The sequence below is a fragment of the Wolffia australiana genome, chromosome 7, assembly GCF_029677425.1.
Source record: "Wolffia australiana isolate 7733 chromosome 7, ASM2967742v1".
In the NCBI taxonomy this organism is placed as follows: domain Eukaryota; kingdom Viridiplantae; phylum Streptophyta; class Magnoliopsida; order Alismatales; family Araceae; genus Wolffia; species Wolffia australiana.
This window is the reverse complement of record NC_135841.1, coordinates 103,234-175,322: the sequence shown is the minus strand read 5'-3', so window position 1 is coordinate 175,322 and position 72,089 is coordinate 103,234. Positions and strand designations below refer to the sequence as shown.

The window sequence follows — 72,089 nt, the reverse complement described above, 5'->3', positions numbered from 1 at the left end:
TGGGGGTGCACAAGATTAAGAGGGGTCCACAGCTACGATTTAATCACAACCATTGGACAATATATACGGAAGATCAACCAACTAAGGGCAGATCCGTTCATCTCCGCACCAGGCCATCAACATCATTTGTCAGACGGTGGTTTCGGGCAACGGGGGATTACCGAATGCAATCTCATGGCCCTTGGAGGATCTCCTTGACTGAACAGCTTCATCCACGGCAGCCTGAAGCCCTCAAAAGGGCTTAAAAAGGAATTGAACCCCCCAATTTCATTATCTTCTGACCTAGGTCCAGGGCAGAGGAGGGAGACCCCTCCAGACCTTGCCTGGCCAAATTGGAGCTTGTGACAACTAGAGTGAGGCTTAGTTGGCTCAAGAAGGTGCCTACAGAGCTCCAGATTGTCCTTGACCTACGCCACCATAGAGGCGTATGAATGAGAGACACACCAAAGCCAATGGGCAGTAAACGACTCCCCCAACCTCAGCCACCTAAGTCAGGGCACTTTTGGTGGCACTCTACAACTCTAGTCTTTGATTGCAGTTTTAGCTAAGTATGTTTTCAAATAGAAGTTTGAATCTTGTTTACCTAACTTGGCCTCTTTGAGGCATTTTGACAAACACCTACTAGGTATTGACGAATTCACTCTATATTTCTCGTGATTTATCATATTTCCTTCCCAGTTTTTCTTATATGACAATACTAAAAATATATCTATTAAATATATAAACTGTAATTTGCTATTTTATGATATTTCCTAACTATATATCAACACACATAATTAACTCAATAATTCTCTATTTTCTTCCCTCGCACCTCTTTTTCCTGTTATTCTTTTTCCAGCTACATGTGTTCTTCTAAAATCAAACAAAAGTTTAATATCTCTATCTCTCTAAGTATGAAATATTTTGTATTTATAAATATTTATCTATCTCACTAATATTTTATCAAATTAAATAATATCTTTTTTTACTATCTTTAATATTCTTACCCCCTTTCTTCTTCACATCTTCTCTAATATTCTGATAAAATAAATACTCCGATTAATTCACTTCTTGCATCTTATAAAATAAAATCTTATTAAATATATTTCACTATCTAACTTATAAATCCTAATATCCATCAATTATTATATTTATCTCCTATCTTATTATAACTTACTATTAATTAACTAAGTAGCCTTCCTATACTCTACTAAGAAGAATATATTATTATTCTCGCCATCTTACTAATCATAAATACCTCTTCCACTGCCCATCTTAATATATCCCTTCATTATAATACTATAAATAGATTTCATCAAGTTACTTATTTACTAAATCATACATTTATAAAAATATTAATCTTAATAAATGGTATATTTAATATCCTATCTTATAACTATCTTACCTCTTCCTTTGAATATTACTCTATATCATTGCTTATTATAACTTAAATATCCTATATAATCCTAATTTCTTCACTTCCCTATCTACCTCTATTTACTTACTTATCTTCAATTTTCACTATCTTTATAATTATTACTTCTCTTATTCAACTTATACCTAATCTCTTTAATTATGCTTATTTTAATCCTAAATTCTCCCTTAACCTAAATTAAGAAATACATTATTCTCTAAAGGCTAGTCCTTGTGGAGATGACCTCACTTCCATTATACAAACCTCAGTGATTATCCCACACGATTCTATAATACATATACCATCACTCAGTCTCTTGGTATGAAGCATGCCAACCAAATCATGATGGAGGCTTAGCGATCAAGCATCCCAAAGACATTCACAGCAAAACTATCATGAGCTCATTGGAACGTCTTATTGTGTCATCCATGTATGGTGAATGGACGTGCTGCTTGGTTGACACTAAAGCCCCAAGAGTTTGTATACTTCAGGTCTCATCGCCTCAGTCTATCTGTGGCTAAACTAGTGATGAGAAATACTAGGCTACTTTTGGAGCAACATGGTCTCTTGTTAGCACTCATACATGAGGGATTAGTGAATGAGCTTAGGCCGAACGCAGATCATGCCATGTGGACCCTCATGCTAGATGGAATTTTCTCATGTTATTTCTCTTGATATTTTTTCTCTACATATAATTGGGACCGCCTCATTCGGAACCCAATGTTCCTCGAGTATCCTTATTTTAGTTGCAGCTCATGCATGAAGGGCTTCCCATAAACAAACAAGTGACCATGATTGATCATTAACTTGGCTCTTTCTACTAAAGTTTCTTCAATTCCTTCATGGTAGAAACTAGTGAGCACATATTCTTTGATGATGAACTTTGCATGGAATATTGGTACCAATTTATTAAAAATAAATAGGCACCCAACATTTTGATTTATTGTGCTTCTCTAGGAACATACCCTACCTACATATCAATATAGCTTACTTTCTATGGGATATTTGGAAGGGGCAAAACTCTGCTCATGTTTTAGGAGAACCCATAAACATACAAAAGGTTATGATATGACTCCGGCAGTGGTTAAAAGAACCTATAACCTTATATCACAAAGTGTGATAGAAATTAATTTGGCTGAAAAACTAATCACACATGCCATATCACATTTCATACACATTTATATGATATATTTATTTCAATGCGTGTGTGATGCTTATGAGGAAGTCAATAAATACAAGATATGAGTGAATCTGGTGAGATCATAATATGGATATCACATTATTCATTAACCATCTTTTATAGATATTCTTATCCAAAGGTATTCAATAAGGAAATCAAACTATCTAGATACACTCATATGATGAGTATGGTCTACTTGCCATCATTATTTAGGAGACACTAAGGATAGATTGTGATTGTTATTTAGTAGAAAACTTCATGGAATTGATCAATGTGGATCCTTGAATGTTATTATATCAAGCATTGAATCATGTTAGTTCATATCATAGTTGTAGAAGTGGTCCTTTAACTTGTAACAATAAAGGCATATTATGCACACATGGTTGTAGTTTGATTATAACTTACAATTTCCGATTTATGGAATTCGAAAACATCTTAGTTTAAGTGCAGCAATAAGTTTACGAAGATGATTGAGTATTTAAGAGGAGATAACTTAAAGATAGATGATGTGATGAACTCCATGGAAAAGGCAAGAGAATTGTAGAAGAGTTCTCCAATATCTTTTTACTGCACAGGTAATCACTTGGATGATCCATTTGGATTTTATAAATGGACATGCCCTAAGTTTTCCTAAAAGTGTCAAGCAGATGAGGGACTATGCATACATAGAAATTTAGGACATAAAGGTCTGAAGAGTGAGTCAATACACTCTTTTATATCTTATAGAGCACGAGGTGTAACTTGGCACCCCATGTTGGGTTATATTGGATCTGGATAAAGACTTTAACGAATTGTAACGGCATTGACATAGCATGAAACAAATCACTTGTGCACAGATCATATATGTGATTTCTTGGACCTATGAATGAGACAAGTAAGGCTGATCATGTGTGTAGCCTATAGACATATCCACATGGTCCATGTCATGTCAAATCTCCTCTTTTGCCTTAACAAGCTCCGTTCACCCTCGGTCGTCATTGCTATGTTTCCCGCATTGCATCTGGAGTGGAGTAGAGGTGTGAGAAGAAGGGAGAAGAAGTGGAATGCCCTCGACAAATTTTGGCCTAGGGGAATTTCGTTCAGGTCATTTCCCTATTTGTACAGAGTATTTTTCATATAAATCCCCCCAAACTTAGGTATATCTTCTGATGTCTAAAAGACCATATGCATTTGACCCTCTAGGCTCATGTATCAGTCTAGTTAAGAACTCGAGAGTCTCAATAAACTTTATTGGCCTTCTAAATCAATTCACTTTATCATTATATAGATTAATTAATATTGGATTGGTTAAAATTAATTGATAGGTTTGAGTCTCCAACCCATGGGGTCCCAAGCTATACCTTGTACTCTAGAAGATTCAAAAGAGTGTGTATCTACTTGCTCATGGAAATTGTTCATCATCGGTTACAATGTATGTATAGTCCCTCATCCACTCGATGCTCTTTGGATGACTTACAATATGAAACTATAAAAGAACTCTTATTTTAAATTTTAATACCTTCATCGTATCATCTTCCTTGAAATGTCTCCTCTTATAATGGGGGTGGACGATCCCATCTTGACGACTGAATTGTCTTCTTAAACTTCTTGATGCAACCGAACTAAGAGTGTTTACAATCCCATGACTAGAGCTAGTAGGTCATACTTAAAGTTCAATTGTCCAACCACAAAATGTCTTTGGTATGTTAGATATTAGGACCACTTTGGCATAATACCATTCAAGGATTCCTACGGATCAATTCAATGAAATTTTCTACTAAAAATCACCCACTATTTATCCTTAATGTCTATAAATAATATTCTAATGGCTGCAGGATTGGCCATACTCGTCATATGAGTGAGGCAAGATAGTGTTATTCTATTTGGATACTTCAATGTCCTTCTCGAGTATCTTCAAAATTTGAATGTTTAGAACACACGCTTAAACACTAGTGATCTCCGTACTGAGATCTCATCAAAATTCCCTAACTTTGATCATGTATTATTGGACATCATTATAAGCATCACAAATGCACTATAATGAGTATGTTTTATTAATGAACATCGAATGACATATGGAATTTGTGATTGGCTTGCTAGCCACATATATTTCTATCAATATCCTACTTGGACAAAACTGAATCACTATCATTGTACAATGAACCTCTCTCAGAGTCCTCCATCCCAAACTCCTTTTGATGATGATATCTATGTTTATGGCTTTGGAGAATATCGATTACCTTCTTGACCTACCTCAGTAGATTTGTATTCTCAATATGTAGGTTGCTTTTGCTAAATCCCTTCATGGAGAAGATATTTGACGATCATTCATTTATCAAGGATAGCATTCTGACATCATTCTCAATGAGTCGAATTGACTCTATATAAAGAATATGATAATTATTAGTGTATTTGTGCTCTCATTGGTTTTCATCTAATATCGCATGGCTTGTTCTTCATTCTCAATGAAGGCATACAATTTGATCACTCTTTCAAAATTCAATCCATAATTGCACACTCGTATTCTGGCAGCTTGCACACTCGGATGTATAATTTTAGGTTTTATTGTATACACCTTCATCCATTTCTAGATTTCGTAATCATAGTGTGTTTCTATGGCAAGAACAATTATGGTGGCTTTTAACATGGCAGCTACTGGGAATCCTTCCTCTATGAACTTTCCCTTTGAACTATTTCAATTCATCCACCACCACCAATCTTTATCACGAGATTCATTTACTCATAATGGGTACCATGTCCTTAATATTGTCGACAAAGTTGTAAATTTGGTTGAAGTGTATTGAAAAAATTTCAAAATTCATACATTATTGCTCATTCCGATAGTTAGAATAACCTCTTCATATTTAGAGATCACCGTCTCTAAGGTAGAGTATCTTGCCATTTACTCAAATCATGATGTACAACATTATGATCAAGTGATATTGTCCTCATCAAATGATGTTACGATATTTTTTGGATCAGGATATCCTTATGAGACTGCTTTGGCTTTCGCTACCTTCTCATAGAAGATATGTGGCTTCCAACAAGAAAATACTTAGCCAACAAAATATTTTTGTTCCTTAGGATGGTAAAAGGAGTATCCAAAATTTCTAATTTGGATATCCATAAAATCCATACCTTATAGTCTTCAACTCCATCTTGTCTGAGTCAAGCCTCATCCTATGGGCTAGACTTCCCATTCTTAATGTTAGGCTTCATTCTCTTTCCACAACTCATGGATTAGAATTCACACATTTACTGGGTAACATGTTCAGTATTATTTCAACTGAAATGAGTGCATGTACCCATGGGTTCATTATAAGTTTTAAGTTTCTCTTCATGGATTCCACTATGTCCAACAAAGTGTGAGTTCACCTCTTTGATGAACCATTCATCTTAGATGTAATTGGATAACTAAGTTGATATTAAGAATGGGAAGGTGTTTAATGCCCTTGAGAATGACAAAGGAATAAAGGAATAAATCTGATCATATGTGAGCTCGTCAGGAAGTACTCGATGCTAAGGACGACGGTGGCGGCAGATACCACAATCGGGTAAGATTTATGTCCTTGGCCATGTGAGCCTTGAATAGATTCTTGGGATTTCACATCCATAAGTCATATTATCGTCTTCAAAAAACTTTCATATAGTCTTACATGGTTTTATGATCTGTGTCTTCATGCCACCTCAACACGTAATACCTAATTGATGGTATCTTAGCACAGTGTGATCTTCACCTCTACCCTTTTACTTGTGTCACATCGCCGACATCTAATGTCAACTCAGCATGGGCATGATTTGTAAGGTCATAAGCTAACCTTTTATACTTGAAGACTATCATCAAGTCCTTGAGCACATCATAAGTTATCAACTTGTCAATTAGTTGCATCAAACATGCGATGTAGTGGACTACTTGACGACGAGTATTTGTTAGATATTAGGTCAATCCAGACCTATTAGGTTTTACCAGATGTTCTATTTCATCAATTAGGGATTCAACTAAATTATATCAATCCACGCTAGCCTCACGTATACGGAAGTGGAGAAACTGACATTCTCCTAGTGGGAATCATAATCTCCAAACATACACTATGACCTGGAGTATAGACCGCCAATCATAATACATATCATTGAGCACCCATCTAGTGGTACTTGTAACCAATTGCAATATCAGATCGTAGTTTGGTCTCTAACACCCATGAAACCTGGAGTATACCACCAACCAGTGAGTTTGGTTTGAGCAATACCTTCGTTACTTAAAATTTGTGTGTACTCCTAGAGTATAACCCACCAAAACCCACCAAACTACACAGTTCCTCTACCCTGGCCTTGTGTCATCAGCTAGTACATAGTTCTGCATCCCAAATAAATAAGACTGTAGTGGACCCCACCAACCCAACTTAAATGTATTTGGATCCTAAGACTATAACAAGGGAGGACAAAACTTGAGTTTGTCATTCTTGCGCTACGACTCAGAGTTTAATTTGAGGGGTTTGATTATATCTATTCTCTTGTACTAGCTTCTTGTATCGTTCTTATTAATATTCTACCCCATATAGTTATAAGTTTTTTTATTATTTGTTAAAATGATATTAAATGTTGGATGTTTTGTATAGGAGTCGATTTATACTAATCCACCCTAGTTATTTGATAACTCCAACCTTTTAAACTATATTTTCCCAATTGAGTTCATGGAACATAGGAACGATAAATTTTATTTCAGTACTTTAGAATGCTCGAGTCGTCGTACCTATGTTAGGTTAAAGTGCATAATTTAAAAATTGTAACACATGAAAATTATTTTCTAATAATCCAAAAATATTCATAATCCTAGAATATTTCTATAAAATAATAAGTCAATATATTTGTACTTACTTTATAATCTTATTTATATTGGATATTATGTTTGGAATAAAGGTAAATATCTAATGCAATGCAACTCCTCTGTATAAGTAGATTATTTAGGAAAATAAGTTGCATGATTGAATGACAAATAAGTCATGTGACAGACCAGATTACTGATTAAAATCCATATCTAGCATGATTTGTTGGGGAAATAACATTACGTATCAACATATGAAAGCTCCTCAATCTTCTACATGTAAAAGCTCCTTGGGTTCCATTTGGGAAAATATTTGTATCTAGGCACATTCAATAAACAAAAATAAAGTACAAGGACTTCAAATATCAATTAGAAAACAACCAAGATAAAGAGGCTGTTTTCACCCATTATTATTTTTGTGTAGAAAACTTTTAGGACAAAGAAATAGATAAATAAATAAAATGAATAAATAAATAGTCTTCTTTCTTGTTTCATTCCATATACCCTATAAAAATATTAACTACATGGTTTATCTGTTACACGATAAGTGGGAGAATGTGGATAAAGGGTAGGGGTAGAAAAAGAGAGTGTGTATATATATGTAATAGATGGAAAAGAATTTTGTGTATTGTGGACCAGCAAAGCACCTTTCCATGCAACTCTATGACCCAAGGGCAAGTTGCATCATCTACCCTAACTTATCTTATCAATAGCAGGATATAGAAGTACTTAAGTTAATGTTTATAGTAGTTTATGTTTATGGTAGCTTCGAATTATAGATATAAGGTCTATATCAGTAGATTTATTACTACGTATTTTTTAGTATTTTTTATAAAATAAAATCTGGAAAGCCAGATAAATCTGCCGACCCCAATTAGGAGTTCAATACAAATGCCTCAAAAAAGGCCGTACTATGCAAACACGATAAAATATCATTTCTTTTCAAATGGAACTGAATTTACTCAATCAAATATTTTCGCAAAGTAACTTTAATCCAGAACAAGTCAAGAAGAGTACCGAATTTTCTTTGATTTGAAGCATAGGATGCTGATGGTTGCCCCCTAACCTTGGTTTGTGTTTTCCCACTCCCTTGTCCTCTATATTGGCAGAGTTCCTCATTTCCCTAATCCTTCTCTGGCCCCATAATGTTGCTACCAAGATCTTCCAAGGTTTTCATGGCCTTTGATGGTTGAAAAATGACCGAATAGGTGTCCGTCGTTACCCTTTCTTCTTATGACGAGAGATGCCCCAATTAGGTGCGCATATTCTTTATCAGCAGGTGCCCAAAAATCAAAAAGTGAGTAGTTTCTTATTAAAATCTCACCATCTGATCCTCTTTAAAATGATTAAATAGTTGACATTGAATCCACCAATTTCAAATAAGCTCACCATGAGTCCAACTTCTGGCTGGGTTGGCTTGAAGCCCAGCTAGTGATCTATTCTTCTTTTATCAAGATCGTGGCCCTTTGGGCTGTGATCACTTTCTCATTCCATCGGCTTGGCCCAACACAGGACTCAAAGAAATGGGTTAGAAGTTATCCCATATCGGCAATGTGAAAAATAAGGGCAACTATATAAATTCAGACTAATGATATTGATTGAATGAATGAAATGCTTCCCCTCTCACCTGCATCCACACACAATGCTGTTTGTTGTTGGCTCTACTAAGGAGCCTATGGGGGCTTCTATGGCTCACAGTTAGGCTCCTTGGGTGTTGAGGTCTGGTGCCTAGGCAGTGGCACTTGCCGGCTGTGAGCAGGCTTGTGTGCTCTTACACTCACCTGCATGTGGCTGGCTTGAGCACTGATGCCGCAAGTGCTTGGCTTCCTCTAAAAAACTTTTTTTTCACTTATTACTATTATTATTTTATTTACCATCAGCCCTATAATAAAATAAACCACTAATGAGAAGAATTGAACCCAATAAAATTAATAATGTTGAAAAATGATTTGCATGAAAATAATCCGGATTTTTATATATGTAAATAAAATGTGTTGTTTTAACATGGTAGATCAATTGAGGCGTGAACTTTAACCTTGTATTAATACAAAACTCATATCAATGAAATGATGCAAAAAATAGTTTTAACATGTGTAAGTTTTTATGCCTCATTTTTGGTCCATCAATCATGAACCAGCAAAGCACCTTTCCATGTAATTCAATGATCCAAGGGGAAGCTGCATCATCTACATTAACTGGGAATATTTTGAGAGGATATTATGCCACTATCACCTTGGTTTCCAAGCATCATTGGTCATATGCCGGTATGTTAAAAGTGATTCAATGACTCGGTGGTCAGTCCTATTGCACTCGGGTCAAGACAAGACATTGTCTTCCTTCAAATCAATCACTTGGTTGATATAGTGTTATAAATAGGATAGATGAATTGTGTATCCCATCCTATCTCATTGTAGATTATTGGACATGGATCTAGCCAAGAATCCTATTCCACCCCATGACATGCCCGATACACAACATGTGAGCAAATACATATGATGACAAGACATGGGGTATGCATCCTTTCTCTAATTGCATAGTAATTATTTTACTGAATATATATTGGGATCCACATGTCACCATAAAAAATCCTAATATACTGTTTTGGTCTACACATGGGACGCATGTCACATCCCACCCAACTCATTAGATACGGGACAATTATAGACACATACTCATAGGGATTGAGGATGAATATGAAATGATGTTTACGTGCAGATGTAATAGGACCAGATCATCATATGTCCATTCATCCATTAAGACAACCCCTTGATGTCTCGATTTCATCCCTCCACATTTTTCATCTTCACTATTGTCATAAGTCCCATCCAATCATTATTTTGTGATCAACAATGGAACACATGAAGAAATCTGGATGACATTAATTATTATATTTTACAGAAGTATAAATATTTAGTATTTACCCAACTATACTGCCCAGATCCCACTCTTAGACACTTCTTCTCTCATAACCATAAAATAAAAGTTATCAATGTCATTATAGGATTCCGAGTGATATAACGAAAATTCTACTAAGGGTCAAACCCATGCATCCCAGGTATTCAAAAGAGAAAATTTTAGTTAAGAAGTATTTTAATGATTTATTAAGTGTTTCATTTTTTTGAAATTTTAGATATTTTATAAGAATGAAATAAGTTAAATAAGAAGAAAACTGGAACAAACTACTATAAACTGATTCAAATACTACTAGAAAGTAATTGCATTAATGTTTTTAAAATTTATCTGAAATCATTTTTTTGTTTCTCTAGAATAAAATGCACATCAAAACTTGATAAATATTTTCATTCAGTCCGAATCGGTCCTAGAATGAAAATAAATCTTGTATGGACAGTTGTGCAATCTCTTAGTAATTTGCAAACACTATTCCAAAATCCACAAGCAGAATCTAATAATCACAAATAACATGATATTTTTAAAACTAATTTTATAGACCCTATGTATTTAATCACAGAAACGATCATGAATATTGAAAGGCTTGACACATTTTTCTGAATGAAGTTCTGATTTTTCAAAAAAAATATTTTCAATAGAACTTTATAACATTAATTTTAAAAAGATTAAATTTTTTTTCAAATTAATCTTTTTAAAATTCATTAAACATTTTTTTATTTTTTGAAAATATTTTGAAGATTTTATTATACATTTTCAGTAATCTTCTACTTTTTCCAAATATTTTGATATTACTAGGAGTTTTATGACAGTAAATTCCTAAAAAATATTGTACGAGACATAAAGTTTATGTTTATATTTATCTAAATATATAAAGGTTTGCATTGTACTTTTAGAATCATGTTCTGTGTTTCCTATGTTTTGGTATTTTAATGAAATTTCTCGCGTTAAAATCATAACTATAATATTTAATAAGTCAAAAGATATAGTTTTCACTTAGTTATTTAATATTTTATGGAGCTTTTTTTTACTCGTTCCAATTTGGCTGAAATTTTATGTCATGCTAGCAATTGGCCACATGGATCAGGGAGGAGAGATATATCAGACAATTGAAAACTATTCAACTTCAAATCGCACTCCAACACTAGAGAATGAGTTTTGAGCTAAACATCTTAAGGATAGTTCTGTCTTTTACTCATCAATCCATCCATGGTCTTTTATTAACAAATGGATTCCCCCGTGTTTGTATTGTGTTTCTAATTACAAGTAGTATAGTTTTTTCTCCCTATAAATCATGTTTGAGTCCGTTCTCATGTTCCATCATGAAATGATTTAAGAAGCATTGATCTTATCAGGAAACATGAAGAAAATCTCTGCCAAACCTACCAGGCAAATGACATGGAGGTTAGTCTGATCATCATATTTTTGAGACACAAAAATTCATCATTTTTTCCTAGGATATCATCATAGCTAGCCCAGGTTTTCACTATCATGCACACCACTACTAACTCCCTTTATTGGTGGTGTGTATCCCGCTCCATCTTTCTTGCCCCCGATGGTAGTAAAATCTGCATCATTTGCCCCACTCTATCAATTGCAAATGCATATTAACAGCAATCTATGCCACAATTTTTGACGGTCAAACTCCTCCACTCAATTCATTCATGTCACCACCATCAACTATCTCCTAGTTTTGTCGAGACACTAGTTTACATACTTATATAGAATTAATTACTATTTTCTACTACTAAATTTTGATTGGATTTCTGAAAATATTTCTATATTTGAATAAATTATATTAATTTAGAAAAGTAATAGAATTATTTTGAATAAAGTTTCACTATTTTATTTTAATAAATTAAATTTTATTGCTTCAAAAATATGCAAAATCCAAAAAAATAAATCTTAAACTGAAAATTCCCATATTTGCTTCCTGCATATCAAACCCATGCTATATGGTTGTAAGTAAAATTAAAAATATTTTCGTATAGATTTGAAGCCTTGAATGGCATAGATTAATCCCAATTGTGGTCCAATAACATCATATGGTGCTCTAAATCAGCTGTAACTTGCACTTAATAAGGTGTAATTGTCAGCACTTGAAGCATTAGAATGCCCCATACTTTGTCTATATATAAGGGAGGAATGTGGAAAAAAAGAGTGGAAAAATAGCTAATGAGTAAGGGAAATAGTTCTAGCCTCATGGTCAATAAAATTAAGTTTTATTGGGTGCTTCTTCTCAAACTTATTGATCCGAGGTGATGCAATTCAATAGATAATATGTGACCCTAAAACGAATCACACCTCTACTGAATTCAATAAAATAAATTTTATATATATCACTTTCTTGTGATATTTAAAACATAAATATTATACTTATGTCATGACTAAGTGAATTATGATGAAATTATAATATAGTGATGACGCCTATTTAAAAATATATTCTAAATATTCATATCCAAAATATAATCGATTAGTACATTAAAATATCCAGATAAAATTATATCCAGTCTCACTCTAGTGATGATTATAGCAGATTAAGTAGCTATCAATGTGGATACACTAACACCAGATTATGGGTGCTCTCTGGAATAAGAGTTCACTGAATTCATTAATATGAATACCTAGAGTCAATAAGCGGTCCTTAGATCTGAGCCACCAAAGGAAACAAGTGGATAGAACATTTTGTTTTGAATATTACCTATGAGCGTATAACCACACCATTCAAATTAGTCTTACGTATGATGCAACACAAAATCGACAAAGGTGATTGCATGATCCAGATGAAATAGTATGTCCTTAGAAAAACATAACATTGACTCAAGGAATAAGATGTGGTTAGATCATTAACCATAGTAGTCAAAATATTGGAGAGGATGTTCTCCAATTATCAACTTTACACATCAACACTCACCCCAATTTTATTTTAAACAGGTCACATCTATTTATGTGTTCCTTTATTAGATACCTTCTAGCTATGATGCGTATTCCATATTGAATCTTAATTTTGGACGTCTTATTTTTACTCATTTTATCCAATATTTTATAGAAATAAAAAAAATTTATGGTCAGGAATAAAAATAAATAGTACAGCATTAGAATTTGTTGATAAGTTAGTTGAAAGAAGAATGATCTTTCATATTGTGTGATATGATGATCTCCAACATTTTGGAAATATCTCGAGTTTTTTAAGATTTAAAGATATATTATTTCACCTTGCAATACTTCTGGCTCCGACAATAATATCTTATTGATCTCAATTTTGGAGCAAGATAACGACAAAACGAACTTAAAAATGTAGATTTATTTGTATGGCTATTAATCATCCATTACATATATTAAAATCCATGAAATAATTTTCCTTTATTTTCATTACATCGAAAGGATATTTAAATACTGATGCTTTTAATATTTTATAGCTAAATGAAGTATTATAATATTTAGAATTTTTTCCTTTTCTTTTCATTTTTTATTGTTATTCTTTTCTTGTTTGTGTTTTGACTCATTGAGATCTGTGACACACTATGGACCCATAAATACAAGGAAATTATGAATTGGTGCATGAAGAATAAGATTATTACCCCTCATTTTTCTTGCTTAGTTTCAGTTGGGGTGAATTTTTGTCATATTCACAATTCTTTTCTTTTCATTCATTATGTTTAGTGGGAGAATTATTTTTAAAATGATGGATACTAATAACCTCATATTGATAAATTCATTTTATCCTTGATCCAAACAGAGTGAATAAAGAAAAACAATTTTAGTGCATCCTGAGATCTTCGAAGTGATGTCAACACCCATTTTAGACAAGGATAACTAGTGGACGGAGTTTGGGGGATTAAAATTCATAAGGTGTAAAATGTATGGGTATGAACAAAAGTAGTTTAGGAACATATCCACTCATGTGATAAATTTCCAATCTCTTTTGAGTGCTAAATTACTTCATTAAGTGGAGTCTTGAGTAGGAGACGAGTTGGTCCTTCTTCAAGTCCTAAGCAGAACATCCTTTTCTATTGGTTGGACTAAAAAATATTTTCAAAACCTATCCTTTTCAATCTTATCCTAGCTTATGTAGCACCATCATCATGTGCTTTTATTCCCTATAAGAACCCATCTCTAAACCTTTCCCCAACTACGGACGATATATTTTTCTACCAAGTCTGTCTATCTTCCACTGTGTGATATCCTTGATACATCTTTTCCTTGGTATCCCTTTATATTTTTTCATTCCTCATCTTCTCAACCTCCTTTTTCTCTCCAATTTTTTCTCGCTCATTACATTCTCACTAGAAATAGATATTTGATGATAATTTATAAGTTACATGCCTTCACTTTTGAGTAAAGATTTCATGGGTAATTCATCTCCATTTTTGTTGCACCACTTTGGAAAAAAAATAATAAAAATATTAAAATATAAAATAAGAGAATAAATAATATATTAATGAGGTTTTGCTCTCAAAGGATATTGCTTCTTCACAAACTGTATATCAAGTGCCTTTGTCCCATACTGTGCAGATGTGTTTCCATCCACTCTTGTGAAATCTGTCTTGGGAATTTTTCCTCATTCAATTTGTATTATACTGCCCCCCCTTTCGTTTAAAATCTTGAGAGTAAGCTATCTAAGTAATAGTCCTATCTAGGTATGCCAGCAATCATTTTTCTCACCTTTCTTTCAAGCCAACCATCCTTATCTTCTCCCTTTATTTATAACTATCACCTTTAACCATATCAAAACATCACTTAATTGTCAGCCACTTGGCATTTTAATGCTCACCATGAGGAGAAAAGTATTTAATCTCCATGTACTTTAGAAGAAAAATGGAGGAGGTATCTTGAACCAAGTACCAACCTATTGAGACTGTGTACATTTATCTGAGAGATATAAGGGCCACTAATTCATTCATAATTTTGAGGTCACTCTCATCCATCGTATCAAACCTGGATAAAAGATTCTCTTTCTCTTCTTCATTATCTATTTTTAATCTAGGAGGGAGTTGATTTACCTGTCTTTCACAAATTGGTATTAAATATTTCCAGCGCTTATCTCTCTATCTCTTCTTTTTCACAGATGATTCAAATTCTAAAGAAAAATAAATAAGCATTCTTAAGGGACTAGAAATTATTTAATTGGGGGTATCTGATAACATCATATTAAGTCAATAGAAATATGTTTTTCTATTTCTATTCTGCCACTTATTTTAGGTTTGTACTTGCATTCATCATTTAAGATGAAATGAGACAATGATAATTTTAGGTTTCTTTTTTTCTATTTCCTATATTATATTTTTGAGACTCACCCCACTTGACTGCTTGGAGTTGTATTTCAAACACAAGACTTGGGTGGATAAAACGGAAAATTTTGGATGCCAACTGGAGGAAAAGATAATATCAAGCCACAACCTAGAGCAGAACAGGAAACCCAAGCCATGGTCTAGGTCATAAAATGAGGCTCAATACACAAGTTTTAAGTGATGGATATTATGTGGCCATCAAGCCAATCACACTACCATATTTATGTAAGTTCATTGAATAAAATATTTCCGTTCATTATTATTCCGTGTGATGTTTATAATGAAGTCCATTAATACGTGCAATGACTTAGTGAATTATGATGAGTTCATAATACAGTGGTCACTAGTCTTTAAACAAGTATTCTAAATATTCATATTCAACGGATAGTCGAGACGGACATAGAATTATCCAGATAGAATAGCACTAGCTGATCCTACTTATACGATAAATATAGCTGATCTTGTAGCTATTAGTGTGACAACACTAAGGACAAATCATAGGTGCTCTTTGGAGAAAGAGTTCACTGAATTGATCCGTATGAATCCCTGAATAGTATTATACCTAAACGTCAATCAGGTTGATTCAAGTCACGGTTGTAGAAGTGATCCACTAACCCGAGACACCAAGGATATCTCGTGAGTGGACGACTATGTTTTAACTATGACTTATGAGCCTCTAATCAAGGGGTTCAAATAAGTTATTGATTGGATGTAGTAAGAAGCTTACGGAGATGACTGAGTGGTCAAGATGGGATCATCCGCCCTCGATATAAGAGGAGATTGACTCGAGGAAGACGATGCAGAAAAATCCCTGGTCAAGGTAGTGAGGATATTGGAGAAGGCGTTCTCCAATGATCCCCGTTACGCATCAGTACTAATCGAATGACGGATTAGGGTTTGACGATAAACCATACTCTAAGTTGTTCGAGAGTCTCGCGCGGATGATGGATTATATATATACGGTAACCGATGACGGTAAAAATTCCATGAGAGAGTTCGAGACTACTCGGTATCTTCTAGAGCACGAGGTGTAGCTTGGCACCCCATGGGCTGGAAACTTAACCTATCGATTGGGTTAAATTGATCCTTATTTAATTAATCTATATGTTGATATAGTTAATTAATAAGATTGGTCAATAAATGTTATTGGACCATTAAAGTTATTAACTAGAATGATGAATGGACCTAGAGGGTTACACGCACAAGGTCATAAGGGCATTGGTGGATATAATTTTACTTTGGAGGGTTTTTGAGAAAAAACCTTGAGTGAAATATAAAGAGGAAAAGGGGTCTCATTTTAAGCATCAATGCAAGCCTGATTTGAGAGCCCCCTCCCTTTCTTCACTCTCTACATCAACCAAGGAGAGAGTCTACATGAAGAATTGAAGAGGAAGAGGTGGAGATCCAAGCGCCGAGTGATCACGTCGATACTTCTAGAGGACGGACGCGTGAATGGCTTCGGAACAATCTCCAAGTGAGCATGTCAAGGGTGGAATAAGTTCCCCAAAATGTAATTTCAACATTTTGTTTAAAGATAGATTGTGAATTGATCGACTACACTTCCACATCCATTGAAACATGATTTCCATGGACGCACCACGGCACCGAACCCAACATTAAGAATTGGATCAAATTAATGCAAGAATTCTGGAACTATCCCATAACTTGATTTTGACAAGTAAATTTTGAAATATGGTAAGTAATGCGGATCAACGCTCTAAGCAAAGTAATTATGCCCTCAAAACATCAATAACTAAATCCCAAAGCTTGAAGATTTCAGGCACTCCTATTTAAACTCTTCTCCCTCACTTTGTATCACATCTTGCATTTATGCTTCAAAATTTTTGTCGTTAGCCTATTCCATCATATTAATTAGATCCATGCTTTTTATATAACATTGTGTAAGAGATATTTCAATTTTTATCAAGATTGTTGGAGAAAAAGGCACCATTTGCCCCTTGGGGGAAGTGACAACAACGTTTTTGTGATCTCCAATATAATTGATTTCAATTTTCTTACCTTCCCAAGGTGTAAACATTTCAGTGGATAGAGTACAAGACAAGCCTTCCAATGTATCAAACCATAATAAACAATAATAGAAATTACAGAATTTTTTTCCACTACCCGTCACTGTCTACTTCTGCATGCTGGGAGTGCACCAACACCTGCCTAATAAACAATAATGGGTTTTTGAAGTAGGTCTAACAGATCACTTAATGCCCTATTTATTTTCCTGAGCATTGAAAGAAGCATGTTGAGACGTTACAGCTGCATTAAAAGAGGCCTGTTTGAGATGTTAAACATGCATTAAATGAGCGGGAAAGACAGAATTAATAGATCTTTTATCTTTCCACTCCTTGACCATGTTAAGCAATAAAATTTTAATCTTTTACCTTCTTTCTCATCCAATATTACCAAAAACTCTAGATCACTGTGATTCCCTCAAACCATGCTCCCGTACTTCAAGATAGGCGCTTGACTTCTACCTTACAGTATTCTTACAACTTAATTGCTGATAAATGCTTGCCAGTTGAATAACCCACAACAAAAGGAAAGAATGAGAGATTTGATAGGTGGATAATACCATTAAATCCAGCCGTTTAATTCTCAACCATTACAAGCAAGATTGAATTTCAGGCACCTCTTTATTGTTTTGGTATTCAAGGCCACAAAAGACCTGGATCAACATCATCCATCTGTGCCGCTTTATTATTACAACTAAATTGTTGTGCCTGTAACATATTTTCACCGCTTGTCACATTATTGAACCAGTAATAGCGCTGCCAAATCTTCAAAACCATGTCAAGCTATGTTAGTGTTCATACGCCACTAAACAAATTTCTAACTCAAGCTTGCCAAAAAAAACCAGGATCACCAAGATTCTTTTAAACATCCCTCGTTCAGAATGGGGATAAAACATGAATCGTATCACAATCGCATCTTTATTATTACAGATTAATTACGGAGAAAGGGTTGGCGGATGCGAACCCATTTCACTACATGATGACGCACACATTGAATCTGCTAGTCTTCCAGCTCAATTATCTTCACGACGGATGAGTCTCCAACTTTTTGGCAGATAACCACGCGATCATGCGACTTGATGACTCCTGACGCCTTACCGTGGTCCAGCGCAACTCTCAGCACCGACTCATTCGTGGCGTTGGTGGACTCCGCCTGCAATTTTTTTATGACAACATTAGCAAGAAGTTGTTAAAAAAATAATCAGTTATATTTTATATTTAAGATTATTAAACGATTTTTCCATTAGCTCATTCCCTTTTTATTATTTTTTAAAAAAGGCTACCATCAGAAAGAACGAATATCTTACCGGATGACGAGGGTCGGCCAGCATGGGGAATAGTCCTCTGACGATGAGTGACTGCCTAGCCTGCATATTTCATAAATTAAAATTAGTAAAAATAAATTTTAAAATATTTTAAATTAAAAGCATCGCCCAGTATGTGGGTGAATATTAGAAGTGCATATTTCATAAACCAAAGGAATAAAAAAGTTTGCAAATAATAAAATTTAGGAGAAATCATTTTTCTTCCTGGAAAATAAGATAAACCAATTATAAAAGTCAATGAAGCAGGAGGAAATCAGAGGTTCAAAAGTATAGGCTTGCCTCAAATGCACCCGTAAAACTCCAGCGCAGTTGGTTCGTTTTCAAGCGAGGAATGACAACTGATAAAACGGGCATTGTCGGCCTGTATTTGGCAATTAATCTGTACCAGACAAGCGATTTTTCTAGCTTTAAGATTTTTGGTCAGGAAGAATGATTTCATCACTCAGTAATCCAGAAAGTTACCTTGCCGCCCGTCCGGATGATGTGAACACAATAATCACAGATGCTTTAACTTTAATTGCAGCACGCACCTGAATTTTTAATGAAAATATTATTTCATCGCACCAAGAAGGCAGAGGATGATTATGAATGAAATGAATAAACGCCAAAAAGGAATGTAATGTAAACTTAACCGCAGATGAGGCAATTGACTCCAGATGAGTCATGGGCTCTCCAACATATTTGACAGTCTTCTTGAAATAGAGGTCCTGATTGTAAACCTTTTCTGCCTAAAATCAAAGAAAATATGATAGAGAACCCAGTTAAATATTTAAACGATGAAAACACTCAACGCTCAGCTCAGTTAAATATATAGCACAGAAAGATTTTTTTGGAAAAAAAGCACCTCAGCACAGATCTTGCCAACTATTGAAATGGTTTCTACGGGATACAACCCTCGGAGAGTCTCCGCACCAAGAAGAATGGCATCACATCCTGGAAAGAGATAAAGGAAAAACATGTCAAAATTACTGGACTAGAACATGAGCTCAAGTTTCAGAGCAACCATCCAGCACTGCATTTGCGACATCTGTGGCTTCAGCTCGAGTTGGCCTCAGGTTATCGGTCATGCTGTCAACAACACGAGTGATGACAGCAGGCTTTCCAGCCATGTTGCACTTGTAAATAGCAGCCTTCTGGAAGAGAAAAACCTGCCACAGAGAAACTTACTGTCAGAGGATGGGTACAAAGGAATAATAAAAAATAGGAGCTTGGCTTGACCCAGATGGGAGTGTCCCGCCCTGCCCTGTCCTAAGGATTCAGACATGGGCAGGACATGGAACTGGAGCTTATGGATTGGACAAGACCTAGTTCCATCTCGTACTCGTCTGACCACGTGAGAGACACTTGTGTTAAGAGAAAGATATGCAGGAGAGGGAACAGAAACGCCCAACACGCAACATGGTCCATGCTGTACCATTCAGGATGCATGCCACATTCCATCCAGAGTACTTGGAAGCTGGACAGGACATGTGGATGCCCCATCATGGATGCACACCCATTGAGATAGGGTGAAAAAAAGACAGAACACAAAACAAGGGTCATGTATAAATATGTGCTGCATCCCATTACATCCATTCCTTGAGTCCCCCTTCCCGGATGCAACGAACCGTTGTCAACTACACTATAACCCGTGGTACATCTATTAAGAGAAAGACATGTTTCGAACCTTCTCAGGTGGGAGATCGACCCCCAGAGTTCCTCGCGAAAGAATGATGCCGTCCGCTTCTCTGAGAATCTCGTCAAAATGAGTCAAGCCCTGCATAATATGCCCCACCAAAAATACAATTTGCCATAAGCAAAACCCACAACGAAAATTTCAACTAGTGATGATTAAACTATGGCAATAAACTGATTTAATTTGGGATAATGTGCAATAAAACCTGATGAGTAATGTAGCTTTAAAATAATTATAAATTAAATCGTAATTGAAATAATATCCCTTCTATAATCCGGGTAGAAAATAAGACAGGTGAGAAAAGGAATGAGCCAAGAAAGGTAAGCGGAGTAGAGAGCATTACCTCAGTGTTTTCAATCTTTGCAAAAATTTGTGTCTGACGAAGATCTCCCAACTTAGAAAGAAAATCACGCGCCTGTGAGAAAAGAAAAGAAAGAAAAGCCAACAGCAATCAAATCCGCTGATCAGAAGTACCAAAATTTCGCATCCCAGTAAATCCTGTCCACATCAAAGATTTATAAGGAAAAGTTAGAACAGTCAGCAGCTCACATGCCGGACATCTTCTGCATGTCGGGTGTATGAGAGTGACAGAAAATCAATGTTGTTCCTGACGCCCCATTTGCTGATAACCTGAAAAATGATATTGAAAGACAAACCATGAGCCACTAAAAAGAGGCCATAGTACCAAAACCATTGAAAAGGGGTCTAACGAATAGTTAAAAATAGATGCTTTGAAATAGCTAGTCAACAAAGCCGATCCATACTTTCTCAAGCAAACTTCAAACATTCATAGGATTAATAGAAAGGACGAGGAAATTTTGGATTGTAAACATGGTGATGCACTTAAGCAATAAGATACTGGACAAAAAGTGGAGACCGTCAGTTAAAAACATTGATTTTCACACGACATACAGTTAAAAACTAACTATTCCATGCTTCCAAACATTGAAAACCAGTATATTAAAAAAATCATGTAAGAACTCTGACAAGGTACTAAACATATCATACAAAAGAAGACCCAAGAAGGAACGGATAGATAAGGGTCAACCAAGGGCTGACCCAGAGTCATCTGCATAAAAAGTCAAAAACGGGTGTCATGTGGAGGGCACATGACGACCTTGCATTAAACGGGCTAAATCAGGCCCATTAGTAGAAGACATAAGCCAGGCCCACTATTGAATAAAGGCGGGAAGAAGAGGTATATGAGAAGAAAAGAGGGGGAATGAAAGGTATCCCCCGACGGCAAGAAGAAATCAAGAAGCGGTTGCACAGGCTGGCTCCCAGAGCTCCGGGTTGCATTCGACCAGGTGTAAGGGAGCGGCGGAGCGCCAAGTCTTGAAGCTTCCTCCGAGGTGGTTCGCTGGCATCGACACACTCCTGTTCCAGATTGACATTGGTTCTCGGCTAAACCGTAGAGGTGCGTTTGTTGTTGATTGATGCATTTTTCTAGCAAACATCGTATCAAACTCATTTGTCGTCATCCAGACAAGAACAGCATGTCGCCCAACCAACATACGAAAGAGATTCTGCATCAAAAAATATGGATCAAGAGTGACAAACGTCCTCCAGTTACCTCTTTGTCGGCATCTGTCAAAGTGGGCAACTCAATGTGAATTTGAGAAATGTGCAGCGTGAACAATGCGCCAGCAAGGGTGGCGCTATTTTTAATCAAACAAACAACGTTTTCTCCTTTCAGCTCTGTTACCTGAAGTCGAGCACAAAGGATAAATTAAGTTTCATGATACATGCAAATAGAATTCAAGACAGTCATTACACCAACTCCCTTTCAAATTTATGAGAAAAACATTATATTTCTAATAAATCTCACGGGTCATCTCCTAAGCTCTAATGAGTGCAATACAGTCCACGGAATATATGCAAAATTCATCATTTATGGTAAACACTATGCATACCTCCAACCATACAGACGTAGTTTCACTGCCAGTGAACAAGTATTGACCAATAAATATGGCATCACCAACATTCACTGCCTGCAGTGAAAAGAAAGTCGATCCAACAAAAATTAATCGACTATCACAACATATTCTTGTCCAAAGAGAATTCGTGAAGCGAAATAAGCATATTCTAAACAGAGTACAAATCTGAGAGTGAGAGGGAAATGATTGTGTGCCGCAAAGACAATTAGCCCTCGGATGCAAGATCTCTAAAGGGGATTCTTTGCGAAGAAACAACAATAGACATATAAAAATAATAAGGGAATGAATATAGAAAGAGTATAATTGTGATCAATGTGGACCCCATAAATCATGAAAAACAGCTATAAAATGGTTTGTTTCTTTATGGTAAATGTTGCCAGAACGCCTCTGTCCTGAATTCCAAAAACTAGACATCGTTAAGAAAGAGCAGCACATATTCTGAAGGGGAAGATAAAGAGTCACACAAGTGCACCACGAGGATCTTATAACATATTTTAGAACTTAGGGAAAAATTAAACGTATACTACTGGAGAGAATTGCATACTTTCGAGAGACCAGTATAATTTATCGGCAGTAGCTCTGATGAGGCTTCGACTTCGTGACTAGGAGTCAAAATGACATGCCCATTCTCCACAAGAGAGATTGCACGCTCACTTTTGTTTACCACCTGCAATTCAGGCCCAACGGTATCCAACATGACCTGAAACATACATAAAGGAGAAAAGAGTTTGCATTTTTTTACACCAGACAACACAAAGAGACCATTACTAAACCACCATCTTCGAGAACAATTTTTCATCGAGCTGTAGTCTGAGGGCATCTAACTCCATTTTGGCACAGGAGAAAGAAAGATATGAAATCTAAGCCAGTCACGTACAGCGCACAACTTCTTGGAACTCTTGACAGCGAGCTTGAGATTTTCCAAGGTCTTCTGGTGGTACTCGACATCCCCCCAGGAGAAGTCAAAGCGGGCCACTGGATAGAAAAAAGAACTGTTGACTCTACGATCGGCCTCCATAAAAGCAGCAGACAGTAAAAAGGAAAGGAAAAAGGAAAAAAAGGAAGCGAAGAAGAGATAAAGCAGGCGGCCGGAAATACCTGACATGCCGGCCTTGAGGCAAGAGGAGATCACCTCAACGCTACTTGATTTGTGTCCAAGCGTCCCGACGATCTTAGTCATGGCAGGGAAGAAACTCTGCGGAGAAATCCCAAAAAAAAAAAAAGAAAATGAAACCGAAAATCGCAACAGAAATTTCGAAAAAGTTGAAACGCGACGACGAACAGCAGAAAACAAGGCTTAAAATGGCCAGATCTTCAAAAAAAAATACTAAAAAAGGAGTCAATCGCGCACCGGCTTGGACGGCTCGAGAATGGAGGACATCCGAATGGGCTCCTCCAGGAGCAGAGGCGCGGCGTGCATCTTGGCGGTGGATTCCTTCCTCGGGCGAGTAGCTGCGGCAGTTCGATGGCGGAGGCGATCGATCGATCGATCGAAGAGGACGGCCGATTGACGAAGTAAATGTAAGAGAATAGGCAGGACACCTGTCCACTGGCGCTTTATAGGTTTTCCCGGTCAACGTAGTGGCGCTCTGGCGCTTTACGACCGTCGGATCGCCGATGAACGCACGAGACGCAACACGGGGAATCTTCCTGATGGGCCGCGGCCAGCGAAATATCTCCGCGGCCGGCCCGTTACCGAGTGCGCTTGGTCAAGACCCGCGGACTCGGCTGAAATGTTTTAAAAGTCCTCCAAAAACCTAATAATTAGACGAAAACGACCTTCCGTTTTAACGGATTTTAATTAAAATCTTTTTTAAAACATTATGCCACCACGACTTTCTGTATTTTAAAAAAAAAATTTGGAAATTGCAGTTATTTCTCTCTTGGGCCTTCGCCGACAAAGCAACGAACGTCCGGACTTGGAATATTACAGAATATTCGACAGGTCAAAAGACTGGCAAACCTAGCGACAGATGTCTCTTTATAGGTGAGCAGTCTCTTCAGCTAAATTTCAAAGAATTGTACAAATCATTCCTGTGTGGATAATTTTTCCTGCAGAAATTAAACTGGGACATAAAGTTGAAAACATTGGACTTTCAAATCCCAAACAAAGCCCCAATATTTCTCATGGATCATATTTAGTCTAAGAATATATTGATATATAATGAGACACTCATTAAAAAAAATATTTGGAGGATTTCCCCTGTATCTATTAGACCAAAAGTATGTCCAAATACTAGAGTGATTGGGGTTAAACTGTTATTTCCTAGCTCACTAACCTAGCATTGACACGTTTGACCCTAGAGGAGAGAATGAATACAATGGACACCAGGATTATGGGATTCTAAATTTAATAGTACAGCAATCTGCAGTATGTAACCTGTCGCAGAAATTCCCCCCTTGTGCATGCCCAGGTTCATGTGGGCTAGAAATATGGATGGACCTGCAGCCAAAAATTCCACTAGCCTACAAAATAGATTTCTTGAACATAAAATTTTGCAGTTGAGCATTCTAAGGTGAAGTACTTGTGGTGTGGTGAGCACTCAAAAACTCCACAATTTGCACACACAATGTGAAGCCAACAGTAGATAAATTTGTTTGAAAGAGACCAAGCTCACTTGATTCAACAACAACCTAATCTTTTAAACTTTGTGTTAATTGCAATTTTCATGAAATAGTGCTGATATTTGGATAATCTCAATTCTTTATGTCTTCAGAAAGCAAAGATTCAAGAATCACTTACTTTGACTCGCAGATGAAAGAATAGTAATCTCTTATGAGATCAATATCTACAAAAAATTGAAGAACTTGTGAGATCAACAGCAGAAAGCAAGAAGTTTATTCCCGTTCAAGAAAGGAAAACGAGGGCTTCTCTTTTAAAACCAGAGTGGGATATTTATGCAGTCTTTTAAGTCCAGAATAAAGGGAAAACATTTTAAAATTACAACTTATGAATGTACCCTATTTTCCTATTAATAAATCTTGGCTTCCAGGCCCATCCAGCTTAGTAGTTGGTCCTCCTTCACAACATTCTTCTTCTCAACACTCCCCCTCAAATTAAGTGTGGATTCCCTCCATCATGAGCTTGTGAATAAGCTTTAAAATTTGAAGTCTTACCAGTCCCTCAAGGCTCATTATAGTGCACGTGTGATGCTTATAATGAAGTCCATGAATACATGATCGGACTTAGTGAATTATGATGAGATTGTAATACGGAGATCACTAGTATTTAAGCATGTGTTCTAAACATTCATATTCGAAGGATACGTGATTGATACATGAGCCTTGAGGGTCACACGCAAATGGTCTTTTGAACATCGGAAGATATAAATAAGTTTTAGGGGTTTTATGAAAAATACCCACTTTGTATAAATAGAGGAAGGCCCAAAACAAAATTCACCCAATCCAGAATTTTTAGGGGCCTTCCCCTTCTTCTACCTTCTCCCACATACCCTTTCCATGCTCGATGAGATCGGGACGGCGTAACAACGACTATGGAGGTAGAACGGGACTCGTCAACGAGAAGGAGGAGATTCGATGTGCCGAGGATCGCGTGGATATGTCTAGAGGCTGCACACTTGAGCAGTTCGACTCGTCTGACTCCAAGATCCAAGAAATCACGAATGTGATCCATGCCAAGGTATTTTGTTTCATAAATTTATCGATGTCGTTTTGATTATGTTCAACTCTTTTTCTGTGGATCATTTTAATTTCTTCATCCAGATCTAGGCCTCTAGAAACCAACAGTTTGCCTGTCCTGACACCAACATTGGATTACGGTAACGGGACGGATGCTGAATATCAGGATAATAATATTCAATTGAACATCGATTTTGGTCTCGATACCGTCCCGATATCCAGATATTGGAGAACGATATCAAATATTGGTTTCTATAGTACCAATATCCGAAATCATTATTTGTCTCGATGTCGTCATCCGCCTCCGTCTCTGGGGAAGGATGACGTTATTGGAAATCAGAGTTGGATATCGAAACTCGATATCCAACATGGAATGGCCGTAAAATACATTTATTCGTTGAAGTTGTCATCGTGCAATGTTTTGGAGAGATTTTTTTGTTTTCTTCCATATGGGAGAATAGAATTCGGAGGCAAGAAGAGAATTTTTAAGTTAATTATTACCTCGTTTAATATATATGCTTCAGAATTTTGAAGCATAGATATAAAACAAGGCAATAATATTAGTAAAATATTTGGGCGGTGTTAACGTTAAACATCTAAAATCATGTTCATTATTGATTATTTCTCTTGATATCAAAAGTTGATATCTGGTATTCGATATCCATCTCGTCCTTACCTATTCGATATCCGTCTCGATATCCATTTTACACATGACTGTCGATATGCGTTCGGTATCCGATATCCGATATCAGACACAGTCCTTATTTTTTCTAGATATCGGATGTCCGATACGGGATATCAGATGGATATCGGACGGCCATTCCCTAATTTTAGGGGATGTAATATCGATGCCTTCAGTCTTTCTTTGATGAAATATCGATCAATGTCAACCTGCTTTGTTCCTTCACATTGCACTGGATCATGGACTTACCGCTGATTTATAGTTTCCCCAATAGCTTAATTTTGCCCGTCTAGGTATCTATTTGATTCACTAAACATACCTGTTATCCATTCATATTCACTTACTTCCATCTTCAAAGGTCTTAATTCATCTATGTACTCAATCTTGGTATTGTTTTTTTTATGTTTCTTGTTTTTCCAAGTAACTAGATTTCCTCCTACAAAGGCACGCATACCTGTAGTTGACCTACGATCTACTAATGAACTTGTAATATGTGTGTCAGTATAGATATTTAAATCCAAAACGTCATACATGTTGAAGACTAACCCATATCTTATAGTTCATATTAGATATCTTAAAATTATGAAAGCAGTTTTCATATGAATAATATCAGGTCTTTGCATGAATCGACTTAAATTATTGACAATATAAGATATATTTGGCCTAGTATGGGACAATTAAATCAGATTACCAATGAGCCTTTGATATACTCCCTATTCATCCACGTCAACATCTTCTCCCATCTTCAGTTTGTGATCGGGAGCAATCAGTATATCATTAGGTTGAAAGTCTTGATAACCTATTTCTCTCAGAAAATCAGGTGTATAATTTTTTTGATAAAAAAATAAAAAGAAATATATGAAACTTATATATCAAGAAAATATTTCAAAAGGCATTAGTACTTTCATCTAAAAATCCTGAAATAATTTCTAGCCTAAGCTTTCTATCTCTTCTTTATCATCACCAGTAGCAATTATGGCATCCTGATAAACTATTATGATGGTAACCTTCATCATTATATTTTGTTTAAAATATAGTGTGCGATCACGGTTAATCTGTTTATACTTAAATTGTTTCATTATTTTAGTAATTTTTCCAAACCATGCTCTTGATGATTGTCTCAAACCATAGATCATCTTCAACAATTTGCAAATTTAATCACTAAATTTTTATCATATCCAGGTTGTCTATTCATATATATTTCCTCCTCTAATTATCCATGTAAAAATTCATTCTTGAGATCATATTAATGTAAATTCCAATATAAAATAGATGCTAGAGAGATAATTATCCTCACAGTATTCATCTGTGTTACCAAAGCAAAGGTCTCAAGATAAGCTGTACCATAAACCTGTATATATCCTTTAGCTATTAATATACTTGTAAATGCTTCAAAATCTCCATTGTACATATATTTGATAGTAAATACCCATTTACATTCTACATTTTTATTTGCTTCAAGTAAAATAATGATTCCCCATGGATAATTTCTCTTTAATACATCTAATTCGTCCTGCATAGCTTTTTCTACCTTTGATTTTTATTTTTCCTATATGTTAGTTATCTTTTCTTTGTCCAACATGGTGAAGAATGTTTCATGTGCAAATGAGGGACATTTACAGGTCAAATAATCCTAGATATGATATTTTTTGTTGTACCTAACTTGTTTCATTTCCTTAAGGCTATGAGAAAGTTCAGTTCTTCGGTCTCTCTTTGATTACATTGTCTTCTTCGGAATTTTGGTTTTCAAAATCAGATTCATTTATCTGATCTTCAAAGTCATTTTTTTAATTCTCTTTGAGCTGATGGAAGTGAGTGAAGACTTTCATTAGGAATAATGTTCCTTTTAGTGTTTTGGGTATCCAAATTTGGGATATCTCCACATTTACTGTGAATCCTTGAAGTTGTAGGCACAACACCATTGTCTGTAACAGTTCTTGTGCTAGTAATATAATAATACATGGAATTATCATGAAAATTAATGTGTTTTATACAAAAAATCCTCCGATCAGGAGAAAAACATTTATACCCTGTTTGGGTGTTAGAATAACCAAAAATATGCATTTAATATCTTTTATTCCAACTTATTAAATTCTACATTATGTTTATGAACAAAGCATACACATCCAAATATCATTGATGTGAGATTATTCTTCAGATTTACATGAGGATAAAACAAACTCGTTTTACTAATAGCAGACCTACTGTTATCACAAATCAATGGTAACCTATTAATAAGATGAGTGGTGATTAACACAGTTACTCCCCGCATATGTTTTGATGCATTGCTTTCAATTAGAGTTATTGTTTTTCCAACAGTGTGCTCTATCTTCCTCTCAGCAAGTCCATTTTTCTAAGGTGTATGGATACATGATGTCTCCTGTATGATACCCTGTGTTTTTTAAAAATTCATCAATTTATGATTGCAATAATCCTTGGAATTATCTATTTAGAAAGCATTTAACTTATTATTGTATTACTTTAGAATTAATTTGAAAAATAATGGAATAATGTTTGAAACTTGGAACTTATTTTGAAGTAAAAAAACCCATATGGTTCTGATTTTGATGTGCCATTTTGTGGGTTTTTTATCCTTAGATTGAACAATAATTGCTGAATTTGAAATCTGGTAAGGATTCTGAAACTGTTTTACCGATACTTTCAATTGACTATCTTTAGGATTTACAACATGTATGTCATCTTCACTCGTTATCTTGTTAGGCATATTGAAGATTTGAACTCAAAATGCCCCAAATTCAGGATTTAGGCAAAGTAATAAATGGGATTTAATGTTTATCTTGAAGGATATATTGTGTAAAACCAAATATTTATTGTCAAGGAGATAGGAAGAGGGATCCCGCTCAAGGCTCTTTTGTTCTAGACGTACAAATGCCCTGCGATCATACTCTAAATATCCTTTGGCAATTATATTGCTTGCATATTCCAAAATCGACCTTTGAGATTTCTTAATCTTGTAAGAATATGATATTAATTCAAAAATCTTTGCCTCGTCTTCCATTTTGTAATGTCTTCGGGGGAGCTGCTTCCCATTATGCCTTACAAGAGGGTTCATATTTTAACAATTCCCCAACTCCAAGATCCATTGATTCTTAGAGCTAGAAAACTAGTAGATAATTCCCAAAAATATAAATTAGAATTTCAGATGTATATGTTGTGGATCTTAACTTAATGGAGCCTAAAATATGTATCCAACCAACTTCAAATCCACCAAGAGAATAGGGATGAGAGTAGTGTTTGTCCAACCAAAATCCGTCTGATATCTGATATCTACAAAAAAACCGGGACAGTGTCTGATATCAGATATCGGATATCGCTCGATATCCATCTTTTAGATGTGGACAGATATCGGAAATGGCTATTGGTTAGCTAAGGATGAAACGAACCTCAGATATCATGTTGGGTTCTAAAGGCCTAGATCTGGATAAACAAATCAAAATGATACACAGCATAAGACATTTGCGAATCAAACGGCATCATTAAAACTTTGAAACGAAGTACCTTTACATGGATTGCATCCCTGATTTCTTGGATCGTAGAGCGAGCCAATGGGCTACTCAAGCGTGCAGCCTCTAGACGTATCCACGTGATCCTCGGCACGTTGGACCTCCTCTGTGTTGACGAGCCCCGTTCTACCTACATCGTTGTCGTTACACTATCCCGGTCACATCGGACATGGAGAGGGTATGTGGGGAGAAGTGAGAAGAAGGGGAAACGCCCCTGAACAATTCTGGCCTGGGTGAATTTCTTTGATGGCCTTCCCCTATTTATACTAAGTGGGTATTTTTCATAAAAATACCCAAAACTTAAGTAGATCTTCTGACGTCCAAAAGACGATTTGCGTGTGACCCTCAAGGCCCATGTATCAGTCTAGTTAATGACTCCAGTGGCCCAATAACCTTTATTGGCCTTCCAAATTAATTAACTATATCATTATATAGATTTATTAATGTCGGATTGATTTAACCCCATCGATAGGTCGAGTCTCCAACACGTGGGGCGCCAAGCTACACCGCGTGTTCTAGAAGATACAAAGGAGTGTGCATCGACTCACTTCATGGAACGTGTTCATCATCGGTTACCGTGTGTGTATAATCCCCCATCCACTTGACGCTCCTTCGACGACTTAGGGTATGGTCAGCTATCAAACCCTAATCGGTCATCCAAGTTAGAACTGATGCATTCAAAAATCATCAGAGAAATCTTCTCCCGATATTTCACTGCCTTGGCCAAGGACTTCATCGCATCATCTTCCTTGAGTTGTCACCTCTTATACAGAGGGTGGACGGTCCCATCTTGACCACTCAATCATCTTCGTGAACTTCTTGATGTACCCAAACTAAGACCATTTAGAGTCCCATGATTAGAGACTCGTCGGCCATAGTCAAAGTACAACCGTTCGTCCACAAGATGTCTTTGGTTTATCAGGTCTAAGGACCACGTACACAACCATGATATGAATCGACCTGATTGACATTTTGGTATAATACCATTCAGGGATTTGTACGGATCAATTCAATGAACTCTTTTCACTAAAGAACACCCGCTATCTATCCTTAGTGTCTCCACAATAATGGCTACGGGACCAGCCATACTCATCATATGAGTGAGGCTAGATTGTGCTATTTGATCCGGATACTTCGATGTCCTTCTAGCATATCCTTCGAATAGGAATGTTTAGAACACATGCTTAAAGACTATTGATCTCCGTATTCCGATCTTATCATAATTCACTAGTCCGATCATGTATTCATGGACTTCATTATAAGTATCTCACTTGCACTATAATGAACATGTTCTACGAATGAACATGGAACGAGATGTGGAATGTGAGATTTGCCTACCGACCACATATATTTATATCATATCAGATATTGGTTATCGATATCCAGAAATCAAAACCAATATCCAGATCTATATCCGTAATCCAATTATTTTTCCCAAACCATTGTAATCCCATATGGTAGAATTCTAAGTTTTTTTAAAGTTTAAATGTTGTCTAGCCATTTTTCATATAAACCCCTGTATTACGTTGCACGTGCAAACAGATGCTGTCTGTGACATTATTAAAGAAATGCCCCTCCAACTCTATATTCTCAAAATACGACTAGGAAAACTATACGAATATAAAAAATTATTCTTTAAGCCCCTATAAATAATTTATTTGGATTCATACTCACGCAATGTGTAACATAATTTTTTTTACGGGGCTTATTTCTAAGGAATATTTAAAATATTTACCTCGAAATTAGAATTAAACTAAAAGCTTATTTTTATTAAAGTTATATCATGTATGTAGTGAATATGTCTCCTTATCCACCAATAAATCCGCAATAAAATCAAGAAACTTTATGGGAAATGTTTTAAAATTCTATAATTAATGCCGACACTATATTGATCTTATACATGATTTAAATACATACATACACACCATATAGCCAATGTCACATTAGTGAATTAAGTGCAGGTTTTAAATATTTATATGAGTATTTTTGCAGGATCCACAATCGGTAATTGGAAATTATTAATCTTGAAAAAATCTAGAAAATTTTAGGGAAATGTTGAAAATTCTGCTATTAATGCCCCCAATATATTGATCTTTAACATGATTTAAATACATGCATACACATCATATAGCCAATATCACATTAGTGAATTAAGTGCAATTATTAAATATTTATATTAGTATTTTTGCAGGATGTACAATCGGTAATTGGAAAATTTTAATCTTGAAAAAATCTAAAAACTTTTAGGGAAATGTTGAAAATTCTGCAATTATGTTCACACTATATCGATCTTAAACATGATTTAAACACATAGATACACACAATATAGCCAATATCACATTAGTGAATTAAGTGTACGTTTTAAATATTTATATTAGTATTTTTGCAGGATCTACAATTGGTAATTGGAAATTTTTAATATTGAAAAAATCTAGAAATTTTTAGGGAAATGTTAAAAAAATGCAATTAATGCCCACACTATATTGATCTTAAACTTGATTTAAATACATAGATACACACAATATAGCCAATATCACATTAGTGAATTAAGTGCAAGTTTTAAATATTTATAGTAGAATTTTTGCAGGATCTACAGTTGGTAATTGGAAATTTTTAATCTTGAAAAAATATAGAAATTCCTAGGGAAATGTTGACAATTATGCAATTAATGCCCACACTGTATTGATCCAAAAATGAGAAGAAGGAATAGGAAGAAGGGAAGAGAAGAGTAAAAACATGGAGAAGAGGAAGAAGAGTAGTAGAGGGGAAGAAAAAAAAACTGAAGGAAGAGGAGCGGAGAAGAATATGAAAAAAAAGGGCACTGAAAAACAGGAAGAGGAGAAGAAGATAGAAGGAGAAAAAATTAAGAAGCAAAAGTAAGAAAAGAAAATAAGAAGAAAAATTAAGAAGACGAGAAGATGAAAAATTAAGAAGGGAAGATAAGAAGCAAAATTAAGAAGACAAGAGAAGATGAAAAATTAAGAAGGGAAGATAAGATAAGAGGATGAGTTATAGATATTTAACAATTCCCAAATGCATTGGAGAACATTAAATAAATAATCAACACAAATTAAAAGATAATGGGTGAAATATATCATGGGTGAAAAGGTTCAAACTAAAACAAAATTAAAATTAAAAGACTAGAACACAAAAGCTAAATGCATTGAGTAATATAAATAAATTATCGTTACATATACTTTAATTTGAAATGAAATTCTTGAAATACATGCACTCAGGATGGAAATTTCAATATTTTTATGAAATGAACCCATGTGAATTACAACAAATAATAGTAAGGACAAGAATATGAGAATTAGCGGAACAAGAAGAAGATGAGAATTGGCATAAGAAGAAGAAGATGAGAAATAGCAGAAGAAGAAGAAGTGAATTCCACAGAGAAGAAGGGGAAGAAAGGGAAGAGTAGTAAAGAACGTGAAGAACAAGGGGAATATGGGGAGTGGGAATGGGGAAGAACAAGAAGAAGAAGTGACCACCGTCCGCCATTCGCCGTTCGCCGTCCGCTGATGCCACCGTCGTTGCCTTCCGCCGATGCCGCCGTCCGCCGACAGCCACACCATCCGCCGTCTGTAAGGCGCCAAATATTTTGAATTGAAAATCAGGTAAGTATGTTATAGATGTTGGATATCAAAATTCAATATCCAACATCGATAACCGATGCCGTCATCCTACCCTTGAGACGGTGGCGGATGATGGCATCGAGACAGATATTGATATTGGATATCGTTACTATAGCAACCGATATCTAATATCGATATCCGATATCCTGATATCCAAAAAAATGGACACCGGAAATTTCCTTTCCGGTATCCGATACAGTATCTGTCCCGATACTATCATCCATACCCTTATTGGGACGGGAGATCACTAGATGAGAGTAGATAAAACTCACACACTGATTGGAGAAAACAACCTTCTTGAATGAGATTATCAATGTTAACAATAGAGGTCTAAAACAGCATGATGTCAGACGTCATCAACGTCTTCGTCTGACGGGTCAATTCACTATGTGAATGTAACTACGTGATGCGATTGTCTTAAGTGAGACGTACATGTAGGGGCCGACGAGTGGGTTCTGCCGAGTTCCGAGCCTCAAAGTAGACAACCGGTGACGTTGACGGGGACCTTTTGACCCTCGTCGGAGTGACTATGGCAACTTCGGCACCCGACGGAAGAATTCTGTAGGGGCTCACACATAACGGACGGTCTCGACCCATACCTGTGAAGACACTCAACACGTAGTTCTCTCGATAATTTTCTCTCACCTAATCTAACCCGAGCGCAGTAGAGCACAGTCGAGAATATACTGTAAGAAGTAATACAATTGACGAGCAAGGGAATGGCGTACCTCGTCGGGGCGACGTTTGGCGTTGGTGTCTTTGATGGTGCAAATGCCCGTTCAGGTTGATGCAATGAAAGGCGTATTGTGGAGGGGTATAATCTGGGTAAACAGGCGGCGATTGAGCAGTGACACAATTTCTGTGGGTTAGCTGAGCAGGGCATCACTAAGAGAGGTCTCACGATTGCCACAAGTTTCACTAGGCGCTGGCCAAGCACAACTCCCCACTACAGAGCCGTACCAAGAACTCCCAGGTATCGATGAAGCGATCAACTCACAGAGATCACGATGGCCCCTTCGTGCACTTTGACCTTACGAGTGAACGCCCTGGAGAGGAAAAAAGGTACAGTGGGGAGCGGGGAAGCTGAACGATTTCAGTGGTTGTTGACCGAATTGCAGGCCATCCAACAATCAGAATGCGGTGACAGTTTAAACGGCCAGTGGAATTCCCGCTAGCAGCAGTATTCTCGGTCAACCTGGAGGAGAGACGGGGAGGGAATGAGGGGAGATTTCTTCCCAAATTTGATCCAGGAGCAGTTGATTTTGCCTCCCATGTCCAGGTCTTAGAGCTATCCGACAATCTGAGGCTGAGATCGTTCAAACTACCGATGGAAATCTGGCAGGCGTCGGCATCTCCGTTCAAGTTAGAAGACAGTCAGAGAAGGGAACATGCGGAATTTTTTCCCAAGAGCGGTCCACTTTCTCTTCCCACGTCAAGGTCCAAGAGCTGTCCAACGATTAGAGGCAGCGATCATTCAATTTGCCAATGGAATTCCGCCTGGTGCTGGCATCTCCGTTTGAACTAGATGATGGACGGGGAAGGGATCAGAGGGAATTTCTTCCCAAGATCGATCCAGGAAGGGGGGGGGGCGGTGATTTTCCCTCCACATCAACCCTCTAGAATGGTCTTCCATCTTCTTTCTTTCATTCTGATCTTCACTCGCATTCCTCTTCAACTTGTTCTTCTTCTTCTCGACCTCCTTCTTGCGCTGTCCTTTCTCTCAAGGGGTGAGATCTGAAACTGCGTGTAACTGCAAAAGAGAATTCCAGACTGAACGTGGGGCTCATCATGGCCTTATATAGGGCCATGATGGGCCCCTCACAAAGAGTCCAACAAGGGGTCCAATAAAGACCCCATTTTACAACATAAATAAGAAAACTAAGAGATAAAATGATACGAAATTAAAATGATACGGATGCATCACGATGAGTAGGAGCACTCGTCGTGACAAACACAAGACAGAAACCAACGAAAACAGATAACGAAAACACAAAGATACAGGCACGGACGTGCTCTACTCCGGGTATTCAAACCCGGGCGTCTTCACGGATGCTTTGGCGTGCCGGTCGGGCTGGACACGGACCGGAGGTGATGCTGATGACGGTGATGATGGCTCCACTGATGACTTGTTGGCATCGTCTGAATGCGCTCCATCACAACAAGTACAAAATGAGAAAAGAGAATGAGTTCACCAAAGTGACTAATCAACAAGAAGATACATACTTGGTGTCACCTCCTCACAAAAGCTTCTTTGCAAGATGCTTTGTTGTCACCAAGTCTTCTCCAACTCTCCAATATATGTCGTCACCAAGCTTAGCTTGAACCCTCCAAGGTCGCTCACAAGTACGCTCTCCAAAAATTCTCTCCAGAATTCTCCATTATAATTCCACCTCAGGATGAGACAGACACCTCATTTTATAGAGCTCATTGGAAGCTTCTAGAGATCTCCTCTCAAGAAGATTTTCACACCTTTCTAGAACATCTAGGAGGACCTACAAGCTTCTAGTAGGATCCATTAGCTTCTAGAACAGAGATTCCATAAGATTATAGACGCATCTAGAAGGCTCTAGAAGTATGTTGAAGGTTCTAGAAGCATCTAGAAGATTCTAGAAGAGTCCAAAAAATTCTATACGAAAGCGTACAGAACATTACAGTTGAACAAGTAGACCCCTCACAGTATCCCAACTTATATTAATAATAATAATTATTATATATGATTTTAATGTCAAAACAATCTATAAGCATGTATTACAACTTAAAATTTTATTTTCTTGAAGATTATGTCGTTTAAAAATCCTTAAAATACCAAAAAAGCAAAAGAAGATGATGGTTCACCAGAAAGATGTAAGAAAAACACTTTTGATTTTTTATTCATCACCAGAGATGGCTTCCAACCTTGTTATGCTTCTAAAGTTGAACCTTATACCTTTTTTGTGAAGGAGGGTGCGAGATAACATAGTAGAATCAGCCCAAACCAATATCTCGAAAAGGGCGCCAATAATATATTATATCTTTTTGTTCTAATACTCTATCCAAGAGTTGTCTGTATTTATCAAATATTTTCTTATCTAACGGAAGGGTCTTGGATCAAATGGATATCACCCTAAAAATATACTCAACAAATTAAGGCTTGATAGCATGCATTAAAGTAATATATTTCATCCTATTAATGTAATCACTAGCTTTTATCAATGATTAACATAGATCAAGACTAATTGCAGGACCAAAATAGTATGATCTCTAATCCAGATTTGTGAACTAGATGGAACTTGGGAAAAGGATATCATTAATCCAAAAATAGCAAATATAAATTCTTCCAAGAATTTTACATAGAATAAACTTTATGCAATGTCAAAACAAATTTTGAATAGTCCTTGAATGAACATAAAATATTTGTTTCATAAAATTCATTTGATACCAACTTCAGTCAAAAAAAATGGCCTAAATGATTGAGTTAATGGCATAAGAGTAAACTTTGAAAATTAATATAATTATATCAACGAGAGAGAAAAAACAGGTACAGATGGATGTCTATTATTAAACTAATATTTGATGACAATAAATCATGGAGTATGTTGATGATATAAAACCATCTGTGACAATCTTATAGTAATAAAACCCCTAATTATGCTAGTATCCATTCAATTTGATGATGAATAAGTTTGGCCAATTTGAGTATTCACATGATAAGGATATTTCATACTCCACTTCCTGGCTCAAACTAACATAAATAACTTTGGATCTCCAACAAAATTAGATGTATCGATTGTTGAAATGTCCATTTTTAGCGCTTAAAATGGTTATTGAGGTATTATTAATGGGATTTAGGTTAAAAATATTATTTGAAGGTTATCATTTACTCAACCAAATTTATAATAATTTTCTTACTGAGGGTCTAATGCAGAAAGAGCATGTATTAAAATCTTAATTTTCAGTTATAAATTATTTTTTATAATTTTAAAAGTTTTTTAATGATTTTATGATTCTCAGACTGTTTATAAGAATTGAATTTTATAAATGGAAGCAAAGAGTGAAAATTAAATCGAACTAATTTAAATACTCATGGAAAGTATTTGTTTTAATTTTCAAAACCTTATCTGAATTAAAGTAAATATTTTGGATTTTTTTTTAATTGAAACATAAATGTGGATGCAAACCAAAGTCGTCGATCACACTAGCCATTGTGTGATCTCCAATGGTGGCATGCAGGAGCACTGATAAACCCAAAATTGATGTTAATTACATCATGTAATTCTTATGATTTATGTCAAGATATTTATAATTTTACTTACAAACACAGAATAAGGTTCTATTCCTCATGTATCAAGTATTTAATAAGAAATTTTTCAGTTAAATTTACATTTATCAACATGTTATGAGATATTCAAGAGTTTAATCTAAATTTAAAATCAATCAAAAAATGAACTGGAATGATTCTAAGACGATGATAAGTAATTCAAAATTTATTATTTTTAATAAAATAATTATAGGAATTTATGGGACTTTTTGGAAAAAATTCATTAAAATAAAAATATATTAATTGGGCTTTCAATAATGCAAGGTGGCAGGAAAACATGGCGAGAGGAGTAACTGTGATGTATTGATCTTATCATCGCATTATACACCACTGATGTTGGGTGATGGGCACTGACAAGTGGTGCAGCGAATGAGTGATACATGCTTGGCTCTATAGATAGCAATAGATATGGAGGCAGCTACATGCGGAAGAGCAATGTGCATGATGGTGAACCTATGATAACTTTAATGATAATAACCTAGTAAAAATGACAAAATGTGAGTCTAAAATAGAGAGATAGGAATAGAGAGAGAGAGAGATTACACTAATCTCCTTATCACAATCTCTACGTTATGAGTGGTGCTTTCTCTTCATGAGTCTTGATCTGAACGTCATTCTTTCAATAATCAAAGGATGTTTTGAATGAACAAAACACTACATTAATCCAGGGGTTCCTTTTTCACAAAGAGGACATAGTCTGTTTATAGATCAAAAACCATGGATGGATAAAGGAGATAAAAGGCAGAGTCGCACTTAAAATATCAACCTAAAACTCCTATATTATTAGATATCATGGTTTGAAGTTGGAGAACTCTGTTCCATTTATTTTTCTCTCCTCTCATTACTGATGACCACTGTCGCATGGAGCCATCAAACTTCGCAAAGATCCCACATCATATTCTTTATTTGAAAAATATGATTCATTTATGAATTAACATGTGTCCTTAATTAAAAAAAAGCAACAACTATGTGTATCTTTCCATCCTTTCAATGCCACGGAAAATTAAATGGTACACCATGAGCCTAAAAAAATAAAACTAAACTGATATCACTGCATTAAACATACATTTTTCATTTTTTTCCAGAAATATGATGCCACATGTATTTGTGTATTTATGAAAACTAGGTGCATTTATTGAAAGAAAAGATGTTCTTATTTGGTATTCCTAGAGTTATTGATAGAAATATATGTGCCCAACAAGCTATTCACGCATTACACATCGTGTTCACAATTCATTAATACAATGTTTTCATTACGGTGCAGGTATGATGTGACTTAGTGAATTATAATGATATCATAATATTTAAATATATTATTTAACCAAGTGATTCTAAATATTCCTATTGAAATGATGCTTGAGGACGACATTGGAGTGTCAATGAATTCATTTGTACGAATCCTTGAATGGTGATATACCAAACTGTCAATCATGTTGATTCACAACATTGTTTTGTAAGTGGTCCTTAGACGTGAGACACCAATGGTGCATTGTGAAAAAATAGCTATCCTTCTGACTATGGCCTACTATTTCCTAAGAATGTAACTCTAAAAAGTCATAGTTTGGGTGGAGAAAGAAATTCACAAAGACAATTAAGTGGGTTCACCCATCCTTGGTATAAGAGGAGACAACTCTAGGAAGATGATGAGATAAAGTCCTTGCCCAAGACGATGAGAAAATTATTAGAGAACTCTTCTCCCCTCTCCCTTTTGCTCGTCACAATTCTCGATGTCATTGGGACGGCGTGATCACAATAGTGGACAATAACAGGACTTTTGATTGTAACAAGATTTTTCATGCCAAGGGTAATGTGGATACAACTAAGACTAGACTAATGTGCAGCTCAACTAGTCTTTGTGGGGGAACAAAAAATTCAGGGATCCAATCCATGCCCAGGTAAATGGATCGTCATTTTGTCACCACATACCAACTATCTCTTATCCACTTGATGAATTTTACAATCAAAAGTTCTTAGAGAACTCTTCTATTGTAAGTATCATTACGGTTCCAGTCATAGTCTTGCATTGTGTGAATTGCTTTAGTTTCATCCCTAACAGAGCCATATAACCAAATATGACTCTAATACCGAGGGTGGACAATGTCATGTTGACCACATAATCACCTTGGTGGACTTGTAGCTACAGCTGAGCTAGGACAATTTATAATCTCATGATTAGAAACTTTTAGGTCATAGTCAAAACACAATGGTCCATCCACAAGGCATCTTTGGTGTCTTGAGTATAAAGACTACTTACACAAATGTGACATTAATCATCCTAATTTACGATAAGTAAAATACCATTCACGAATCCATATGGATGAATTTACTAAATTCTTTCCCCAAAAACTACCCACTATATGTCCTTGAATGGCTTCACCCTAATGGTTATGGAGTCAACCATGGCCATTTTCTGAGTGAGACTATGAAATGTTATTCTTTCAGGATATTTTTTTGATCTTCTCGAGAATCCTTTTCCATAAGAATATTTAGAAAAAATATTTAACTACTAATGATCACCGTATTATAATCTCACCTCACCACAATTTACTTAGTCATTGTATGTATTCATGGATTTCAGTTATAAGCATCTCGCATGCATTATAATAAATATATTATATTAATGAATGTGGTATGAGACCTAGAATGTGAGATTGGCTTAATCTTTCAAGCTTCTTCATGAAGATCAAATGACTGACATTAAAATTAATAACCTCCGTCTTTTATGTTCTATGGCCTTGATTGAGATGAAACTCAATTGACTCACGTAATGTAAGACAAGCTGAGGGTTTGGAGATTGAGGAAGACTTTTTACTTTATCAATTTGACGATTTTTCCTTTATAAGTGTTAATGATGAAATTAAGGGAAAAAAGATCCTCAAAAAGATAATGAATCGAATATAGTTTTTATATTTAACTGTTATTCATGAATTAAAATGAAAAAAATAATACCGGGAAGATACTGAATTTAATACAGTTTGGAGATACGTTTGATGAGAAATTGAGCAACAAATGCAGCATACTCATCCTTCTATTCATCATGATCAAGATATCTTGCTATTCTAACCATTCTCCTTCAAAGTTTCAGGTTTCATTTGTAAAACAAATGTGGCACTCTTCTCAAGTTTTAAGTGCGACTGAGCGAGAATCCTCAAGAAGTACAGATTAGAGGAATTGAAATAAAAAACCATGTGAAAAAAGAAACCTTGAGATCAAAATTATTATCACGTTCGTGATTCTGATGTAGGGAATGGCACGTCTGGGATGTGACGCCCCGGACGTGACGGGATGGATGACGACATGTTACAAACGGTGACGTGATGAACTGTTCATCAAGTCACCATCTCGTCACACGTCTGAGGATTTTAATAATTTCCGTCACGTTCCTGTCACGTCACCATTGATCATCTTTTCGTCACGTTGCCGTCACCATGGCGCTGTCACCATCACCGGTGATGCAAATAATGTAGTTTATTTTACTATGTTAATGAACATAGTAAAAAAATAAAACTATTCGACGATCGATTGGTCGAATAGTCGAATAGTCGAATGGTCGAACGGTCGAAGTCTCCTACTCCAGTCTCCCGTTAGGTGGAGTCGAACTATCAAAGTAGAACTCACTAGCCACTGCCACTCGCCAAGTCAAAGTCAGAAGTTGGAGTCTTTTGTTGGAAACCTGTCTGCTTTCGAAGACAAACTCGAAGTCGTAAATTTGACTGCCGAAGATCATGTTAGTCTTCTCTGGCAAGTTGCACTTTTTCTCTCTCTCACTGTGAGTTGTGCTATATTTTTGTTTTTCATGAAATTTGAGATAGGTGGAAAGAGATGTAGGGATGTCTGATATCGATTTTCAGTGGTTGTAAGAGTTTTGAAATTTTATTTGCCAGTTTGATTATATGTTTCATGTATGAATTCATCATTGAAAACCGTTTTGATGTCAATCGTATCATGAAAAATTTCAACATTATGGTTCTTTGTTCCAAGTTTTTTTGACCTTGAGGTGTTCCTTTGAAATTTGAAGAGAAATTATGGATTTTGGGTATCCCCAGAATCTGTCACCACAAATATTGAAACTGTGCATCACTCAAGAAGGGATCAGGTCTCTGTTTTCTTCCAAGGTACGATCTCTGTTCAAAATGGATACACCGTAGACTTTTTGAATTTTCATTCAATTAATCTCTTTCATTCTTTCAATTATGCCTTTGATTGCATAGCTTGTGGAGAAGCCGGTGCCAAACGCTACTCTTCAAGTAACAGGAGCAGTTGGTTGGAGCCTGGAGGAGAGAGGGCCTTGTTTACAAGAAAAATGAGGTGATTAGATATTTTTACAGTTTCAAATTCCTTTACCATTACGTTATCTTGATTAAACTTCAAAACAGATACGTTTTTTATAATCAGTTTCTAAATTTTGGCATTTTCTCTATCGTTATATTAATTTATTATATCTTTTCTCTATCATTGGTGAATCACTAAATCATTCAGTAAATTATTAAATTACAATATTAATATGACTTTTTGAAGACTATGTCAACAGGTTAGTTATTACATTCATAATTTCACATTCTTAAAAAAAATTCTAATTTTTTCAAAATATTTAGCTAATTATTTGAATTCCCGACCAAGAACTTAAATCTTAAATTACTTATATTCCCAATTTTACGTCAACAATTTTGTTATCGTAACATATTAAACCACAAGACAGTAAATACTACAGTTTTCCAACATGATATTAATTTATTAAATTCTTATACTCGGAATTTTCATTATTTAAATGTAACTAAAATTTTTAAATCCGCAAAAAAAAGTATTCAATTCTACTGTACTTTGCGTTAATAAATCCTTAATTTCTCGTTCAATAAATTAATTAGTACAACAAATTTGTTACATCCCCTGGCAAGTGGCAACAAATTAGTTATTTAACTGTATATAAAAAATATATAAATGTCTTCACTTTTCTATCATCAAATTAATTATTATATTCTTCAATTTTTCAATCAAGAACTTAATAAATTATCTACATTCCAAATTTTAGGTCAATAATTTGATTATCATAACATATTAAACCATGCATCTCATATTAAACAAATCAATTATTAACATCTATTTAATAAAAAATATAATTGTATTAAAATTCCGTTATGGACGTCATCCGTGATGGACCTTTCGTCACGTCACGCATCCAGACTACCCCATCACCGTCAGGGGCAACCCGTCACACGTCACCGTCACTGTCACGCCTCATCTAATTCGTCACCGTCGACGTCACATCATCCGTCACGTGGCCGTCACGGTGACGTGTGACATGACGGATGACATTTGACGATCCCTATTCTGATGCCGCAGATGAACCATTCACTATTGTTAAGCTGGAGATCTCTACGTCAGATAGTTGATGGTGGAAGGAAGTCTCAGGATCAGAAAGAAAGACACTCAGATTTTTCATTTAGGTTTAGGCACCATAAATACAAGGGTTATTGGGCAGAATCACACATGGCCCAATTCGCTTGTGCGACGCCTATCCTATCGGCTAGTACATCATTTCTTCAACTACTCTCAGTGCTTTAGGTCATCGTGCTCGCGAATTTGAACTCCCCCCCACAACATCGAATTACATGTCTACTTATTCCGTTTTAATTGATCTAGTGTGCGCTGTGCAACCAAAATCATTAATTGATGAATTGATGAGAGCAGTAGATCTTTTGCAACCAAAATCATTTTTATTCTCGATTGACCCAAACTGCACTGCCCCTTCTCCATTTACTTTGACTAGTTGACTAGTTCAGGTCAGTGGGCGCCCATCCAGATCAAATTTACATATATTTTTCTTGTTTAATATTTATCATTAAAAAGTGTAATATAAGAGTTCATTGTAACCCTAAAATGAAGCCGTGTCCATTCTACACGATATTTTTAGATAGAAAGCAGCCAATAGTGCATACTACTGTCGTCAATCTATCTGTATGTAACAAAAAGAAAGAAAAGCACTCTCGAAAATGGGTGATTTATCCGGCCGGCCTCTCTTTTAAATGATCTGCTTTGGAACTTGTACACATTTTTTAACCGTCAAAATTGTTCGAACAGTTGGATTAACCATACAATCGAACTAATACTTGGGTTTAAAAAAGACCTTGAAAATGTCAAAGCCATAGAGAAGCGCGCGCTGCAGGGTAGACCAGAACACTAAGATAAATCATAATCTTCCTCGTTTTCTTTTGGTTTTTTTCTTCCGGCGACCAAGATTAGCCTTACCTTGCGCAGGTGCGCTTTCTTACCAGTAGTCTCTGCAGGAGCAGACGCCGTCCTTGAAGTGGTGGAAGCGCTTGGCGTCGCGGATGATGAGCTCGCGGCCGACGGCCTTGGACATGACCTTCATGTAACTATGGCAGTCGCCGCATATGCGCAGGTTCTTGATTATCCGGATGGGCGACCTGGCCGAGCTGCTGATCAGCCCGTAGGCCGTGGCCAGCCGCTCGCTGTGCGCCAGCAGGGCCTCCTCCTTGGACTCCTGCTCCACGTCGTGCAGCACGAAGCGCGTGTCCGGCACGTACCCGCCTTCCCTCAGCGTGCCCGCCAGCCCCCTGATCAGCGCGTAGATCCGGTCCTTCTCCGGGTGCGACGTGTCCCCCGCCCGGTACTCGTGCACCCGGCTCCGCACCTCCAGCTGGCAGGCCCTCCGCCTCCTCTCCTGCGCCACGTCCGCCGCCTCCACGGGGAGAATCCCCGACGTGGCGTGCCCCGTCAGCCGCCCCGGCGCCAGCGCCTCCACGATGGCCTGGCACCGGTCGCCCAGCTCCACGTCGCCCTGCGCTCTCGCGCAGTTCATCAGCGTCTCCCAGACCAGCGCCGCGCCGCCGGGCTCGCCGCCCGCCGCCGCCGCGGCTCGGCCCTGCGCGAACTCGAGGGCCTCCGCGACGTGCCCGGCCTCGCCCAGCATGCGGACCACCCCCGCGAAGTGGTCCGCGCCGGGCGCGATCCCGTGGTCCTTGGCCATGGACTCCAAGTGGAGGAGGCCCTCGTCGACGGCGCCGAGCGCGGCGCAGACCCGGAACACGGCGAGGAACAGGCCCCCGTCCGGGGTGAGCTTCTTCGCGAGGAAGGCGTAGAAGAGGTCCATGGCGTCCTCGCCCAGCCCGTTGTCCGCAAGCCCCAGCATCATCGTCTCCCACGACGTGAGGTTCCTCTCCGGCATCGTCTCGAACAGTTGGCGGGCGTCGTCCACGGCCTCGCACCGGAGGTAGGCGCCCAGGATCTTGTTGTGCGCCCTCACCCCGACGTCCCCCATCGTCCTCGCCGCGAAGCCGTGCACCCGCCTCGCTTCCTCCGCCGCCTTGGCGTCCCCGCAGAGCTCCATCAGCTTCAGGCATCGATCCATGTCCACCGCCGCTCCCCGTCCCTCGAGCAGCCCGAGGACCTGCGCCGCTTCCTTGGCCTTTCCCTCCGTCAGGAACCCGTCCAGCTCCTCGATCGTGCCCGTCGGAAGCGCGCCCCCGTCCGCCTGATCAGCCGGCGGCGATTGGAACAGATCGAGGTCCTGCCTCCAATCTCTGGCCGGCTCGGGGCTGGACTGCTGCTGGAATCCGCCATGGCCGGGGCTCCAGTTCTGCCCGCGAGAGAGATGATCGATTGCCGCGGGTTGATGAGCGAATCCCCCATCCGACGGTCCGCGGAAGCCGCCGTGATGGAAATTCCGATCGGACGGCGGCGGCGGCGGCGGCGGCGGCGGCGGCGGCGGCGGCGGTGGAAACTCCGCCCGCTCGGCGACGCCCGACAAGTAGCGAATCCTTCCCGGGAAAGCGGAAGAATACGATGGGGAGAGGGATGAGAGCAGCCTGGCCAAGAGCTCCGCCCTCTTCCTCGTCGACATCGTCCCCAACCCACGCCCAGCCAAAAACCCTAGCGCCATGACCGACTGCAACTCATCTCGCCCTTCTCGGACTCTTTCTCTCGGAGATTTAAGTACTCCATACTATTTATTCTAGCTGTTATGTGTTGATTTAAATTATTTGGTATTTGCCTGCATATATATTTAAATTGTTTTATTTCATGGGTTTTGAAGCCAAACATATAAACAGTTGAAATGATATTGGTAGGCTTGGGTTTGTGTTTGACTCAAATTAGTTGGAAATTGTCTGCGTATTTATTTAAATTGTTGTACTCCCCCAGTTTCAAAGAATATATATATATATTAGAATCGTTCCGAGTAGGCTTTGGTTTGTGTACTGCACTTTTTGCTGGCGATGGCGAGCGCGAACGAGCAGGAGAAAGAGGAGGGCCTCCGTGGAGTTCCCACGCCGCAGGCGGACGCGAGGTCGCACTGTGAGTTCTCCTCTTCCATTGAAGCAACTCTTTCCTGGAAAGCTGTTTTTGGATCGATAGTTGAGCGGTCGTGCGTTTCATTCTTTTCGGCGCTTAATTATCGGGGAAACCGCCTTGTCCATTCCCAAAGCTTGATCCACGAGGAATGAAATTACCAAGAACGATCGCACAGCTAAACCTACCACCGTTGCGATCGAATTCCGCTGTATATTGTACGTCACGACCGTTCGAGCTCTTATTGCGGGTTGATCGGTGCCGACTTACAATATGCTTGGGGATTGAATGGTATCGGCTCATGCTCAAATCCTTGAGGATCACGCCGCAAGTGGGCAGCCCGAGCAAGGAACGCACACGAGCATGCCCAAGTACGCTTCTGCGGCTAATGACACGAACGCATGAATCAATGGCTCGGAAGATTCCGTTGAAATATTTTGAATCGACCGATGATAAACAACGAATATTTATAGATAAATCCTGCCAACGGATTGCAGTTTTTCAAGTCAATTCAGCTCGCTTGGTCCTTTCTGCCTTACATTTTGGGAATTTCGTTAATCATTTATTCGTCTCGCACGCACCATTTTATTTTTCCAACTCCGCTGGGTAATTTAGCGGAAAGAAGTTTCATTTTAATGGGAGGAAATCAGGCGAATGATGCTCTGTGCAACGCATATGACGATGCATCCTCCTTGCTCCTCAGCTCCGGTGCATCAGATACAGCAATATCAGAGACGTGGAGAAGTTGACTGTGGTCTCGAAAAACCGAATGCTTTCTTCGATTGTTTGAGACTGAGGACAAAGAAACCTTTGGAAACTCAGGTTAGTCAATAATTATCTTTTAAATGAATTTTGCTTTAAAAGTTCGTGACCTTTGTAATTTTTTTAATTTTACATCTTTTGTACTTTTGAATTCATGCCATACAATGATGCTAGTCTTCAGTAAAACCTTTCTTTAGAGATGGACTTCCCGTTTCCATCCCAGTGCTCCTGCCTGACATCCGTAATATTCAAAGGGCTCATGTTCTTAACAAGTATTGGCTCCTCCCACCTGCCATATCCTTCTAGTTCTGCAATGTTGATCTCGTCATCAATGTAGCGATATAGCCATTGCCATAGTCTAAATGTTTCAATTTTACTTTTTGTCTTTTTAAAAAAATCATGATGTTTATATCAATTTACTTTCTGTCTCATCATCAAAGTCTACCATTAATTTATATTCTCTAACAATGTATTTCAAAAAATAAATATCCTGATGTTTGGTCATCCACCCCACAGGTTTCAGCTCCCTTGCAAGCGCCACCTCCTCCTGCTTCATCAGGCCACCTTCCGTTCGTGTCCCGCACTGAGTTACCTCACAATAGACTTTACGACTTTGCCAAGACAGCCCTCATCAAAATATTTGTGTCCCCATATGCCTCGGTGTGCATTGAACTTCACCTTCAGTCTCCATACTTTCCCGTCTATTTCAAACCATAATCTTTCCATCTCTCTCACTCTCTGTCAATGGAAGGTATGTGATCTTTACTGCGGCGGTGGCTCTGATGCTGACAAGTGGGATGAAGCCCAAATCAGCCACTACATTGGCGTGGGTAGGTGCTTCCCTTGCTGTCCTTTCATTTCTGATACATTCATGGAGCTTTTACTTTGACATTGCATGACTTCAGACGCTTCGTCATCTGGCATTAGCGATGCTCGAGAAACGTGGGAGAGTCACAGAAAACCCTACACGGCTGAATTTCTTGACCTAGACCCGTCTCTTGTAAGTTATTCTGGACAGGCGCCAGGTCATGGAGTGTTCCCTAGACAATTAGCCGCAATGTGTTTTGCAGGAAAATCTAGAAACGCACCTGGAAGACAAGGGTATTCCAGTGGACATTGTCTGTTGCTTGCAACATCTGCAGGCGGGTTGGTTTTGCTTGATCAAACAGCTCATGTTATTGCTTTTGTGGTCTCCGTTTGCTGACTGCAGCAGGATTCCTGCAGCTTTGTTTCGAAAGTGCCGAGAGAGCAAGAAATCTTCTACGCAATGTGTCGAATATGCTGAAACCAGGCGGCTACTTTTTTGGGATCACTCCCGATTCTTCCACCATATGGTACTTTTGGGAACCTATTTTTTTCATCTAAATTCTGTAATTCTTTTTGAAAGATACATTTTGTAATTTTCATCGTCTGAAGAATTTCATAGCAACCAATAGTTAATGGGCAAGTGTTTGTCGCCTAATAATTGGAGACATCACTTTGCAAATAGTTGAGAATGTAACTTGGCAGTTCCTGCATCTCCATTTTCAATTTTCACATTATTATCGTGCAACATTGAATTCTTCATCCTTAAATTAAAAATATATATTTCTTCATTATGTGGAGATTATCTAACATGTGTCTACTTTCTATTACATCTTCCCCCTCAACTTAATCCATTTCCTTCTTCCTCGAAATTAAAATTCAAAGTTAGAGTCCTGATGAGTACTCATCACAGACGACCCAGTCAACAAGTTTCAGTCAATGACTGAGCCTTAGGGGAGAAGATAACTGATTCTTAAGATCTTAGGGTTATACAAAAACCATTGTTTGGTCATTAGACACAACTTTTGTTGGACGATCATTTTGTGGTTTTTTTTGGCACGAGTAGCTTTATCTGGCTGGCATGAGGGCAGGAACTCTGATTGGGGAGTTCTTGATGGCCAGGCCATTTTAACTTCTCATCTTCTTTTTCTCTCATCTTTCCTCCTAACTTCTTCATCTTTTTCTTGATTTTCTTAAGATCTCCATGGGGATCTTGACAAAAGTTCTATAATGACTACGATTGCAGGACCAAGTACCAGAAAAATGTCGAAGCTTCACATAGTAAAGCAGGCGGCACGAAGCCCATTGTTGCAAATTGCATAAGATCAGAGAATTACGTCGTCACCTTTGAAACGGAGGAAGAGAAGTGGTGTACAATTACTTGGGAACTGTTATTTTTTTGTTTCTGGCGTTATTTCCTCGTGCAGATGAATCAAATTTACACTATATTTTATACTCTGGGGTTTTTGCAGATTTCCATTATTCGGAAAGAAATATCATTTGAAATTTGCCAACGATATTGCATCTGAAAACCATTGCTTGGTCCATTTCCCAAGCTTAATCAGGTAAACAAAGTAGTGAACTATTTGTTTCATTTTGTTTTACTTCTGAGATACACCCGTGTCCCTGAGGTAATTCAAGGAAGCTTTCATGAACTTTGGCATTGCAGTATTGTCACCCGTCTCGCCGAATCAATATGTTTTCTTCTGTTGTAATTGGATTCTCAGTCGTTGCGTGTTGTTAACACCATGAACTTTGTTGATTTCTTTTGAATTATGCTTTATTTGATCAGGCTTGCCAGGGAAGCTGGTCTGGAGTATATCGAAATACAGAACTTAACTGAATTCTATGATGATAACAGGTATGATAGAAATTAGAACATCCATCCATTTTGACTAGTCGTTTAGTTTGGGTGAAATATGAAGACTGCCCCTGAACGAATGAATAAAGCTCAGGACACCCAATGTGCCTGTCGCCACTTGACATTTTACAAAATTTTTGTGAAACAATTTGTAGCTTGGCTGTTCTCATTTTGATAAAACATGTGACTTGAGCTCACAGAAAGATGACGAAAATTATGTCTCTTTATTACAAGATAAATCTTAATAAATCCAACTACAGATTTCAGTAAAATTTGGTTTTGGAGGCGGCATGCTAACGGCTGTTGTGTTTCTGAAGAGCGCAACTTGCAGGTATGCTCTTCAATTTTGGCGCTACTTTCTTAGATCCTAGAGGAAAGCTGCTTCCAAGATCATTTGATATTTTAGGTGGGAAGATCCTCACCCGATGCCCAAGAAAAGTTGTAATTTTTTTGTCATTTTCTGGATGAAAATATGATAATTCAGCTATTTATGAGTCTGATGAACCCATCGTGCTGCAGGGTTATACACCACGTTTGTATTTCAGAAACCAAATCCTAATATCACCACCCCAGTTTCCACACCCATGATTTTCCAAGAGGCAAAGCCCTCACTTGAAGAGGTGAGCTTCTCATGTCTCTCACCAGGGCATAAACCTTTGTTCCTGACTGAGGGATTGTTGACCGTACTCCAGGATTGGTCTACGAGCAGTGCTGTGCCGGAAAGCCGCAAAGGGATCCTTGGGCCGGGCCCGTCTGACCTTCGTTACTCCGACCCTTCTTTTTAAATCAAGGTGTTTTCCTTTACTCGGCTGGACATAATTATCCTGTTAAAGCGAGGTTAATATATTTCTTGGTCATCGGATTTCGTAGAGCCGGTGCTGCGGCTGCCTGCGCGTAGGGCCACCCCCAACTCCCGTCCCGGCTGAATGTGGGATAAGATCAGTAATTCTGACTTTCTTTTTATAGCATACAGAAAATTTGAGCTTAGGAATTTGCCCATTATCCAATTAGTGACTACTGAAAAATGCTGGTGTCCTCATGAACCATTAATAACTTTTTGATGGCCTTAAACCCTTCAAAATAAATAAAACAATTTTGAAATATTCTTCAGTTTAACTTCACAAGATTCCTAAAAGAATACGACACAAACTAGGCATGATATTATTCATAACCCACTCGAGATACAAATTATTCAATATTTATCTAGTATAAAATAATAAATTTAGTTGATGTAGAAAGGTTATGTGCTAGGAACGATTTTGACATTTAATTATCCAAATAATTTCTTGAAAGCACCACTTGGTGATATTAAAGCTTTGTCTTGAGAACTTCAGATATAAGTCAAAGATCAATCAAACATATATAGAGTAAAACAGTGTCAAGTGTGTTCGTGCCCATGAAGATATCAGTGCTAAGTCCACATTTAATTAATTTTTATTTTCTCTTTATTTTTCAATTTATTGAGGTAGTTTGTGCATTTTGACGCACTTTACAAAAAGTATAATTACGACACTCCACTTAAGGAGGTTTTTCATATGAAGTCATTTAACATAAAAACATGATGAATTTTCCGAAAGGAAAACAATAAAATTAAGATCATGTGCCACAAAAATCTAACTCTAGGTTATATGGCATAAGAATGATTTTCTCCTTTATGTCTTGAGATAATTAAAAATGAGGAGCCAAACTTACAGAAAAATCTCAAGGCTAGTATGGTTTTCCCTTGGAAATCCAATTATTTTACAATAGTATTGATTGATGTTCTGAAGTATTAAGAATAAGCTTGGTGATACAGATCTATGACCTTCGTTACAGATTTTTAAGCCTTGGATGGACCAATGCGACCCTCTGGTCTTTGATATCAACTATTAATTATTAAAGGTGATGGGATATGTCTCTTTTACTTTTACTTCTTTCTTTGAAACTTCATGCATCACTTGGGAAGAGGTTGGTCATGGGCATTTAGATCAAGATGGATGAGTTTATTTGCTGTGTGATACATAAAGATATACGTGGTGGGATATACTTCCCTCAATATCTTGAAAGGAGGTAGTTTATCTCTTGAAGACTAGGGTAATAAAACAAGGAGGTAGAATATCTCTATAATGAGGTGGTCCTACCATGAGAGAGAAGGGGATAAGAATGCAAAACAAGGGGGGAGGAAATATTTTGTGTTCAAGTTAGAAGGTGATACCTCAATCCATCAAGTTTCCTTAATGTGTTATGTTTACTGAAGGCTAGAGTTTAGAAGAACAAATACCTTATAGGAGAAAATTGGTTTGTCTTGGGGGTATGTAAGGTTCCATCTATCTACCCTCTCATCTCTCTATCCATTTTATACCTTTATCTTTTTAGTTCCCTTTTATTACGTAGATCTGTCATCATTCATATTCTCAATCAAATGATATTTCATACATTCTTTTATACTGATCTATTATCATCTTCTCACCTTAAAATATCTCACCCATATCATATTCACAGTAAAATAAACAAACATGCTTTCCTCAATATCGCTACTTAGTACATGCTCTTTTCCTTAGGCAACAAAAACTCACCATTATACACTTTTAGATAAAATGAAAGAAATATGCTTACTTGCCAAGCATTAAATGAAAATACAGATGCCACATTGCTCAAGCCAGACATAGGTCGACGAATGCAGAGCGCACGTGCCAACACGTGACCGACGAGGGCTAGTGCGCAAGTAGCAAGACCGAAAAAAATGAAGTATTACCAAGAAACCGTAGGGAAGGGCTACCCTCTCATCAATATTCATTACATACCTTTAACTGTATCATGCCCGTTTATTACTTATATCTGTCATTATTCATATTCTCAATCGAATGATATTTCATGCCCGTTTATTACGATTGCCTTCTTACCCCAACTTATCTCGCCCATATCATATTTACCATAAAATAAACAAACATGTTTTCCTCTCTATCGCTACTTAGTGTTCTTTTCATTATCCATTCTCCGTACTTAGACAACAAAACTCACCATTATACAGTTTAAAACAAAAATAAATAAATAAATGTTTTTAACCAAGCACCAAAGGACAATCCAAGTGCAACATTGCTCAAGCTAGACATAGGCCAACCAATGCAGGGCACACAAGCCAACACGTGACCGACGAGGGCTAGTGCACAAGTAGCACAAGCCAACATAAGGCCCACAACGCCAAAGAATCAATGCAAAGTTGAAGTGGTATCCTCATGCTTGAAAGGGGAAAGTTTTGAATATTTATTATTAGGTCCCCAATTGAAATTTATGTAACAAATTATTTTCTAAAAATATCAGATATGAGATGACTTACTAATAAATTTATTTCATCTCAGCACTAGGTGGGGACAACAAGAAGAGAAAAGCATCACATCCCAGCGAGCCACGATCTTAAGAGAAGAAGAAAGAAAATATGACCAGTCGACCCAACCCAAGAGCATGAGTCATAACAAACATATTTTAAATCAACCGACTTAAAATCAGTCGTCTGATGTTCTTGAAGTGGATCAAACAGTAATACTTAAAATACACAAAATGCTCACCTTTATTCTCTTTTAGGTTTCTGTTTTGTCATCAATTACTTACGGGATTGGTGGGGCTGCACAACAGCCCAATTGGAGGATTAACTTCTAATGCAATGGATGACGATGTAGATGGTCTAGTAATAGGGGTACTCTGTAAGAGATGGATCCATGGTTGTAACTTAACCACAACTTTTGGGCCCATCCAATGGATATCAGATAGTTGGGGGTGGGGGATGTAAACATGACCTCCACCAACCCCACCCCTCATCATCCCAATTTCCCACTTGGTGGAAGTCAGCAACGAGAGGGCATAATCCAATCCACCTGTCCTAGGGGGAGTCTTTGGTTGGGTGTGTTGGGTTATGAAGGCCTAGATCTGGATGAGCATGACAATTACATGTAGTGTAAGACATAACATAATCCTAACATCATCAATTAAAACATGAAACGAAGCACCAATGCGCGGATCACATCCATGCTTTATTGGATCTTCAAACAAGACAAGTTGAGCTGCTCATGTGTGCAACCTCTAAATATATCACGCGATCCTCAACATGTCAAATTTCTTCCACCTTGGTGAGCTCCATTCAAACTACACCATTGTTCTTATGATATCTCGATTGCATCAGGAATGGAGAGGAACCATGGAGAGAATGGAGAAGGGGAAGGCCCCTGAACAATTCTGCCTTGGGTGAATTTCGTTCAAGGCATTCCCCTATTTATACTTAGTGGGTAGTTTTCATTAAAAACCCCAAAACTTAAGTATATATTCAAAGTTCCAAAAGATTATTTTGTGTGACCCTCTAGGCCCATGTATTATTCTAGTTAACGACTCTAGTGACCAAAATAACCTTTATTGACCTTCCAAATTAATTTAATATATCATCATATAGATTAATCAATGTCTCGTCAGTTTAACTCATGGAACTTTTTTGTCATCGATTATTGTGTACTTATAGTCCCTTGTCCACTTGATGCTCTTAGGATGACTTATGGTATGGTTAACTGTCAAAACCTAATCAGTCATCCAAGTTAGAATTGATGCATCCAGAAATCATCGGAGAACTCTTGTCCAATATTTCATTATCTTGGCCAAGGACTTCACCACATCGTGATCCTTGAGCTATCACCTCTTATACCAAGTGCGACCAATCCCTTCTTGACCACTCAATCATCTTCGTGAACTTTTTTATGCCCTGAACTAAGACTACTTGGAATCCCATGATTAGGGACCCATCGTTCATTGTCAAAGTACAATTGTCCGTCCATAAGAAATCTTTGGTGTCTACAATCTAAGGACCACTTACACAATAGTGACGTGAATCAACCTGATTAACAGTTTGGTATAATTCCCTTCAGGGATTCTTACGGATCAATTCAGTGAACACTTTCCACTAAAGGGCACCCATTATCTATTCTTAGCTCTTCACACTAATGGCTATGGGAACAGACATAATCATCATATAAGTGAGGCTAGATAGTGCTATTGGATAAAAATATATTTTTCGCGCCACTAGTGTTCACCGTCCCGATATCCGTCCGATATTCGGTATCGGACAACCGATATCTGATATCCGGAAAAAAATGGGACGGTTCCGGATATCGGATATCAGATATCGGGCGATATCCGTCTATCAGTGGTAAGATGGATATCGGTACCGGATATCGGAGGGGGAGGTAAGACGGATATCGGACGCCAGATATCGGTTTTCAATATCCGAATATCGGTTTTCGATATCCAGATATCGAAAACCGATATCCGGCAAATTTTTTTCAGTCGTATGCAATCCCATATGGAAATCTTCTAATTTCCTTAGGACTTTATATTCTCCCCAGCCATCTTACAGTTAATTCTCATCTTCGCCAGCTCGCCGCCCACAGAAAATACCTCATAAAATTTTAAAAAATTAAAATATCATGATAACGAGGGTAAAATTACGTAATATAGTTAATAAAAATAACAATAAATTTAATATTACATAGCAACTAATGTTATTAAGAAATTAATATATTGTTATTTTAAGAAAACAAAATTGTGTTATATAGATAATAAATAGAATAATAAATTTAATATGACGTAACAACTAATGTTATTAGGTAATTAATATATTGTCATTATAAGCAAATAAAATTGCATAGTATAGTTAATAAAAATAACAATAAATTTAATCTTACATAACAATTAATGTTATTAAGAAATTAATATATTGTTATTTAAAGAAAACAAAATGGCGTTATATCGTTAATAAATGGAATAATAAATTAAATAAATTAAATATGACCTAACAACTAATGTCATTAGGTAATTAATATATTGTCATTTTAAGGAAATAAAATTGCGTAATATAGTTAATAAAAATAACAATAAATTTGATATGACCTAACAACTAATGTTATTAAGAAATTAATAACATTCTCCCCAGCCATCGTATAGTTAATTCTCATCTTCGCCAGCTCGCCGCCCACAGATAATACCTCATGTAATTTTAAAATTTTAAAATATCATGATAACGAGGGTAAAATTGCGTAATATAGTTAATAAAAATAACAATAAATTTAATATTACATACCAACTAATATTATTAAGAAAATAATATATTGTTATTTTAAGAAAACAAAATTGCGTTATATCGTTAATAAATGGAATAATAAATTTAAAATTACCTAACAACTAATGTTATTAGGTAATTAATATATTGTCATTTTAAGGAAATAAAATTGCATAATATAGTTAATAAATGGAATAATAAATTTAATATGACCTAACAACTAATGTTATCAGGTAATTAATATATTGTCATTTTAAGGAAATAAAATTGCGTAATATAGTTAATAAAAATAACAATAAATTTAATATTACATAACAACGAATGTTACCAAGAAATTAATATATTGTTATTTTAAGAAAACAAAATTGCGTTATATAGTTAATAAATGGAAAAATAAATTTAATATCACCTAACAACTAATGTTATTAGGTAATTAATATATTGTCATTTTACGGAAATAAAATTGCATAATATAGTTAATAAATGGAATAATAAATTTAATACGACCTAACAACTAATGTTATCAGGTAATTAATATATTGTCATTTTAAGGAAATAAAATTGCATAATATAGTTGATAAATGGAATAATAAATTTAATGTGACCTAACAACTAATGTTATTAGGTAATTAATATATTGTTATTTTAAGAAAAAAAAATGGCGTTATATAGTTAATAAATGAAATAATAAATTTAATATGACCGAACAAGTAATGTTATTAGGTAATTAATATATTGTCATTTTAAGGAAATTAAATTGCGTAATATAGTTAATAAAAATAACAATAAATTTAATCTTACATAACAATTAATGTTATTAAGAAATTAATATATTGTTATTTAAAGAAAACAAAATTGCGTTATACAGCTAAGAAATGGAATAATAAATTTAATATGACCTAACATTTAATGTTATTATGAAATTAATATATTAATATTTTAAGAAAAATAAAATTGCGTTATATAGTTAATAAAAGGAATAATAAATTTAATATGACCTAACAACTAATGTTATGAAGAAATTAATATATTGTCATTTTAAGGAAATAAAATTGCAGAATATAGTTAATAAATGGAATAATAAATTTAATATGAACTAACAACTAATGTTATCAGGTAATTAATATATTGTCATTTTAAGGAAATAAAATTGCGTAATATAGTTAATAAATATAACAATAAATTTAATATTACATAACAACTAATGTTACTAAGAAATTAGTATATTGTTATTTTAAGAAAACAAAATTGCGTTATATAGTTAATAAATGGAATAATAAATTTAATGTGACCTAACAAATAATGTTATTTGGTAATTAATATATTGTCATTTTAAGGAAATAAAATTGCATAATATAGTTAATGAATGAATAATAAATTTAATATGACCTAACAACTAATGTTATCAGGTATTTAATATATTATCATTTTAAGGAAATAAAATTGTGTAATATAGTTAATAAAACTAATAATATATTTATACTTACATAAAAATTAATGTTATTAAGAAATTAATATATTGTTATTTAAAGAGAACAAAATTGCATTATATATTTAAGAAATGGTATAACAAATTTAATAGGACCTAACAACAAATGTTATTAGGTAATTAATATATTGTCATTTTAAGGAAATAAAATTGCGTAATATAATTAATAAAAATAACAATAAATTTCATATTACATAACAACTAATGTTATTAAGAAATTAATATATTTTTATTTTAAGAAAATAAAATTGCGTTATATAGTTAATAAATGGAATAATAAATTTAATATGACCTAACAACTAATGTTTTTAGGTAATTAATATATTGTCATTTTAAGGAAATAAAATTGCGTAATATAGTTAATAAATGGAATAATAAATTTAATATGACCTAAGAACTAGACATGGTCGTGTGGATCCCTTTGAGCGGATGTGTGCGAATTGTGCGTTCTGTTCGGATTTTCCGAACATAACGCACAATGAAATGAACCGCACTTCGCACAAACCCCTGTGCAGTTCGTTTGTGCGAATTGTGCAGTTCATTTTTAAATATATTAAAAAAGTAAAAAAAATATAGGAGTCCTCAGTCTCCCGCCAGTCTCTCGCTCTCTCGCTCTTTTGTTCTCCCGCTCTCCCTCGCCAAGTCGCCAGTCGCCACTCGACGCCGACGCCGACGCTGCTGACGCCGCCGACGTTGGTTGACGCCGGTGTCCAGTCCCCAACGCCGCCGCCCTCGCAGAGTCCGCCTTGGCGTCCCCGACCAGCCGCAGAGTTCGGTGGCGGAGAGCGATTGGCTGCCGCCGGATCCAAAAGCGACCCCCACTCTCAGTTCGGGCGGCGATTCAAAAATCCCATCAAACGACCCCTTCCTCGCATACCCTTGTCAGAATCTTGCCCCATCCCCACTCCAAAAAGTCTGTTTTTCATTCTTTTATTGTTCTATACGGTGATTTTTCTTTGATTTTGGCACTCGGGTTTCTGAGGAAACTGTTCGATTTGGAAAAAAATGCGTCCTAATTCACATGAATAAAGAAGATCGTAGTACCTGCAGCTCTTTTTTCAGCATCATGTCTGAGTAAACCTTCTCGAGTTCATTGACACGTCTCTTCCTATCTTCCAATTCTCGATAAGAACTATCTCCCCAACAAAACTAGAATACATCATGAAAAGTGAGAACTGTCTCCCCAATTCAGTAGTCTCATCTCTCTGATATGACCAAAATCAAGTCGATTTCTTCATGGATAACCAGGAATAAGCAATGACAGTGGATGTTCTTCTTTTCATCCGTCCTCATTCGATTAGGAAAAAAATGCGTCCTTCTTCGTCCTTGTCGATACGACCAAGGCCTACCTCCACTTCTTCTTTCGTGATTACTACGCCTTTTCTTTTCTAGTTTTAAAAATCTTCTACATAACATTCTTCTCCAATAATCGCTCACAAGTATCTTTGATTCAAGCGCATGCCTTTTACTTTAATTTCTTGACTTTATTCACAGATCGTCTCTTATTAACTTCGTATGGAGCTGGATGTCTAAACAAAGTAAAGAGAGGGACACATTCTATAAAAGCTCTCGCTTTAAAATTGAGAAATCTGTTGGAAAGTATCTGGACTCACATGATATCTTTATTGCGTAGATACGCGAATATCATAGACGACATCCAGTGGGACCTGTTGCTGAAGCTGCTGAGGAGTATGAAGAAATGCTAAAAGAACCCATTGTTGCCCTTGCTGTTGAGGAGTATGAACAATATGTTATGACAATTTCAGATCTAATAGAGCGTTTCAATTTGTTATTCAGAGCTGAAGTGTAGCCTATTCGTTTAATATTTCTTTGAGCAAAGCTTCTGATACGTTGTGATGGTGATGTTTGTTTATTCTGGAAAGATGGTTGCCTGTGACAACCCCAGCGTAAGTCCCTCACCACCTTTCTTTTCCTTCTTTATTTTTACCTCTTCTTCTTCTTGCACTCGCTTGCCCCTTCTTCTCTCCCCCCCCACCCCATCATTGAGAATTCCTGTTTTTTCTCTTCCTCTTTGTCTCCAATCTCAGTGGCCATTCTCTTTGAAAACTTATTATTATATTGACTTTTGTTCTTCTCCTTGTATCCCACATTAACTGGGCGTTCATGTTTTTGGTCTCTTCCCTTGCTCTCTCTGTTTAGTTGTCTTTGTCTCCTTCTCTGTTCGTTCTATCTATCCATCAATCTTTTAATATTTAACTATACATCTCTCTCAATCTATCTGTAAGTATTTATACATCTCCCAATCTTGCTCTCTTTCTCTCTATGGCTCACTCTCTTTCTCTGTCTTGCTATCTCCCTCGACCTCTTTCTCTAACCCCATATTTGGTAGCTCCCGCTATTATCTTACTGATTTTGTCTTCCTCTCTCTCTCTCACACTCTCTCTTTCCATCTCTATCATCATTTATCTACTTGCATCTCAAGAACCTCGCCCCCAACTCATCAAAACTCGCAATGTCTATCCGCTCCTTTCTCTTTCCTTAGTTTCTATTCTTCCACCCTACTCCGGAACATGAATCCCTCCCTCACTTAGTTTCCATTCTTTCCTTAGTTTCTATTCTTCCATCATCGTCTTCTTTTCTCCCACTACTCTTCTCCTCTATTCTTTTCTTTTCTAAACCCCCTTTAATTCATTTTCTTGGCAGAATGTGGAGTCTGGCCTAAGCCTATGGCAGATGGGGACTCTCCCACCAGCACTTATCGCCTTCCATGGTCATGTTTACATAATTGACCATCAATGGCACATGCTGGGACTTGGCTACCAGGAGAAGACAAGCTTAAAAGAAGCAGAAAAGGCTGCTGTGATACATTACAATGGCAGAGCCAAGCCATGGCTGGACATTGCCTTCCCACATCTCTCTCTTTCCTTTATCCTTCTCTGTTCTTTTTATCTGCCCATCCTCTCTCTCTCCCTTTAGTGGACTTTCCTCTCTCTCTGTATTTCTGTAATTCTCTCAACGGAGGTCTTTTTTTCACACTCTATTTAGTGTCCTCTTCCTCCAATCCCCAGTCGTTGGTAGTTCTTGTTTCTTTCTCCTCTCCTTTCTCAGGGGTCATTCCTTTTTCTTCCTCTGTTTGTCGATGTTCTGTCTCCTCCTGATCTCCATTGCTGTCGCACTCTTTGTGGGTGATTATGTTTCTCCCAGTTCCTCCTCCGTGGCGATTCCTTCCTCTTTCCTTGTTCATTTGCCTCTAGACTGCCCCATCGTAGATTGTACTGGAACTCAATAACTCTAAAAAATTAAACCAGAAGAAGCCCACAATTAATTTTAACAATTAAACCACTGCCTCGTACTTTAATTTTAGTGGGGTTAGTTGCCCCTCACTTTTCTTAATGTTTGTTCCATAACCCTCAACTTATCTAAACAAAAATTATACACTACATTATCAAGTAGTCTTCTACCACTAAAATGAGACCTCTTCCAATAAAATTTTTTAATTAATTTTATATTAAAACTGCTCATCTGGATGATAACATATCAACTAGGATATTATTAAGTCAGAATATTAACCGACACTATTTTATGCAATTTGCAACAAAAATTTTCAAATTTTCCAAAGATTGGTGCGAATTTTGTGCAGTTCGTGCGAATTTTGTGCGGATGTGCGAATTTTGTGCGCATGTGCAAATTTGTGCGGATGTGAGAATTTTGTGCGGATGTGCGAATTTTGTGCGAATGTGTGAACTGTGCGAATTGTGCGTTCTTATTTTCCCTCATTAAACGAACAGAACAAAGAACAGACCCGTGTGCGGTTCTTTTCTGTGAATTTTTTGTGCGAATAAAGAGAACAGAACAGAACAACCATGTCTACTAACAACTAATGTTATCAGGAAATTAATATATTGTCATTTTAAGGAAATAAAATTGCGTAATATAGTTAATAAAAATAACAATAAATTTAATATTACATAAAAACTAATGTTACTAAGAAATTAATATATTGTTATTTTAAGAAAACAAAATTGCGTTATATAGTTAATAAATGGAATAATAAATTTAATATGACCTAACAACTAATGTTATTAGGTAATTAATATATTGTCATTTTAAGGAAATAAAATTGCATAATATAGTTCATAAATGGAATAATAAATTTAATATGACCTAACAACTAATGATATGAGATAATTAATATATTGTCATTTTAAGGAAATAAAATTGCATAATATACTTCATAAATGGAATAATAAATTTAATATGACCTAACAACTAATGATATGAGGTAATTAATATATTGTCATTTTAAGGAAATAAAATTGCGTAACATAGTTAATAGAAATAACAATAAATTTAATATTACATAACAACTAATGTTACTAAGAAATTAATATATTGTTATTTTAAGAAAACAAAATTGTGTTATATAGTTAATAAATGGAATAATAAATTTAATATGACCTAACAAGTAATGTAATTAGGTAATTAATATATTGTCATTTTAAGTAAATAAAATTGCATAATATAGTTAATAAATAGAATAATAAATTTAATATGGCCTAACAACTAATGTTATCAGGTAATTAATATATTGCCATTTTAAGGAAATAAAATTGTGTAATATAGTTAATAAATTAATATTACATAACAATTAATGTTATTAAGAAATTAATATAGTGTTATTTAAAGAAAAAAAAATTGCGTTATATAGTTAAGAAATGGAATAATAAATTTAATATGACCTAACATTTAATGTTATTAAGACACTAATATACTGTTATTTTAGGAAAATATAATCGCGTTATATAGTTAATAAATGGACTAATAAATTTTATATGACCTAACAACTAATGTTATTAGGTAATTAATATATTGTCATTTTAAGGAAACAAAATTGCGTAATATAGTTAATAAAAATAACAATAAATTTCATATTACATAACAACTAATGTTATTAAGAAATTAATATATTGTCATTTTAACAAAATAAAATTGCGTTATATAGTTAATAAAAGGAATAATAAATTTAATATGACCTAACAACTAATGTTATTAGGTAATTAATATATTGTCATTTTAAGGAAATAAAATTATATAATATAGTTAATAAATGGAATAATAAATTTAATATGACCTAACAACTAATGTTATCAGGTACTTAATATATTGTCATTTTAAGGAAATAAAATTGCGTAATATAGTTAATAAAAATAACAATAAATTTAATATTACATAACAACTAATGTTACTAAGAAATTAATATATTGTTATTTTAAGAAAACAAAATTGCGTTATATAGTTAATAAATGGAATAATAAATTTAATCTGACCTAACAACTAATGTTATCAGGTAGTTAATATATTGTCATTATAAGGAAATAAAATTGCGTAATATAGTTAGTAAAAATAACATTAAATTTAATCTTACATAACAATTAATGTTATTAAGAAATTAATATATTGTTATTTAAAGAAAACAAAATTGCGTTATATAGTTAAGAAATGGAATAATAAATTTAATATGACCTAACATTTAATGTTATTAAGAAATTAATATATTTTTATTTTAAGGAAATAAAATTACATTATATAGTTAATAAGTGGAATAATAAATTTAATATGACCTAACAACTAATGTTATTAGGTAATTATATATTGTCATTTTAAGGAAATAAAATTTCATAATATAGCTAAGAAATGGAATAATAAATTAAAATGACCTAACAACTAATGTTATCAGGTAATTAATATATTGTCATTTTAAGGAAATAAAATTGCGTAATATAGTTAATAAAAATAACAATAAATTTAATATTACATAACCACTAATGTTACTCAGAAATTAATATATTGTTGTCTTAAGAGAACAAAATTGCGTTATATAGTTAATAAACGGAATAATAAATTTGATATGACCTAACAACTAATGTTATTAGGTAATTTATATATTGTCATTTTACGGAAATAACATTGCATAATATAGTTAATAAATGGAATAATAAATTTAATATGACCTAACAACTAATGTTATCAAGTAATTAATATATTGTCGTTTTAAGAAAACAAAATTGCGTAATATAGTTAATATAAATAACAATAAATTTAATCTTACATAAAAATTAATGTTATTAGGAAATTAATATATTGTTATTTCAAGAAAATAAAATTGAGTTATATATTTAACAAATGGAATAATAAATTTAATAGGACCTAACAACTAATGTTATTAGGTAATTAATATATTTTCATTTTAGGGAAATAAAATTGCGTAATATAGTTAATAAAAATAACAATAAATTTCATATTACATAACAACTAATGTTATTAAGAAATTAATATATTTTTATTTTAAGAAAATAAAACTGCGTTATATAGTTAATAAATGGAATAATAAATTTAAAATTACCTAACAACTAATGTTATTAGGTAATTAATATATAATCATTTTACCGAAATAAAATTGCATAATATAGTTAATAAATGGAATAATAAATTTAATATGACCTAACAACTATCGTTATCAAGTAATTAATATATTGTCATTTTAAGGAAATAAAATTGCGTAATATAGTTAATAAAAATAACAATAAATTTAATCTTACATAACAATTCATGTTATTAAGAAATTAATATATTGTTATTTCAAGAAAACAAAATTGTGTTATATATTTAAGAAATGGAATAACAAATTTAATAGTACCTAACAAAGAATGTTATTAGGTAATTAATATATTGTCATTTTAAGGAAATAAAATTGCGTAATATAGTTAATAAAAATAACAATAAATTTCATATTACATAACAACTAATGTTATTAAGAAATTAATATATTTTTATTTTAAGAAAATAAAACTGCATTATATAGTTAATAAATGGAATAAAAAATTTAAATTGACGTAACAACTAATGTTATTAGGTAATTAATATATAATCATTTTAAGGAAATAAAATTGCGTGATATAGTTAATAAATGGAATAATAAATTTAATATGACCTAACAACTAATGTTATTAGGTAATTAATATATTGTCATGTTAAGGAAATAAAATTGCATAATATAGTTAATAAATGGAATAATAAATTTAATATGACCTAACAACTAATGTTATCAGGTAATTAATATATTGTCATTTTAAGGAAATAAAATTGCGTAATATAGTTAATAAAAATAACAATAAATTTAATATTACATAACAACTAATGTTACTAAGAAATTAATATATTGTTATTTTAAGAAAACAAAATTGCGTTATATAGTTAATAAATGGAATAATAAATTTAATATGACCTAACAACTAATGTTATCAGGTAATTAATATATTGTCATTTTAAGGAAATAAAATTGCGTAATATAGTTAATAAAGGTAACAATAAATTTAATCTTACATACTAATTAATGTTATTAAGAAATTAATATATTGTTATTTAAAGAAAACAAAATTGCGTTATATAGTTAAGAAATGGAATAATAAATTTAATATGACCTAACAACTGATGTTATTAAGAAATTAATATATTGTTATTTTAGGAAAATATAATTGCGTTATATAGTTAATAATTTGAATAATAAATTGAATATGAACTAACAACTAATGTTATTAAGAAATTTATATATTTTTAATTATAGTAAAATAAAATTCCATATAATGTGAATAAGGTTACTAGGGTAGAGTGTAATATATTAGTGGAATGGTTATGAGAATGCCTGACAAGTGACAACTAATGTTTTATTGAAATTAGTAAACTATATTTTTATGTGAATGAAACTGCAGAAAATGAGTAATACCATAACTAGATAGTTGTAGAATTGTTATTTTTAACTAACAACTAATGTTATGAAGAAATTAATATACTGTTATTTTAAGAGAATAAAATTGTGTAATATAGTTAATAAATTTAATAGACGAGTAAGTATACTTCTTGGCAGTATATTTAATTACAGGGATTAATTTTTTTGATTGATATTAAGATTATTTATTGGATAGTTGGAGGAATATAGTAATGCCGGATATAAATTTATAACAAGAACAGAAAGTGCCTATTTAAATTGATATAAAATTTAATATTATGGATTCATTTGAATCGTCGTAGTAATTTAGGGATATTCAATTACATTTTTGGAAAATGTATCAAAATTTAAATAAATTCAAAATAATCCATACACGCCGTTAATTCGACATTTGTAGCAAAATTCATATGTATGCTATGACTGTGGCTCTGTCAAAAAAACGTTGTCCCAACGGCTTTGTCAGAGATTTGTGCTCACTTGATCATCACCTGCGTTGCAGAAGATAAGAGATCAGTAACGATAATTACGTAGCAATAAGAACATCTAGTTCAGTTATGTGATGTGTACCTCGAGCACATGCGACCACACCATCTTCTCCGTTGTCAGCATCCTCATCTAGCTCAACGTCATTGTACCACCGTTTGTTGTCCGCACGGAGCCAACACTTCACAGTGATTAGTGTCTTGATGCTTATTGGTGACAGACCCGATCGCTTGTACGTGACAATAGCATTGCCAACCGAGAACATGCGCTCGGTAGGGGTGCTCGTCGCACATATGGATAATAGGTCCCTCACAACGGCCGCAAGTAAGGGGAAACGCTGCGACCCTGTCGTGGCCCACCAAGATAGCGGAGTGAACACACCCTCATTTGGCACAGTCTCTGCAAGGAACTGGTTGAACTCGTCCCACACCGACCTCATTGTCACCGGTGCCGATTGCATGTGCCGCATAGTGCTGTTAAGCCACTCGTCCAACTCTTCACCTCTTGGCTGCCTCTCCTCAGTGGCCCCTCTCGGGCCACGGCTTGACCACTCACCGGGTAACAACGATCGTACGTATGCGATGGTCGCTTCTCGGACGCCCGGGAGGAGCATTGACCCTTTGTGGATTGGATCCATCAATGCCGCAGCCGTGATCGCCTCATTCGCCCACAATATCTCAGCATACTGTGCAAGCTTGCAATGCATCGCTCTACACGCCTGCGCCATGTTCGAACAATCTCCTTCGTGCAAGCGTCGAACGGATGTGAAGAATGTTCCATCTTCGATTTGCTGGACCACTTCCTCCATGTGAACCTTGAGGCCATCTATGAGATATAGGACATCGCAAATCGCCGGTGTCACTATCTTGCAAACATGATCAGTTGATACAGCGAAATGACCAAGGATGCAGCAGAACTCTTTTACCAACTCCCACTCGTCCTTCGACAACTTTGACGATGTTGCCTTCCGGCCGAAAGCCGATGAGACTTCGTCAAGTACATCACGCTTCTTCACGGCGGCCGCCAACATAGTGTACGTGTTGTTCCATTGGGTTGGATAGTCTAAGAGACCATGTTGGAGTCCCTGACTTCGGGGTCGTCTTCATAGGCCTGTGTATAGAGTTCTCTTCATTGCGTAGAGCTCCGAATACTCCGCACTAGAGTGCGTACCTTTGCAACTGCATCACCCAAACATAACGGCTTGCGTGGTCCCTCATTGTCATCAGACACTAAGTATATATCACTGAGATCATTGTCGTGGTCGCTGTCGTCGTGCTCTGCTGTCCTCGTCACGTCGTCTTCTTCGGGTTCCACACCCTAGGCTGAAGGAATACCGAAGATTTTTATCGCCGCTTGCACAACAATATTCAGAATGTGTGCCACACATGGGACGTGCCTCCTGGCGGTAAACGTCGGGTTTACGCTGTTCAACTTTCACGCCATCAATGCCAACATCCTCTTATTCGCCGTGGCATTGTCAGTAGTAACGGCGTAGACCTGCATAATTACATCGCACATTTAAAGGCACAAGTTCAACTAATAAAATGAGATAGACGCTAAGTGCTGACCTTTGTCTGCAGACAGAATTCATCTAGTGCTTGGAGAACAATGGACACCATGTTCTCCCCATCGTGCTTGCCGACGATTTCTTGGATGGTAAGTACCGGCTCTCTGTACGTCCATGTGTCGTCCACCCAGTGGACGGTGAGGCCTAGCAATCCAGTCCCATTCTCCGCAGTCCATGCATCTATGGTGAGTGACACTTGGGCCAGACTCTCCCAGAGCTTCCTCACATCATGTTTCATTCGGCCGTGCATTTGGATGGTTCACCTCTTTATGACCTTCGCACTTGGAGGATCCAAGTCGATAAGCGTCGTGTAATGCCACATTTCCTTGAAGGTGACATTGTCAACAATGCTCTAGGGTGAATCAGTCAGGCATACGAATCTTGCAATGAAATTCTTCGTCTCATCTGGAGTGTGCCCTCTAATCGGCCCTCGTTGGCTAGGCTCTCCCTGTTGTTTGCTCTGCATTCTGTCAGTGATGCGTGTCTGACCAGGGTCTTCAGGGGCTTCGCCTTTCAGTTCCGCGTGATGAGCTGGATGGCAGGATTTGAAGTGTCGCCAAAATACGTTTGTGCTTTTGTCGGCTTGCCTCTTTATGGGTTTCCTCTTATTGTGCGGGTTCAACTCCCGGCACAGTAAGCATGTATAGTATCCATCTTCCATCTGTTCGAAGTAGTCAATGATGACTGAACGATTCAAACGAGGTTGACTCTGTACGACACGAGAAGTTCCCACCTCCGTACGTTGGGGGCCTATAGCTCCTGACCCAGATCTTTCTTGGGCTGGGTCATTGCCTCTAGGTGGGTTCATGTTTCTGATGTCATAATTTGGTAAGCAAAAAGTCAACACAACGGGATCACATGATGCCAAACTGCGATTTAAGCTATGAATTACGTAACGGGTGCAATGAATACGACAATTTAATAAATAGTGAAAAAAGGAGAATGGAATATACAAGTAAAGGAAGAACGATAGATATTCAAGCAAGAATTATTGAGACAGAGAGCATGATAATGAGGTGAGATGAAGAAAGCAGAATTATAGAATTGAAGAGGGGGGAGAGAACGTAAGAGGGGGGAGAGAACGAGATGGGAGATGTAGAGGTAGAGAGTTATAGATGGTCAGAAAAGAGTGAGGGAGAGTTGGAGGTTGGAAGATAAATAAATAATCATAAGAGAAGAAAGTAGAAGAAGAATATGGGGAAGAAGGGAAGAAAGGGGTAGAGGAGGAGATTGAAGATGAAAAAACAAGGGAGAGAACGGCATCACATGATGCCAAACTGCGATTTAAACCATGAATTAAGTAACGGATACAACGAATACCACAATTAAATAAATAGTGAACCAAAGGAGAATGGAATATATTGATAAAGCAAGAACGTTAGATATACCAGCGAAATTGAGATGGAGGTGCGAGGAAGAATGCACGTTTATACAGCTAAAGAGGCGGGGTCAGAACATGAGGGATGCAAAGCGAGGGAAAAAAACAAAGAGAAGAAAGAGGAGGAAGATAAAAATAGAGCAGACGAATGTAGAAAAGGAAATTAAAGAATAAGAAGAAGTGCAAATAATAAGAAAACGGAAGAAAACGGTTGATGAAGAAATTAAAGTAAAAGAAGAGAAAACGGAGGGAGGGGGGAAGGGGGAGAAGAAAAACGTGGAACAAGTAAAGGAAGAAGATGAAGAAGAGTGAAAAACCACAGAAGAGGACGAAGAGAGTAAATGCAGAATGGCACAAAAAAAAAGAGAAAGAGGAGGGCAAAAAAACGAAGAAGAGAAAATCGAAGAAGAGAAGAAAATATAGAATAAAAAGGTCGAATAGGAATTTAAAGACGAAGAAGAAGAGAAAAAAAGAAGAAAAGGGAAGTAAAAGGTAGGGGATGAAATTAAAGAAGAAGAAGAAGAGAAAAACGAGGGGGAGAAAAAAAGAGAGTAAGAACGTGGGAGAAGTAAATAAAGAAGAGGAAGAAGAGGGAAAAAACAAAGAAGAGAAAAAGGAGAAAGTGAAAAAAGAAGAGATTAAAGCGGCAGAGTTGGAAAAATAAGAAGAAGAGTAAGAGAAAAAAAGAAGAAGAAGAGAAAAAAACAAGAAAAGGGAAGTAAAAGGTAGGGGATGAAATTAAAGAAGAAGAAGAAAAGAATAACGAGGGGGGGGGGGGGGAAAAAAGAGAGAAAGAACGTGGGAGAAGTAAATAAAGAAGAGGAAGAAGAGGGAAAAAACGAAGAAGAGAAAAAGGAGAAAGTGAAAAAAGAAGGGATTAAAGCGGTAGAGTTGGAAAAATAAGAAGAAGAGTAAGAGAAAAGAAGAAGAAGAAGAAGAGGAAAAAACAAGAAAAGGGAAGTAAAAGGTAGAGGATGAAATTAAAGAAGAAGAAGAAGAGAATAATGAGGGGAAAAAAAAAAGAGAGTAAGAACGTAGGAGAAGTAAATAAAGAAGAGGAAGAAGAGGGAAAAAACAAAGAACAGGAAGAAGAGAATAAAAACCCAGAAGAGAAAAAGGAGAAAGTGAAGAAAGAAGAGATTAAAGCGGTAGAGTTGGAAAAATAAGAAGAAGAGTAAGAGAAAAAAAGAAGAAGAAGAGAAAAAAACAAGAAAAGGGAAGTAAAAGGTAGAGGATGAAATTAAAGAAGAAGAAGAAGAGAATAACGAGGGGGGGGGGGGGAAAGAGAGAAAGAACGTGGGAGGAGTAAATAAAGAAGAGGAAGAAGAGGGAAAAAACAAAGAAGAGGAAAAAGAGGGAAAAAACAAAGAAGAGAAAAAGGAGAAAGTGAAAAAAGAAGAGATCAAAGCGGTAGAGTTGGAAAAATAAGAAGAAGAGTAAGAGAAAAAAAGAAGAAGAAGAGAAAAAAACAGGAAAAGGGAAGTAAAAGGTAGAGGATGAAATTAAAGAAGAAGAAGAAGAGAATAACGAGGGGGAAAAAAAAAGAGAGTAAGAACGTGGGAGAAGTAAATAAAGAAGAGGAAGAAGAGGGAAAAAACAAAGAAGAGGAAGAAGAGAATAAAAACCAAGAAGAAAAAAAGGAGAAGGTGAAAAAAGAAGAGACTAAAGCGGTAGAGTTGGAAAAATAAGAAGAAGAAGAAGAGAAAAAAAAGAAGAAGAGAAAAAAACAAGAAAAGGGAAGTAAAAGGTAGAGGATGAAATTAAAGAAGAAGAAGAAGAGAAAAACGAGGGGAAAAAAAAAGAGAGTAAGAACGTGGGCGAAGTAAATAAAGAAGAGGAAGAAGCGGGAAAAAACAAAGAAGAGGAAGAAGAGAATAAAAACCCAGAAGATAAAAAGGAGAAAGTGAAAAAAGAAGTGATTAAAGCGTTAGAGTTGGAAAAATAAGAAGAAGAATAAGAGAATAATAGAAGAAGAAGATAAATTATTAGGAATAACAGAAGAAACAAGAAGAAGAAGAAAAATATGGAGAAGAAGAACAAAAAAACCAAAGAAGAGGAAGACGAGGAGGACAAAAAAGAAGAGAAAAAAAACGTAGAATAGGTAAATAAAAAAGAAGTAGAAGAAGAAAAAAACAAAGAAGACGCAGAGGAGGAAAATAAAACAAGAAGAGAAAAAGGAGAAAGTCAAAAAAGAAGAGATTAAAACGGTAGAATAGGAAAATAAAGAATAAGAATAAGAGAAAGAACATGGAAAGATTCAAAGAGTGTGATAGGATCAAGGGAACGATTCAAAGTGTCATTCCACTTCAATGGAATGACAGAAAAGGTGAGTGACAGAGTGAGAGAGAAGGTGGAAGAGAGAAAATTGAAAGAAATAAGTAGGGAGTAAGGGAGAATGTAAGAAGGGAGGGAGACTCATAGAGATAGAAATATAAAGAGGAACAGAGAATGCGATAGAATTCGATAAGAAAGGGAGAATTAGAGAAAGAATTAGAGAAAGAATTACACTGGAATTGGATGAGAGAAAGGGAGAGCCACAGAGTGAGATAAAGGGGGCGAAAGAAAGAAAATCAGGAGAAAGAATTAAGAATTAATCACAGAGTAGGACAGAATGAGAGAAGAAAGGAAGAGTTAAATATTAGAAGATAGAAAGAAACATAGATTGCGATGGAATGAGAGAAGAGGAGGAGAATTATAGGAATAATTCCAGTAGAATGTAATTTGAGAACGAAAAAAGGATAGTAAGAATGAGAGAGTAAGAGAGAATAAGGAAAGAAATTCCGCTCAAGAATTAAGAATAATTCTGCTCAAGAATTAAGAATAATTCTGCTCAGGAATAATTCAAGCATAGCAGAAGAAAAAAAATTCTCAGCACAACACCTACTTGTGATGGATCGTCTTTCTCATTAAATTACTACTTTGTCTCCTTTCCATTCGAAGATCAAGAACAAAGTCACGGATCAGATTTCAACAAATTAACAAAGCGAAAATAAGAAGATCATTGCGTGACAAGATTTTTTTCATCTTTTGAGTTTTACTTTCTCTATTTTCCATTCTAAGATCAAGAACAAAGTTTCACATCGCAGTATAAAAAATTACAAAGTGGAAATAAGGAGATCATTCAGCAGGATTTCATTGCGCTACGAGATGAAAGCAGCAGGAAATGAATAGAAGACCTACCTCTGTAGCCGCAGCCGTCCTCCCCAGTCCTCCGCCGTCTAAGCCGTCTAAGCTCCACAGAGTGTGTCCCGATACCGAGTCACCCAATGTCACCGAGTCACCGTGTATTTTCAATTCAAAAA

At 36.1% G+C, this 72,089-nt stretch overlaps 4 protein-coding genes across 6 annotated transcripts; 1 reads left to right on the top strand and 3 right to left on the bottom strand.

Annotated features, from left to right (window-relative positions):
• Window positions 1-18,424: 18,424 nt before the first annotated feature.
• On the bottom strand, window positions 18,425-24,073 carry LOC144705309 (pyruvate kinase 1, cytosolic). The gene is made up of 16 exons (XM_078577914.1): window positions 23,885-24,073; window positions 23,632-23,728; window positions 23,411-23,508; window positions 23,078-23,233; window positions 22,510-22,587; window positions 22,170-22,301; window positions 21,146-21,226; window positions 20,940-21,011; window positions 20,588-20,677; window positions 19,925-20,069; window positions 19,766-19,854; window positions 19,554-19,649; window positions 19,384-19,451; window positions 19,201-19,300; window positions 18,904-18,963; window positions 18,425-18,749 (listed from the first exon to the last, which is right to left on the bottom strand). Exons 1-16 carry the CDS (start codon window positions 23,951-23,953, stop codon window positions 18,597-18,599), a joined length of 1,584 nt encoding a protein of 527 aa, XP_078434040.1. The 5' UTR covers window positions 23,954-24,073; the 3' UTR covers window positions 18,425-18,596.
• A 20,269-nt stretch (window positions 24,074-44,342) lies between these two features.
• LOC144705753 (pentatricopeptide repeat-containing protein At4g32450, mitochondrial-like) lies at window positions 44,343-46,254 on the bottom strand. Its single transcript, XM_078578559.1, has one exon. The coding sequence runs from the start codon at window positions 46,211-46,213 to the stop codon at window positions 44,579-44,581; it is 1,635 nt and encodes a 544-aa protein (XP_078434685.1). The 5' UTR covers window positions 46,214-46,254; the 3' UTR covers window positions 44,343-44,578.
• A 270-nt stretch (window positions 46,255-46,524) lies between these two features.
• LOC144706082 (S-adenosyl-L-methionine-dependent methyltransferases superfamily protein) lies at window positions 46,525-51,054 on the top strand. 3 transcript variants are annotated; one of them, XM_078578972.1, is made up of 14 exons: window positions 46,525-46,626; window positions 47,324-47,442; window positions 47,899-48,042; window positions 48,134-48,212; window positions 48,288-48,382; window positions 48,453-48,524; window positions 48,607-48,716; window positions 49,433-49,552; window positions 49,659-49,751; window positions 49,979-50,047; window positions 50,365-50,453; window positions 50,567-50,667; window positions 50,740-50,838; window positions 50,918-51,054. In XM_078578972.1, the coding sequence occupies exons 1-13, from the start codon at window positions 46,548-46,550 to the stop codon at window positions 50,830-50,832; spliced, it is 1,263 nt and encodes a 420-aa protein (XP_078435098.1). In that variant the 5' UTR covers window positions 46,525-46,547; the 3' UTR covers window positions 50,833-50,838; window positions 50,918-51,054. The 3 variants fall into 3 exon arrangements, with proteins under 3 accessions (XP_078435098.1, XP_078435097.1, XP_078435099.1); XM_078578971.1 differs by having other exon boundaries at window positions 50,740-51,054; XM_078578973.1 differs by lacking the exons at window positions 50,740-50,838; window positions 50,918-51,054 and having other exon boundaries at window positions 50,379-50,453; window positions 50,567-50,668.
• Window positions 51,055-65,707: 14,653 nt separating this feature from the next.
• LOC144705673 (uncharacterized) lies at window positions 65,708-68,848 on the bottom strand. Its single transcript, XM_078578443.1, has 3 exons — window positions 67,411-68,848; window positions 65,927-67,339; window positions 65,708-65,847 (listed from the first exon to the last, which is right to left on the bottom strand). The coding sequence occupies exons 2-3, from the start codon at window positions 66,870-66,872 to the stop codon at window positions 65,819-65,821; spliced, it is 975 nt and encodes a 324-aa protein (XP_078434569.1). The 5' UTR covers window positions 66,873-67,339; window positions 67,411-68,848; the 3' UTR covers window positions 65,708-65,818.
• Between the last annotated feature and the right edge of the window lie 3,241 nt (window positions 68,849-72,089).

Excerpts from the sequence above, each read along its gene's own strand:
- LOC144705753 (XM_078578559.1), bottom strand. The coding sequence starts at position 46,213 with ATGGCGCTAGGGTTTTTGGCTGGGCGTGGGTTGGGGACGATGTCGACG.
- LOC144705309 (XM_078577914.1), bottom strand. The coding sequence starts at position 23,953 with ATGCACGCCGCGCCTCTGCTCCTGGAGGAGCCCATTCGGATGTCCTCC. Across the intron at positions 23,509-23,631 it reads CCTCAAGGCCGGCATGTCAG|TGGCCCGCTTTGACTTCTCC; the intron begins GTATTTCCGGCC and ends TTTTCTATCCAG. Across the intron at positions 19,452-19,553 it reads AGTCAATTGCCTCATCTGCG|GTGCGTGCTGCAATTAAAGT; the intron begins GTTAAGTTTACA and ends TTAAAAATTCAG.
- LOC144706082 (XM_078578972.1), top strand. The coding sequence starts at position 46,548 with ATGGCGAGCGCGAACGAGCAGGAGAAAGAGGAGGGCCTCCGTGGAGTT. Across the intron at positions 48,525-48,606 it reads GTTGCTTGCAACATCTGCAG|CTTTGTTTCGAAAGTGCCGA; the intron begins GCGGGTTGGTTT and ends GGATTCCTGCAG. Across the intron at positions 49,553-49,658 it reads TTTGAAACGGAGGAAGAGAA|ATTTCCATTATTCGGAAAGA; the intron begins GTGGTGTACAAT and ends GGGTTTTTGCAG.
- LOC144705673 (XM_078578443.1), bottom strand. The coding sequence starts at position 66,872 with ATGTTGGCGGCCGCCGTGAAGAAGCGTGATGTACTTGACGAAGTCTCA. Across the intron at positions 65,848-65,926 it reads TGTGGTCGCATGTGCTCGAG|GTGATGATCAAGTGAGCACA; the intron begins GTACACATCACA and ends TCTGCAACGCAG.